Raw genomic sequence first — 60,431 nt, forward strand, 5'->3', positions numbered from 1 at the left:
CAATCAGGGCAAGAACGAAGGTGAAGTAAGTGAGGTGTCCAGAGTGCAAAATATAAGGACTGCAAGATCCTTCCTGAGAGGCAGTGCTTCCTTAAGCTTTGCATGTGATGCAGAACTGTATGTTTTCTCTCTGTGCCACCAGCTTAAAGAAGCCTTACTTGCCCTCCTTAGTCCCACGCCTGGGTGCAAGTATTTCCTGCCTGCAGGTCTTGGTACTAGCCGTTTCCTTTGCCAAAAAAGCTCTGCTCTCTGACTTTTTATGGCTAACACCGTGTCATTCAGAATTCTACTTGGGTCTGACTATCTTACATAAAATACTAACAATATTAGTAGCTAACATGTATTTACCACTTACACTGAGACTAACCCTATTCTAAGCTCAATAATTTCTTTACTTTATTCAAACATGCTATATTATGGGTACTATCGTTATCTCCATTTTACAGATTAGGAAACTAAAGCAGAAGAAAGAGGCTAAAATACTCAAGGGCTCACAGCTAATGGCAATAAGTGGTGTGGCTGGGAAACCTAAGTGATTTGATTTCAGAAACCTAGCATATTTACCTCCTTTGTGACACCTATAATTTGCAATAGTCTTGTTTATGTTTACTTGCTTATTGTCTTTCTTGGTTAATATATGAGCTCCTTGAGACAGCTTGATTTATCTTTGATTTTGTTTTCACAATTTGCCTAGTTGTTCTCAACAATCCAGATCCATAACATTTATTGAAGGAATCCAATTAGAAAACACAGAGGTGGCCCCAAAATTACCAAACTACTTAAAAATACCTACCTATGAAAGTCTCTCAAGTATATAATTTCAAAATCATACACAGGAGATTAAGAAAAAAATAATTGCAAAGACATTTAAAGAACGGTATATGGCTATTTTCCTTTTAAATTATCTCAAGGGACACAAATGTGCCTTATTCCTTGATGGATCTACTTTCCTGCGGCAAAGACAATTAATGTATTACCATTTCATCTAGAAGTTTGATGCAGAAAAGTGAGTTTGAGTTTGGTCAACTTTCACCGGCAGTTGTTTTGCTTACGCGCTCTCTGAATGTATAAATCCTTTCTTCTTCCTAGCACTTTTGATTCGCTCTCTCTTGAACTTCTTCATTGACTGACTTTTTCTTTGGAGCAGCCACACTATCTGGTTGTGAAAGTGTTTCGATGGGCTCAAGTTCCCATATCTAAACTCAAATCTAAGATCACATGAAATATAAAGGAAAAATTCTTCATTTGTGATGGTATTTCCTCCTGGTTCCTTTATCAGCTCCTGTTTGTCTGATGGCTTCTTGAAAATAAGGATAGTGTTTTACTCCTGCCAAGAGTTATCCGTCTCCCAAGAAGGGTGGCATGTTTGACAGTGGGTTTGGCAGAGAGCGGATGAGGGAGAAAGCCTAGTCTTACTTGGCTTTATAATCCCCATTATGCTCCTCTGAAAGTAGGGCATTCCTTTAAGAGAAAAACTTCAAACAAATACCCGAAAAAGAATGAAGAGTTAGTCCCTGAAAGGAACTAGAAGCACCAGCTAGGAGGATGGTGCTCAAATCTTACCAGCGGGTTCAAGAACCCAGCTCCAGCTCTACCACGTTGGGCATTGGGTTCGCCTCCCGTGAACACAGAGCTGGTGGGCGGGCCCGGGGAGGCAAGGGGTGCTACGCATGCCCAAGCGCCTGCGCCTGGGGAACACAAGGCCTCCGCGCTCACACGCACGCCTTCCCACGCAACCCTGCGTGTTCCCCCAGTGCGCAGGCGCCCGCTGAGAGCCCGGGCGTGGCTGTGTGCATTTGGAGACGTTGGCGGGCATGGCGGCAGGCCCACTACGCGGACTGGCAGTGGCCGGTGGAGGCGAGAGTAGTGAGAGCGAGGATGACGGCTGGGAGATTGGGTATCTCGACCGGTCCGTTCAGGTAGCCCGGGAGGCTTCGTTTTGACTGCACCTGGATCAGCGTCCCCTGGCCCTCGAGGGCCGTACCTTGTGAAACCTCGTGTTTCCTCGTCTGTGTTTCTCCAGTGGAAATAACAGGCTTCTTTGGACTCCCAACAAACCCTCATTTTCCCATTTCCTTACTGTTCTTTCCCTCAGATGTGCGTCTTTAGGCCATCAGTGCAGCTCTTCACTTGGATTTGCACCCACGGCATTCATTACGCATTACCTTTAAAGATAATTTTAGTCATGAATTTTTTTTGAACGTTATATATTGCATCCCCCGTACCCCTTCCCCACCCCAGGAAGATGTACTTGAAACCAAACATTGCTTCTGGATGTAGTGGAAATGGAAATATGTATATCTAATTTTTTTTAACTTTCTCCTTTTTTAGAAATTAAAAGGGCCATTACTCCCTGAGGAAAAGAATGAAACATTTAAGAAAGCATTGACCACAGGAGATATTTCATTGGTCCAGGAGCTTCTAGATTCTGGTGAGTGATAAGGGATGATATTTCAATCTAACACAGTTGTCTCCCTTCACAAGGATTCCTTATTTTTAAAAGTTTGAGTTGTTTTTCTACTGGAAGCCCAAAGAATGTTAATGTATCGAGTGTTCGGCATATCTTACTTGACTCTTTGCCTCATTTTCTTCCTCTACCGTCAAATTTGTAATGCCACCCTGTTGTTTCCGTCAGTTCTACCTCCTTCAAGAAGCCTGTTGTGACTAATCCTACCCCACCCTGGTAATTCCGACCCATTCTTCTCAGCATTTACTATGATATGTGTTTCTCCAGATTTTTTTCCTAGTTCTGTACGTTTGGTTACGCTCTTTCCTCGTGCTGGGTGTGGATGCGTACAGTGGGGCCTGAGGTAGGAAATCCCAGTATGTGGATGTCTGTTCCAGCTTCATGGCCGCCTCATTGTGGTTCCGTGGGAAAGTCATTTAAAATTCCAGAGCATCCGTTTCTGTGTGTAAAACATAATAATTCTGTCTGAGGTCCTGTAACATTTTTCTGTGATCAGATTATTATTTTTTTTTCATTACCTGATGTAGGAATGTGAGTTGTTGATAATAATGACTGAGATTATCTGAAGGAGTAACAGGCATTTACTGTCTCCTCATAGATACAAAACATTCACACAAAGTAGACTTTTTCCCTTCCGGTAGTGACATTGCATGGTTTAGTGAAAAGGGAATCATTTTGAAAACAGTGCACACACATCTGGGTTTGATTACTAGCTCTGCCATTTGCTGACTTTGTCATCTTGACCGAGTGATCAAACCTTCCTAAGCTTTAATGGCCCCATTTTTAAAATGGAGCTGCATGATATCAAAGGGTTTGGGGGGAGTATTAAAATGAAAGAATACATAAAGATCTTAGAACATACATACATTATGTAAATTTTAGCTGTTGTAACAAAAAAGAAGGATCTGTGACTTTGAATAGAACTTGAATTTGTAATGGAAGAATGAAACCGAGTAAAATTTGCGTAATAGAAACAGGCCTAATGCCTAATATGAACATGTAGGAGTGTGCATGGTGCTGAGTGGAATGGAATAGGCAGAAGTTTGCTTTAGAAAAGAGTTTCCCTTGGGGCTTGAGTTTGTCCTGGGACTAAAAGCAGTGAGTCCCTTTAGGTGGAGGCTCCTAAAGGATTAGGACTTGAAAAGACCTACTGGTAAAGTAGGTATTTAGTGGACTTTTAAAATTTTGTTTTTAGGGGCAGCTGGGTGACTCAGTCAGTGGGCTGTTGAGCATCTGCTCAGGTCATGATCTCGTGGTCCGTGGGTTTGAGCTCCCCATCAGGCTTCGTGCTGATGGCTCAGGACCTGGCGCCTGCTTCAGATTCTGTATCTCCTCTCTCTGCCCCCCCCCCCGCCCCCATCCATGCTCTGCCTCTGCCTCTCTCAAAAATAAACTTTAAAATTTTTTTCTAATTTTGTTTCTAACTACAAAAATTTTTTAAATTATTTTTCAAAAGACAATAACATATATGTATAAGTAGAAAGATACCTTTGTTCCTACTTTCACCCCCAGTGCCCTGAAGTCTTACCTCCACAGGTAACTATTCTTTTAGTGTTTCCTAGTTTCCTTCCAGATGTCATTATTTCACACTTTTAAAATAAATTTTTAGGTTTTTGCCTCTCAAAGTCATTCTTGGTTTTGATACATATTTCTGTATCAGGTGAAAAGTTTAATAAAAAATGAATGTTCCCTTTGAGTCAGCTACTTCTAACAGTTCAAAGGTGTCTCCAGTTTTTGCTATTCTGTTAATATGTTCAGTTCTCTTTAAATTATTAAATATTTCAGATATTCTAAAAGGTATGGCAATTTCCTTATTCCTGGGGATACCACTTTCCTATAGTTAGTATTTATCATTCCTATGCATATCTTTATATTTTTATTGAATATGTATGTATCCCCAAACCAGATAGTGTTACTTTGAATGTTTTTGAGCTACCATCATGTACTATTTCGATCCTTTTAAACTTACCATTTTACACTATGCCTAGAACATAATAGGTGATTAATAATTTACTTTTTGAGCATTAAAAGGTAATGATGATTGAGAATTTTTATTCTAAAATGCCACTGTTACCTTCTTCACATCTTTACCTTTTTACCTTTGGTGTCACTGGTGGAGCAGTAATGTCAACAAGGAAAGAATAATGAGAATATAAAATAATCTTTTTTCTCATCTCATTCATATGCTTTCAGTTGCAGCAGTTGGAAGAGGAAAATTGATTAGAGAAGATTAGTATGCTAGCAGTGTATGTATGTACTAAGATGGTTTTATCTTGTTTTCTCCCAGGAATTCTCAAGCACCTTTTATCAATTAAAGTTAGGCAGTTGGGGATTTGACATATAGAATTTTTCAGCAACTTAATGTTCCTACGGGGAAAAAAAAAGTCAAGTTCTCCCCACAAACAAGTTTTCATTCGTTTGGAGGTGATATGACCTTCATCGTCAAAGGTTATGCTTCAAAGGGAACGCATTATAGCCAGAGACTATAAAACCTGTAAATTATAAGATGTTACAGGGAGGCCTGCAGTGTTTTTCACATACAGATGTTCTTTCTTTGTTTTTTATTTAAATTTTTTTAGTGTTTCTAATTTATTTTTGAGAGAGAGAGAGAGAGAGAGCGTGAGCAGGGGAGGGTCAGAGAGAGAGGGAGACAGAATCCGAAGACAGGCTCCAGGCTCTGAGCTAGCTGTCAGCACAGAGCCTGATGCGGGGCTCGAACCCACGAATCGTGAAATCATGACCTGAGCTGAAGCCGGATGCTCAACCGACTGAGCCACCCAGTCACCCCTAGGTTTTCTTTGAAGCAGAAAAAAGTTCTGGTTTTTTCCTAACATTAGCCAATATTTCTTAATTCAAAGAGAGAGATTTCCACTTAAGATCTCTTTATAGAAATGGCTTTTACCTAAGTTTAATGAGTTGTCTTCACTGCCTCATTGTATCTCTGTCTTCATATCACATTATCTGTGACCCTCTTCAGTCCGAGATCCAAACCCAGATCAGTTCAATCATTTTTTTTTCTTTTTTATATGACCACATCAGTCAGTGCCATTGGAGAAAATCAAATGACTTCAGGGATTTGTATCATTAATGATTTGAGGATTTTAGAGTCTGCTGGCTCTTGTCCTTTCTTTACAGTTATTATTTATCTCTTCCTGTCCCAGGAATTGACTAAAACTTCTTCTTGGGGTGCCTGGATGGCTCAGTCAGCTGAGCATATGGCTCTTAATTCCAGCTCAGGTCATGATCTCAGAGTTCGTGGGATTGAGCCTTGAGTTGATAGCATGTAGCCTGCTTGGGATTCTCTCCCTCCCTCTATCTCTACCCTGTTCACCAGCCCTCTCTCTCAAAATAAATAAATAAACTTTAAAAAAAAAAAAAACCTCAACTTTTGATTACTCCTCAGTCCTGATACTTCATCCATTCTCTTTATTCTAGCTCAGTGCTTATCTTTGATTTCTCAAAGGCAGAATTGGGTAGTCATTTTTTAATTCTTTCCCATTATTTCTTAAATCACCTTTAAATTCTAATGAGTTTTGGAATTTTTGGAATGTCCTTCTGTTTCCCTCTCGCTCTGTCTCCACTGTGCTTGTTCTGACTTTTGCACAAACTTCTGTCCTCATAACTGGTCTCCCTGCCTCCTGTACCACTCTAAACAGTGGTACCTATATTGTTTTTTATAATACAGATATAATGATGCCAATCGTTGGCTCACCCAGTACAGTCTGTATTTTTTAATTTCTTCTAATAAAGTCCAGGTGTAACTATTTTCCATTTTTCTGAAATGATTATTACCAAGAAATCCCTTCAGTTATAAAGTACGTGATATATGGCATTATGCACAGCACTTTAAGTATATGAAGGTGGCAGTGATTTTTCTTTTGGTGGGGGGCTGCCCAAAGCTTGTTTTTGTATTGACAGGCGTTAACGTGGATTCCAGCTTTCAGTATGGATGGACTCCCCTTATGTATGCTGCTAGTGTTTCTAACGTAGAGCTGGTTCGAGTCCTTTTGGATAGAGGTGCTAATGCAAGCTTTGATAAGGGTAAGATGTTTTCAATCTTTAAAACGTGAATATTTACTTTGTATATGTCTGTAGAGCCTAATTGTAGTCTTTTTAGGGATTGTGATGTACATTCTTCATGTTCCATTTTTATATCTTCACTTTAAAATAAACCTTTGTCCTTAACAAAATATAAGGTAAGATGTTGAGGTAACTTAACTATGTTTACTGTGATTTTCTTGATTCCCAAGAAGCTATTTTGCAAAGTGAAAAGAACTAAAGCAACTTGAAAACCAAATGTTCGTATTAGTTATATTATGTAATTATGATACAAAGTTAAATTAAAAACTATACATTTTTTGGAAAAACTCCAAAGAAGTAGTGGATTCCATTTATAACATCGTAATAACTGGTTGTTATTACCTACCTTTAACTATGGTAGAGGGTTTGAGTTACATTTTAAAGGACATGTGCATTGAAAGAAAACATCAAAAAGCTGATAATTTTGTTAAAAATTCCTTGAAATTTCATCTTTGTGGGTGCCTCGGTGGCACAGTTGGGTAAGCGTTAGACTCTCGATCTCGGCTCAGGTTGTGATCTCACAATTCATGAGTTTAAGCCCCAAATTGGGCTCTTAACTGATGGCACAGAACCTACTTGGGATTCTCTCTCCTTCTTTCTTCTCCTCCCCTGCTTGTGCTGTCTCTCTCTCTCCCTCAAAAGGAACAAACTTTAAAAATGTTTTTATTAAGAAAATCAGTCTTTAGATTTTAAAACTCTTGAGTTATATCACCTACAGTTGTTTCAGAGGTAGCTTATTAAATCCATATGTCTTTGTCATTAAATAATTTCTACCCAGTACTGCTTTGAATGCTTTTGAAAAATAAGAGTATATGTGCAAATCCAGTTAAATTATTTTATTGAATTATTGTTTACTTATTTTTAACAAGTTTCCAGTGGGCAATTAAATTCATTTCATAGTTCAGATATATATATTTCATTGTAGAACTCATTTTCACATTCATTTTTTATCTGCATTAGGAATTTGTAAACCCATTTCTATGCTATTTTCTTACCTATGTATTTTGTATAAATTCCCATCTTACCATTAATTTCATGTATAATCTGCTGCTGTGATAGGTTTTTCTTTTAATATGTCATTTAAAAATATCACCCAGTGAGGGCCACCTGGATGGTTCAGTAGTTAAGCATTCAATTCCTGGTTTCAGCTCAGGTCATGATCTCCTAGTTCATGAGTTTGAGCCCCACGTCAGGCTCTGCTTGAGAGTCTCTCTTTCTCTCTCTCTCTCTCTCTCTCTCTCTCTCTCTGTCCCACTCCTGTTCATGCTCATGCTTGCTTGCTTTCAAAATAAATAAACTTAAAAATTTTTTACAATAAAAATAAAAAATATATTACCCAATGAAAGCTGTACTTAGGAATAAAATTTCTGAGAGTGTATAAAATATTCTTAAAAAATTAATAGTTTTCTTAACTATAGAGAACAAATTGATGGTTACCAGAAGAGAGGTGGATGGTGGCGGTGGGGGGGAGGGGGCAGGGGATGAGTTAAATAGGTAGTGGGGATTAACAAGAGCATTTGTTGTGATGAGCACTGGGTGTTTTATGTAAGTTCACTAAATTGCTCACCTCATACTGTTATGCTGTATATTAACAACTGGAATTTAAATAAAAACTTAAAAAATAGAAACTAAAAAGAAAGAAATAAAAGCCTTCTTTCTCTGCTTCTTATAATCAGAGGAATACCTTACAGTTATAAAATACAGTAGTTTGTTTTTCACAGCATGTTCACATAAATTCTTTTATATATTCAACAGTAGTCCCATCAGGTAAAGAGGAAAGCTTCCTATATATATAAATGAGGTCTTTTTTTTTTTAAATGTTTGTTTCTTTTTGAGAGAGAAAGAGACAGAGTGGGCGAGGGGCAGAGAGAGGGAGACACAGAATCTGAAGCAGGCTCCAGGCTCTGAGCTGTCAGCACAGAGCTCGATGCGGGGCTCAAACCCACGAACCATGAGATCATGACCTGAGCCAAAGTCCGAGGCTTAACCGACTGAGCCACTCAGGTCCCCCCCATTCCCATTTTTCGACTGCAGGTTCAGCAAGGCAAATTTTAATCAGCCAAAAACTGTTCACCTCCAGGCAGCATCTCTACATAGAGCCTATGTTATTACCACTTTCCTGTTTTCTTGAAGAAAAGGAATAGGGAATGGAAATTAAGAAATGAATTGTAGATGTACTTTGGAGATTAAGGCAGTTCATCCTTTATGTCATTTTTTGTTAAAGGAAGACAAAGCTATCTACTAAGAGTAAGAGATTTGGGAATAGGTTATAAAATTTTGAATGCTGAAAGGAGTCAGTTAGATACACTTCTTGATATGTGTGTGGGGATCCTCACTTTACAGATAAGCAAACTATTTTGGTAACTGCATGCTCTGCACGTGGCTCAGAGAAACAGATCTTGAAGTGCGTAGATCTACTGCTTTCAAGAAATGCTGATCCAAATGTTGCTTGTAGGTAAGAATCTCATTACCTATTCCAAAATTATGGAGAGTTTTATTTGATTATCAGCCTGTTAAACATTTGATAGCATGATTTTCTTAAAAATCATGAACAATTTGTGTTCATATACAAATGGCCATATAGTTGAATGAAAATGGGTCATATTGTCATGGTTCCCACTGTATAAGATTATCACAGGAAGTGCATATCCTGAAAGTAGTCTTTGAGTTTTTAATTTTTAGAGGAATGTTCTAAGAATTTGAAATGAGAAGGAAAGGAAAGGAAGACAATGAACTATATAATTTCCTATGACTCATATACTCTAAAGAATAGTTAAGCTATATAATATTAAACCCTTTAGAACTTTCTCTGTATAACAGTTACCTGGTAACCAATTCTACACGAATATGAAAAATTCCAAAATAATACATTGATATGTTTTAATTTTCCTAAGACTTTTCCAGTTATGTTATGTCATATCAGTAACAGTGCCCAGATGTGTAGAAAACAACCTGTAACTGTATCTTGGATCTGTTGAAATGTCAGTAATTTAAAAAAATGAATCATAGAGCTTAAAATTTCTGTTACTAACTTCTTTCTTGGCTCTATCTTCGTGTTAAATCTCTTTCTGTTTTATTTAATCTTCAAAATGAATAGAGTAGGAAGTAGGCTTTCTAACAAATATGTCTAGCATGAATAGAGTTATTATTCATAATTCATGAATTCAAATAATAGAGATCTAGTGCCTGATAATAGAAATAACTTTACTTGATTATAGAAGTTTTTGTTTCCCTAATTTAGTTTAGTTTCTGTGACACCCAGGCAGAAGGGGTCTGTTTTTTCTCCCAGTGGACACTTGGTAATATCTGGAAACATTTTTAATTGTCCCATCTGGGAGATTCTGCTGGTTTAGACTGTGCCAATGGCATAACCGGTAGAGGCCAAGGGTTCTGCTAAACATCCTACAGTACATAGGACAGCCTCAAAACAGAAGTATCCATCTCGAAGTGTCCTGGTGCCAAGGTTGAGAAACTAGTGTGAGAAAAGTCAGGCTTATAGGGTGAATAATCAGATTTAATGAATAAAGATTTTTTAAACGTCTGGAAAGAAACTACCTGCAAATTTTTAGCAAATTGATTCACAGAAACTTTTATTCTGTTATATATGGTATAATCTCTAGTTAGATGTAAATTTTGGATTTGACTATACTTTGGAATTGGGAATTCCAAGATACCTAGGTAAAGTAAGCCTTGATGGGTTCAATAATTTTAATTTTTACATTTAGAAGTGGCTTATGACAAGATTTGCCTTTCTGGATTCAACGGGAAATTGGTTTTTGCTGGTGCTTTTCAATTTTTATTTTATTTTATGTTTTTACTGCTTCTGCACTGTATTATAGAGAGTAAAGTCTTTACCTTTCCAGTCACTTGCCATCTTGAAACGCGGGGAAGGGAGGTCAGGCAAGCCGTTGTCATAGGTTCTAGACTTTTCTGCTTCCATAAGAACAAGAAGGAGTTTTTTTTTAGATACACAGGATATATTTGGGGGAAAATATTCCATTTGAATTAAAATAACATTAGCATCTCAAGCTAAAACTACAGGGCAGTGACATAATTTTAAGATGGAAAACCCTAGAAAAGCTGATAAATCTGAAAGATTATAAAATTTGGATGGATATGTACTCAACTAAAATAGAGAATTATACAGCATAGTTGAAGAAAAGAAAATTGGCATTTAATTAACAAATATGAGAAATACCTGAAAAACTATTCAGTTGCTTTTATATTAGTGCTTAAAGCATAAAGCAGTGAAACAATTAAATTGTGTTTTCTTGCAGAAAATAAGGATCTTAATAGAGCTGAAAAGAGTAAGTCATGGGACATAGTGCTTTTAGGCTGCAAATTTTTTAAGAGGTATAGCATTAGAGAACAGATGGGGACAGTGTGGTGGCAGCATACAAGAAAAGGTCTCAGGACACAGGGAGAGTGCAATAAGATTTGATGGAATTTTATAAATAATTCATTAGCCATGATAAAAATCAAAACCTGTTAGAAGATCAGGACTTTTAGTTTCAGTCCTTTTCCTTCCTTCCTCTAACCCTCTTTCCTTTGCTTTTTAAAAACAATTTTTATGGTGGTAAAGTGTGTGGTAAAAACATAAAATTTGCCGTTTTAACCATTTTAAGCATATAATTTAGTGTATTTTTCTACTATAAATTTTGGTCCCATGCATCTGAAGTTTACAGCCTTTTTGAGCATTTCTCTTTTTTCTAGCCTGAGCTCCAAGTTGAGCTAAAGAGACAAGCAACTTCCATCTGTTCTTCCAATACCTCTGCTCTTTTGTTTCACTTACTGAATTGTTTCTTGGGAAATCACATTTGGTGTCTGCTGCTGTTTTGCTGAAACACTTTAATGCAGCTTAGTCATATTTAGCCCTAAACACAGGTGGCGTGCGATCATTCTACTTGGAACTTGGCAATTGTGCCATAGTGTAGACTAATATTCCTTTTTTTCTTTTTCTACTGATAATGTAGTAACCAATGACATTATAAATTATTAAAGTCTAAAAGGTCTATATTAGATTTTTGGATGTATGAGAAAATTTGAAACATTCTTCAGTCTAGCCTTAAATTTGGAGTTGAAATTTTTGTTAGAGTAATAATAGTAATTATAAAGTATATATAATTAACATTTCAGTTTTTAGGAATCGTGTGGGTGTTTTTCTGCAGGTGTTCTGAAACATTTTTTATGTTAAAAAGATTTTTTTTTTACATTTAGGGAGAATTTTTCTGGCAGAGAAGTTTATTATATTCAGATTACTCAGACATGAGATAAGGTTTTATAAAATCATGTGGCATTTTAATTTTAATAGATGTCTTTATTATTGTTGATAAGACAGTACACATTAACTGATACCCAAGGTTTTGACGTAATCAATGTGGGATTGTTAACTTACTGAATGTTACTGCCTGTGTTAACAGACAAAATACTCTGGGAAAAATTTTACTTTCCTTCTCAGAATATAAATTTAGTTGTAAATGTCACTGGAGCAGTTTGGTAGATTGAGGTGTAATTTTGGATTACAAGATTAACTTGTTTCCTTAGTCATAAGTAAATACGTAACATATCTTTGCTCTGAAAACTTAGGCTGAGGTCACAATAATAGTCTCAGAAATAATTTTTTAAAAGAGCTTATTTAGAAAGCAATACCTGAAATTATTTTGTGATTTTTTTTCTTCATGTAGAGTTTTATAAGTCACCTATGCTATCTTCTGTGCATCTTTTTATTTACCTGTGTTTTCTTTATCTGCACTTAGAAACTGTGTTAGCAGTTTTACATGTATAAACAGTGACAAATACCTTAATGTTGCCTTGCAATAGGGCATGGCATTAATATTGCTGTTCACATACCCGAAAATCTACTTGGTCCTTTTGAAAGCACAGAATGGAGAAGATAGAGGTGAGAAAAGTTAGTTGATAAAAGCCCTTGACACTAATCTCTGAAAACACATGCACAGAAACCAAGACTTTAAAACAAACAAACAAGTAGCTTCCAAATTCTTACTTGACTTTGTTGTATTGGGATCTAGCGCCACTGGTAAGTGGTGTGTTGGCCACTAAACTTCCACTTGGAAGAGACCCATACCACTTCTTATTTTATCATGGTCACGAGGTCATATCTAGCTTCAAGGGAGTTGAGGAAGTATAATCCTACTGTGTCACAGAAGATTCAGCAGTATTGGGTGGACAGTTCTGATGATTTACCATGTCACCTTAAATGTATTTTCTTCAGGACACAACTGTATTTCCTTTTTACTGTGCTCAAAGTAATAATTTTGAGTTTTGAACATAAATTTGTGATGAGGAAAATTGGTATTTGTCTCAAGTTTTTTCATTCACTTTTATATATAATCTGTCTCTATAAAAAATTGTTTTTTTTAATGTCTCTTAAAATCGGAGCCCTTGCATGGCTCAAGTCAGTTAAGTGTTGGGCTCAAGTCCTGATCTTACAGTTAGTGAGATGGCATCCTGCATGGGGCTCTGTGCTGACAGTGTGGAGCCTTCTTGGGATTCTCACTCTCCCTTTCTCTCTGCCCGTCACTCATGCATGCACACATGTACACCCTCTCAAAATAAGTAAATTAACATTACAAAAATGTTATAATGTCTCTTAAATTCATTGCAACTTTGATATTTATAATTCTACCTTAAAGGGCACTTTAATAGCCTTCTCTATGACATTTTTTACTTTATTCTGTCTGTACTTTAGTCAATCTTGTCTGCTGTTAAGATATGTTACAGGAAGGAACACACTTCCTTTTGTCTATTAAGTGAAATCCAAAAATCTGTAATTTGATCCCACCTTAATTACTTCTCAGTACTTTCTAATATCTAACTTCTTTTTCATTCTGTTTCAACATTATTCCTCAGATACACAGTCATTCCTACCTTTATGGTTTTCCTTTTGTTGTTCTCCAGTTTGGAACATCTTCTTCCCTCACTGTGCATTCAAATTGTGTTTTCAGGTGCCAGATTAATAGTCTATAGTGCTCTCTTATGTTAAGCCCACAAGAGTACTTTTGTTCATAAGCTATGATTTCAGAAAGGTGATTATCTTATTGAGGACATTTTTATACATCTCTTGTTGTTCTTTCATTGTTTTCCTGTAGGAAAGTCTGGATTTCCCTGTGAGCCACTTGACTACCCTAGTACCATACATATTTTTTTTATTTCTTCACAGCTCTTTCACGTGATCTTAATCAAGTTCTTATTGATTTTAATAGAATTGACACAGAATTATTTGTCTATTTTATTTCCAAAACTTAACTGAAACATAGTATTTGTGAAGTAATATATTAACCCATTTATACCACAGAAAACATGAAACATGACTTAGAGGCTGAATGTCTGGGTCCAAATACTATCTCAACAACTTGTCTAAGCTACTATAACCATTAAGTCTTTTTGAAACAATTAAGTCTCAGTTTCTTCACTGATTGGTAGATATGATACCGAACTAGCTAGCAAGGTAGCTATGAAAATTAAAATAAGACAGTGAATATGCAGATAGTTAATATGCTGTCAATTTCATAGTAGGTGCTTACCAAATGTCACATTTACTTAAATTGGTAATATTTCCTGTGCTTTTTTATAAGATCCACAATTTTTTTTCTTTACATTTATTTATTTATTTTTAAATGTTTTTTATTTATTTTTGAGAGAGAGAGAGAGAGACAGCGTGAGCAGGGGAGGGTCAGAGAGAGAGGGAGACACAGAATCCAAAGCAGGCTCCAGGCTCTGAGCTAGCTGTCAGCACAGAGCTTGACGCCAAACTCGAACCCACGAAACGTGAGATCATGACCTGAGCCGAAGCCGGACGCTTAACTGACTGAACCACCCAGGTGCCCCTACATTTATTTATTTTTGAGAGAGAGAGAGACAGAACATGAGCAGGGAGGGGCATAGAGAGAAGGAGACACAGAATCTGAAGCAGGCTCCAGGCTCTGAGCAAGCATTCAGCACATGAGCAAGCATTCAGCACAGAGCCCAATGTGGGGCTTGAACCCACGAACCATGAGATCATGACCTGAACTGAAGTCAGATACTTAACTGACTGAGCCACCCAGGTGCCCCAAGCCACAATTTCTTAAACACGTACTTCTTATTGATTTATAAAATCAAGCTGATGAGTTTTTTACTGTTTTCTTCAAACATTTTTATCACTTTAATAAGTAGGTACATAAGTAAGTATATTCTTATCTTTTGTTTTGACAGGAATTTAAAAATGATAATTTAAATATTTCAGTATGACGAATATCTGGATTACTAGTGTGGGTTAGCAGTAAATGAGAGTTGGGGATGTGGAAAGAATGGATATGAACTACCCTTTCTAGTAGCTTAACAAGAAAGAAAAGATATAGGATGTTGGCTAAATGGGAAAGTCAGGTACACTATGACTTTAACAGTATTTTAACTTTTCTAACTGCTGAAAGAATGATGTTTTTTCTTAAGTGAAGCTATAGTTTGTATAACACTCCTCAAAAAGATGACCCAGTAGTGAATATAGTATTTTCAAATGCTTTGTAATTAGAAATTATAATCTGTAGGGGTGTCTGGGTGGCTGAGTCGGTTAAGCATCTGACTCTTGATTTCAGGTCAGATCATGATCTCATGGTTTGTGTGTTTAAGTCCTGCATTGGGCTCTGCACTGGCAATGCGAAGCCTGCTTGGGATTCTTTCTCTCTCTTTCTCTCTGCCCCTCTCTGTTTGTGTGCTCTCTCTGTTTCTCTCTTAAATAAACATTTTCTTTTAAAGAGAGAAATTACAATCTATCCTCTTCAGAAGTCTGTCTTGGAACTTTGTTATTGATTAGGTTTAGGCCACCATATACATTTTCACACACAAAGTAATTAATTTGAAATAAGAACCAAACATATTTCTTGTATTCTTTTTTCCACATATCAGTTAGCATCTCTGAAATTGGTATGCCTCCTAAAATTGATGGTGTCATAGCTCATATGAAATACAGTCAGTTTGTTACTTACCTATTTAATAGTTTTGTCTCCAGTTAATTTTTTTAATTCAGGGTTGTCCGTTGGCACTAGAAGTCCTGGAAGAAATGAGCAGTGTAAAAATAACATTTTAAGGTTTCTATCATGATTGAAGTTTTTTCTTAAATATACTCTATTTCAGTGTTTTCCCATCAGAATAGGTTTCTTTTTACATATTAATAGTTTAATAGAAGAATGGATTGTTGACACAATGAAGCATCAGGTAAAAAGAAAGGATTTATCTCTCCATTATGCTACCTTGACACACATATAGATAGTATTTTCATTATTTAGAAGCATACTGCTACAATTATATTTCCTTTTGAAAATTTTCCCCACATTCCAGTGTTATGACAATAGTCGCATGAATGACTATACATAGACGTGAACCCATTCTTGCTGGGAAAGTTTAATATCTCCTTTTGTATGGCTTTGTAGAACTGTACACATTATAATGAGGACCTTAGTCAAGAATTTACTGGATCTTAATTTAACCAAGATACTAATTTTTAATATCCATTGGTACTTATTGTAAAGCATATAAGACTTATTAAAATTAAATAAAAACATTCCAAACTTCTACATATCAAAGATATCCCTCATTTGGTCTTTGAAAAGTCATGTTTTGCCTAGTGATTCTAATACTGCTTTAAATATGTACAGAATAATACAGTGTAGTTAAAGACCTTGTGTATCTTCCCCAGTCATATTCACTTCACGTCTTTATTTTCTGGAGACAAGAAGTCTTGTAATTTGCATGTTTCTTTCCCTGCTCCAGTTGGATTTTATATTAATATATAAATATTTATATAAATATATATAGAAATAATATATTTATAATTCTCTTTACAGTAAAACCTTAGTTTACAAGCATAGTTCATTCCAGAAACATGCTTGTAACCCAAAGCACTTGTATACATCAAAGGAAATTTCCTCATAAGAAATAATGGAAACTCAGATGATTTGTTCCACAACCCAAAAATATTCATATAAAAATGATTATGGGGTGCCTGGATGGCTTAGTTGGTTAAGCGTCACACTTAAGCTCAGTTCTTGCTCTCATGGATTTGTGAGTTTGAGCCCGCATCAGGGTCAGGCTCTGTGCTGACAGCTCAGAGCCTGAAGCCTGCTTTGGATTCTGTTTGTGTTTCTCTCTCTGTCTCTCAAAAATAAATAAACATTAAAAACTTTTTAAAACATGATTATAATACTGGAATACAAAATTAAAGAAAAATAAATTTACCTGCACTTACCTTTGAAAACTTTCATGGCTGGTGTGAGGAAGCCAAGAAAGAGGACCGTTATTGCGTAGGACAACTTTCACTGTCACTAACATAAAATCGCTGCTGTCTTTTGACTCATTGTAATCTTTTTCTGCATGAGGGCAATTGTGTATGTTTGCATGGTTGTTGACTACAGAGCAGTATTACTAAACTCTTGTCGTATGCTATATTTAATGTAACTGGCAAAAAAAAAACCCAAAAAACAAAAAACAAAAAAAAACAGAGGAAAGGGTCTCTATCTGCAGGCAGCCTGACCTAGAGTGAAGCAAAGTATTCCTAAGCTTACTCTTATATGGAAAAGCAAAGGACTGTCATAGGTGCTTTGAAGTGACAGAAAATATGCTAGTACCAGTCGTAGGCACCTTCCAGCATTCTGAAAAATCACTGATTTCTGCCCAATGCCGTAGCCTGAGACTGAGCATCCGAGCATGGGAGACGATCATCCACAATCCCACAGCGAGGGAGAGAGAGAACGAGAACCATTGGCTCAGTTGTGATCATGGGATGTTTGGCATCACGTACTACTCGTACTTGCAAGACATCACACTCATTTATCAAGTTAAAATTTGTTAGAAACGTTTGATCATCTTCCGAACACTCGCAGAACAAGTTGCTCACAATCTAAGGTTTTACTGTATATATATATTATTATCTACACGTACTTATGTATAATCATCCATGTATCTGTAAACATTGTGTAATATAATTGTATATTTTTATTTTACTTTTTCATTGAGATCTGATATATAAAGTGAAATGCACAGATCTTGTGTGTACAGTTAAGAGAATGACAAATAAATACACCCATGGAGCTCACACTCCTTTCAAAATATAGACCATTTTTCTGTTTCCCTAGAAAGTTCCCTTAGTTCCCTCCCAAGACAGTTCTCTGAACCAAGAGGCCACCACTGTTACTTCTTTCTGCTCTGGTTAGTGTTTCATTTAGTGCATCATACATTATATATTCTTAATATCTGAATTCTTCACTCAGCATAAAAATTTTGAGATACATCTATATATCATGTATCAGTAGTTTGCTTCTTTTTATTGCTGATATATAGTAAGTACAGTGTTTAAATATATCTCAGTTTTTTTTCATCTCTTAGTTTTCTTTTTGTTATTGATTTCTATCTTAATTCTGCTGTGGTCAGAGAACATAGCTCTCTGTGATTTCAGATCTTTACAACTTGTTGGGGTGGTTTATGGCCCAGCATGGGTCAGTTTTTGCAGATGTTCCATGTTCACTGCCAGTAATAATTAGGCCAGTAGTTGGGTATAATGGTCCATGTGTATTAGGCCACATTTATTTGTTCCGTTCAGATCTTCTCAATGACTGCTGATTTTTTTGCTTGCTTGTTCTGTCATTTACTGTGATTTCCATTTTGTCCAATTTTTGCTTATGTTTTAAAAAAGGTCACTTATTCCTGATGCATTGACCTTTTATTCGTATGAAGTATGTGCCTCTGTATGTTTAGTAGTGGTTCTTTATGATAATACACTTTGTCTAATGTTAACGTGGCTGCATCACCTTTCTTTTATGTTTGTATAATAGATCTTTTTCCGTTCTTTTGCTTTCAGTCTTTCTATGTGCTTTTATTTAAAGTAAGCATCCGGTGTGCGTGGGTGGCCCAGTCGGTTAAGCATCGACTCTTGATTTCAGTGCAGGTCATTATCTCACAGTTTGTGAAATTGAGCCCCTTATCAAGCTCTGTGGGAACCTGCTTGGGATTCTCTCTTTCCCTCTTTGTCTCCCCCGCCCCAACTTCTACACTGTCACTCTCTCTCAAAATAAATAAACATTTAAAAAATAATAAACTAAGCACAATATAAGTTTTTAAAATCCAGACTGATTAACAATAGTTTTCTTGTAATTGGAATATTTAGTTCATTGGCATTTAAGGTAATACTGCTATATCTGTTTAATTTAGTTAGTGCTCTTTTTTCCCAAGACTGTTTTTGGATTAATCGCTTTATTATTCACTTTCCTATCTTGCTAGTTATTCATCCTACTATTATTCTTTGAGTGTCTACTCTAAAGATTGTACCATGTACTTTTTACTTATAAGAGTCCATTTTTTACCAGGACTTTGACAATTCCTGGACAATGTCAGGAATCTTAGAATATTTTAACTCGGTTTGTCCATCCCACCCCTACCTTTGTGGTGATGTTGTCATATATTTTAAATCTCTATGTATTTTAAACCTCACAGCACATAATCATCATTTTGTTATTATCAATTATGTTGTTATTATATAAACTCTTACTTAGATTACTCATACATTCATTCTTGTATTCTTAATTCCATCTTATACTTTCATGGTTCAATCAGGGATCACTTTTCTTCTGAAAACCTTTTTTTTGTGTATTGCTGGTGATAAAGTCTGTTTTTGTTTGAAAACATTTTTATTTCACTTTAATTTTGAAAGTTAATTGAGCATAGACTTACATTAGAAGTTACTTTCTTTTAGTAACTTCAAGCAATCATTTTGCTATTTCCTGGCCTCCTTCATTTCTATTGAAAAGCTAGTTGTTAGTCTTACTGTTGAGGGTAAAATGTATGAAGAGTGTTGTATTTTATTCTCTGGTTTTTATGATTTTTTATTTGTTTTCTGTTTTAGGCAACTTTGCTATAATATTCTTAAGTATAGTTTTCTTTGAACTTGTCAGGTTAGGGTTTATAGAATATCTTGAATCTGTTGTTTATTTTGTGAGTCTGGGAAATTTTTCAGCCAGTATGTCATCAGATATTGCTTTTGCCTCATTCTCCCTCTCTCTCCAAATGGAATTTAGATCATTACACCCACATCACATATGTCTCTTAACAATCTTTTCTTTATTTTCCACCCCTTTTCCTCTCCATATTTCACCCTCGGTATTTTCTCTTGGTCTTCTCCTAACCTCCGTTACTAATCTGCTGCTACAGTTAATCTGCTGTTAAACTCATCTGTTACCTTCTTAATTTCAGTAAATCCTGTTTTTTAGTTCTATAATTTCTGCTTACCTTTTATCTTCCCTAAAATTCAGGTTCTCTAATTAAATTTTTTCTTTGTCTTCTATTTTCTGGAGCACATTAGTCACACTTATTTTAAAGTATGTTCCTCATAACATCTAGAGGTCTTTTTAATTGTCTCTTTCTCTTTTGGTCGTGGAGTTGATCTCCTAGAATGCCTAGTGACTTTTGATTGAATGCTGGATATTATGTATAAATTTTTGTATAGGTCTTTTTACTTCCAGAAAATAATTAATTTTCTTCTGACCGGGACTTAGAGCCTTGATCTAATCAGGGATTATGATGGTTCAAGGTTGTGGTTAGGATTAATCTATTTCCCCTACAACCCTTCAGTGATCTTAACTCCAAGTTGGGATTTTACCTGAGTCACTCACCCTTTAAGGGTTATAAATGATATATTTTGACTTCTCAGTTTTACGGGAATGCTAAAAGCCCTTCTTGACTTTTCAGCCTCTTAGCAGCTGTGTGATGGTCTTCTTCCTCTTCCTCCCACATATTTCATGTTTCTTACGAATTTTATATGCCTTGAAGGTAAAAGCACAGAAGAATATCACTTCTCTGCAGGGTCCTTTTTATTTATTGCTATTCCTTTTTTCCAGACTCAATTCTTGAAGCTCTTTGTTTAGGTAGCCCTGAACTCCTAATTTTTGTGTCTCTAGCCCCATAAGGAGGCCTAAAGGCCCTGATATTTTGCTTATGTTACCCAGAAATTGGCAAATGTCTCAAGATAAAAAGTGATAAAGAATTTAAGACTCAATTCAACAAATGCCTATTTTCTACCCCAAGATATTGGCTTCTCATATCTGGCAGCCTTGGTTTTCTACAGGGCCTTCAAACATATTTTGTATTTTGTCAGCTTTTACAGCTTTTGTTAGTAGGAGGTTAATATAAAACTACTCTGATAGCTGAAAATGGACATGTAATTCATAACATTTTATTGTCTAAATCTCCTTTTTCATAGTTTCATTAATCTCACAGCTAAAAACTGATTATTTTAAGCAAAGTAAAAACAGTAGATAATACTGAACTGCACAGTAAAAATGTGACATGCAGACAAACCAGTCATTTTTACCCTTGTTAGAGAGAAATAACAAATACATCATTACAAAGGTACATTTTTTTCCCGTCACATTGAGTTTTTTTTTCTGCTTTTCCTTGTATGCCCTCTAGTGGAAGTTTTATTGAAATGAAATAATTTTAAAGCGATAAAGAAAAAACTCTGCATCATCCAGAAAAAAACTAATTATGGTAATATGTGTAAACTTAATTTTTTTAACCAACTCTTGACCATTACCAATTTTGAGGGACTTTATAAATGAAGGGAAAAAAACAATATCACTAGTATATTCAGCTGGATTTGGGTAAACAGTATATGCTGAGTACTAGGAGATACAAGGGAACATCCATTCTCTGCCTCAAGAATTTGACAAAATAATAGAAGAGTTAGAAGACTTCAGACATTTACAGTAAGGTAAGAGGTAGTAGAGGATGTCCCTAGGAATAAAAATTAGGAAAGAATTTAACTGAGATGAAGATGTCAAGTGGAAGGCTCCTGTGGCTTTATCTTGAGATGTGAAGAATGAATAGGAGTTAGTCAAAGGATACTCAGTGTAGAGGCTGGGGCCTGTGTGGGCAGAGGCCTGTAGGAGAGCGTGTTTTAGTCAGGGGGTTGAAAGTTATGTAACCAGACCATTAGAGTAGTATTAGAGTAGACGTTGAGTCAGAATTTGGCAGCATCTAGACAATAATCTGTGAGCCATGCTAAAAACTATGAATTTCATTCTGAAAGCTATTGAACAATTTTAAGGAAAAGGGATATAAAAGTATTTTATAAAGGTTATTCTGATAATAGTTGAGGATCAGTTGGAACCAAGAGATCCAGTTAAATGGCTCTTGCTCTTGCCAGAGACTGTATATTCAAAATCGAAAACAGCAAGTAATTTTGCCTGGATGAAGAATATTTGGGTTTCAGGATTAATCTCTTTCCCCTACAGCCCTTCAGTGATCTCAACTCAAAGTTGGGATTTTACCTGAGCCACTTACCCTTTAAAGGCCATGAATGATAAATTTGTACTGTTCCTCAAGAAATATATTTTTATTTAAAATTCTGATCACAAAAGGTTCTGGTTAAAAAGTTTTAAAGATATGTAATCTAGAAAGTGAAAAGTCTTCTTTCCTACTCCATACCAGGTTATTTTATATTCTTTCCTTCATGTGTTAGCGGGGAGGGGGGGTGTTTTTGTTTATCTTTAAATACGATTATATGCTATATATATTATATAGTGTATTGCAGTTGCTTTTTTCACTGAACAGTGATTTGCAGACACTGTACTGCCAGTATGTATATCTACAGTTCTTTCTTTATAATGGCTGCATAATATTCCACTATATGGATGTGTTTTCATTGCTTAACATCATATTTTATTGAAAAACATTTGAATTATTTTCAGTTATTTAGTATTACAAAAAATGCTACAGTCAACATCCCTGGAAACATGAGTAAGTTTTCTGTGGAATGTATTCTTAAAGGACAGTTGCTGACTCAGCTAACTGTGATAGGTGTTGTCGAATTGTCTTCTAAAAAATTTGGATTACTTTATCCCACCTCCAAGAGCGTTTGAGAGGACCTACACAGAGTTATCACTGGATATTTTTGATATTCTAAATTGTCCAATATGATTTGTACATAATGGTACTCCATTTTAGTTTGCATGCTTTTCAATAATACTTAATTGATTAGTCTTCCACATTTTTGTTAGCTCTTTATGTTTCTTTGTTAATTTATTTCCTGTGGCCTTTGCCATTTTTCTATTTTGTGGTCCACACATTTCTTACTGATTTATAAGACTTTGTGTATATTGGATATTTTAGCTTTTTATTGTTACATGTTGAAAATATTTCTAGTTATCTTTTTATTTGTGCTTTTTTGTTACTGTTTCTAGTTTTTATGTTGTGATTTCTGTCTGAGTAAAATTGTCAGAAAGCTGACTTCCAAAAATGACCCTAGGCTCAGAGAGTTGAACAGGTTACTGCTTTTTAATTTCTAAGGAACACTAATATAATTTCAATATTTTCAGAGTATAAAAAAAGAGAAGCTTTTCAGTTTTTTCTACAAAGCAAACACTAATTCTGAAATCCAGTACAAAAAAATTATCCATTCCAACAAACTTTATAAATCAATCTCAGTTACAAATATAAATACAAAAATCCCAGAGCCTTAAATGAAGTGTCAGCAAAATGAATGTTATCAGCAAGCACAGTGATCATATGGGATTCATGTCAACAACAAAAAAAAGGCTCAATATTAGGGAAGTATATTTTATAATAGGTCAAGAGATTTTTAAGAGGGGGTTTACCATCATGATAGATGCTGAGAATGGTATTGGTATTTTTATTTATTTTTAATGTTTACTTGTTTTGAGAGAGACAGACAGACAGCATGAGCAGGGGAGGGGCAGAGAGAGAGGGAGACACAGAATCTGAAGCAGGATCCAGGTTCCAGCTATCAGCCCAGAGCCTGACACAGTGCTTGAACCTATGAACCACAAGATCATGACCTGAGTTGAAGCTGGATGCTTAGCCAATAGAGACATCCAGATGTCCCTAAGAAGGGTATTTTTAGTAAAGTTAAAATCAAATTCCAATTTTTATGACCTTAATAAAATTTGATTAGATGAGTAGTTCCTTAACTTCATAAACATATAACTAAAACCAAAACAAGTCATATGCTTAACAGAGAAACACTAGCAGCATTTGCATAAATGCCAAGAAGATCCTGGTCAGGATACTTATTATAAGCTCTCTCTGTCTTAACACTGTTTTAGGAATTGTATGGCAATTCAGTTATGCAAAAGAAGAAAACAAGAGATTAAATAAGAAAGATAGGTAATAATGACAGAGCATTTATTTCATGCTTAGTACCACTCTGGTTGTGGAACATTAAATCTCATTACCACAAATTATGATAGTGTCACAAATAGGTGCCACAGATACAGAAACTATTATGCCCATATAAAGTTGTAGAAATTGAGGCAATAAGAGTTTAAGAAACTACCTTCAGCCAATAAATGCTGAACACTAGATTTGAACTTAGGAAGACTGACTGACTTATAAGTATAATACTTCTTCTCTAAACCAATGGTTTGCAAACCTCTAAAGTTTGACTGCAGCAGGGCTGTTGTGCTCATTCATTTATGTATTGTCTGTGTCTGTTTTTGTGCAACAACAGTAGACCTGAGTGGTTGTGACACAGCCTGGCATGAGCATAAAACCTAAAATATATACTCTCTTGCCCTTTACAGAAAAATTTTGCCAAATCCTGTTTTAAATCATTTAACTATGACTGGTGATCAAATGATTAGGCCTTTTTTATTAGGAAAGAGGGGATAAAATTATAATATTTAGATAACATAAGTATATCTTGGTAAACCCCAAGATATTCAACCAAGAAACTATACAAAATAATAATCATAAAATGAAGTCATTTTTAAAATGCTAATAGACAAAATTCAGTTGGTTTCCAACTTACAAATAACCAGCTTGAGAATACAGTAAGATAATAGATCCCAGTGTCAAGAGCAAAAAAACATAAATATCTAAAAATGAATGTACAAGACATGTGAAAGACCCAAATGAAGAAAAGTTTAAAACTACACTGAAATAAAAGGAGATTGAATAAATAGATATGTCCTGTTCTTGGCTGGGATGACTCAGCATTAAAAAAAGACATTTGTTCTTTTATCTAAACTAGTTTGTGGAATTAAGCATCTCATTCTGCGTGCCAAGGGGATTGTTTTAACTTGATAAAATGGTTTTACTAATTCTGAGAGAAAAACATGACGAAAGAAAAGACCAGGAATACTCTGAGAAATATGTTTATGACTTCAAGATGTTAAACTGAACATATGCTAAAAGTCTTGTTCCTCCACAGCAAATTTTAGATATTCATAAAGTTTTAGTAAAGTCTTTTTTGAGACAGGAAAGGTAGTTACCTCTGAAATGGAGAAGGAGTAACTTCCTCAAGAAAGAAATAGATGGGAATCCTCTCTGGCAGTCCCTAAGAACTGCGGTACTGATTGGCAAGGCCAGGGTTGCTGGCTTGAATCTTCCATGCTTAAGAGGGTTTTAAAGACCAGAAGATGCACCATCACAAATCATCGAAAACTGGAGAATGTAAGCATCATAAAATAGGGACAACAAATTATACAAAGAGCAACTTAGACTAGAGAAAGTGGAGAAAAAAACCCAGAAGAATTTTAAAAGGACTTTATTTTTCTGAGCAGTAAAAGGATTTGCCTCCACCAAATGACAAACCTTTTATTGAATATTACAACTACGTATCTGTGAATAACAGCATATGTGATTCAGCTGAACTGCTGATTAATGAACTGGAAGGTAGATGTGAGAATATGGCATAAAGAGTTACAAAGGAAAAGATAAAACATATAGAGAACCTCACCAGAAGTTGGGATATCTATCTAATAAGAGTTTCAGAAAGAGAAAATGAAAGAGACTATATTTGAAGTACTAACATCCGAGGGGTGTCTGGATGGCTCAGCCAGTTAAACGTTTAACTCTTGGTTTTGGCTCAGGTTATGCTCTCACAGTTTGTGGGTTTGGGCCCTGTGTTGGGCTCTCCACTGACAGTGTGGAGCCTACTTGGAATTCTCTGTTTCCCTCACTCTGCCCCTCCCTTATTAATGTTCTTTTTCTCACTCAAAAATAAATATAAAAGAAAAAAAAATCCAAGAATGTTCTCAGACTGAAAACACATGTCCATAGGATTTAAAGATCTTTGAAAACAAGATTTATACACATAGACACACAAAGATAATATGTTTTGAAATTTATTTTATTTTATTTTATTTTATTTTTGAGAGAGAGAGACAGGGTAAGCAGGGGAGGGTCAGAGAGAAGGAGACACAGAATTCGAAGACAGGCTTCAGTCTGTCAGCACAGAGCCTGACACGGGGCTCGAACCCACAAACTGCAAGATCATGACCTGGGCCGAAGCTGGATGCTCAAACAACTGAGCCACCCAGGCGCCCCAAGATATATATTTTAATTAAAAGTTAAAATATATGGACACATCACAGTATACTTCAGAATATCAAGAATAAAGGCAAAAATCCTAAAATTTACCTGTAGGAAAGATAATTTATCAATACAATTTCTATCAAGAAATGACTATCTGATAATAGACTTAATAATTATTCTATATATGAAAGAAGATAAATGGTCTGAGGAATAAACTTTGAACCTGTGATTCTGTATTTAGCTATTATATCATTCAAGAGTGAAGGAAAAATAAGGACATTTTCATGTATATGAAAACAAAGTTATTTCAGCACCGGAACAATTGACATTTTGAGTGAGATTGTACTATGTGTTGCATAATATTTAGCATTCCAGGACCTCACCCATTAAGTGCCAATAGCTCCCTCCAGTCATTTTGATAAACTAAAAGACTTCCACATATTTCATAGGAAAGTGTTCCTGGCCAAGAATCACTATTCTTCTGACTCTTAAAAGTAACATCTAAAAAGTTTGCTCCAAAAAGAAAAATAAACCCAGAAGAAATAATGGGATATAAGAAATAATGTTGAATGAGAAATGAATAAACATATTGGTAAATCTAAATAACTATTGGCTGTTTAAAAGAAAAGAGCTTTTATAATAAAATGACAAGTTATACTATATTTCCATGCTGACAGTTTTGGAATTTGGGTGGCTGAGGAGAGAATGAAGCAAATTAAAAGTAAACTACTCTTTAGACAAGACCACAGTTTTTTATTAATTCTTTGTTATTAACTCTTTGTTAAATGGTAAAAGTAAGATTGTTGGGAAGACAGCAAGAAGGAATTAAAAATAAATATTAAAAGAAAAGGGTGTTATAAGCTTTCAGATCAAGGGGTTAGGGGTAGCGGTAGATAGTACAAATAGAATTTGATCTAACAAGACTGAAAAAGGAGTCTTGGAAACATGTATTTATCATGGAAACATAGTAAATAAAAAGTACTATGTCAGAAATAAGTCTAAGCATATTAATAGCAAAGTAATCTAATTGGTAAAATTCAGTCCCTAAAATATAGTAACTCTCATATTGGCTGAAACCGAAATCCAGTGAGAGTGACAAGTAAAATAATATGTAACAGTTGAAAATAAAGTGATCAAAAATATGTTATTTACTTAGCATATATTTATACCTGGTAGATACCAAGACAAAAAAAGGCCTCTGGAGTAAAAAGCAAAAATTTAATAAGATAGTTTCAGTATGTGTGGCTTTAAATATATATAAAGTGAAGCTAGTATAATTTTTTAAAAGGATAGAATATCTATAATCATATTTGAAGATTTTAATAAAGATACAGGAAAAAAGTAAAGATAGGAAATATAACACTTTAGCAATAGGTATCTAATTGACATTTATCTAGAATTCTGACTCTAACATAATTTACACATAGGGATTCTTTCAAATAGTTATGGATTGTTTTTAAAATATGGTGATCTAGACCACAGAGGAAGCCTTAATAAATTCCTTTTAAGAAAATGACCTCTTTCACTAACAACAGTGTAATGAATTTGGAATTTAACAACCAAAAGCCTTTCCAGTGCATAAAACTGAGTACTTAAACATTATAATAATTTGTAGATTAAAGAAGAAATCAAAATAGAAGTGATAAAACTTAGGTCTGAACAATTGAAGCCTTGCAATAGCAATGGTTTTTTTTTTAATGTTTTATTTATTTTTAATACAGAGAGAGAGCATGAGAGGGGGAGGGGCAGAGAGAGAAGGAGACACAGAACTGGAAGCAGGCTCCAGGCTCTGAGCTAGGCACCAGCACAGAGCCTGACGCAGGGCTCGAACCCACAAACGTGAGATCTGACCTGAGCCGAAGTCGGAGACTTAACCGACTGAGCCACCCAGGCGCCCCAGCAATGTTTTGAATAAAACTGTGTGAGTGAAAAAAAAAAGCAATACTCAGAAGTAAATTAGAATCTTAAATTTATTGGCAAGTCAAAACATTGCATGAATAGCATGATTTATTTAAACTTATTTTTATTAAATTATTTAAATTTATTTAAATGTAAAATTGCTGTTTTTTCTGCATATATTTATACATGTAAAATTTATAATCTTCTTTTACTAAAATCTCAAAAGATAGCCAGCTCGTAGTGGTGATTATCTGTAGTGTTCTCAAGTAAAAAATGCATATGTATGAATTAAGTAATTTTTAAAAATTAATACATCTTGTTAAAGAGTAATGATATAGAATTAGCCTTACATTAAAAATAAATCACAATAATTAAAGCAGTGTGATATTAGTAGAAAGCTGGCTATTGCTGATCTTTAGAAGTAAAACAAAAGAAATCTAAAACAATTCAAGAGTAGATGAAATTATCATGTATAATTAATATGGCATTTCAAACTAAAGGAAGAAAATGGGTCCTCATTTTGGTGCTGGGGATTTGCATAGTTATTTGCAGGAATAAAAAATGCTGGATTTCATCCTCACACCAAAATTATTTCATATGCTTCAAAATATTTAAATATTAAAAAACATAAAGTCACACAAATACCTAATAAAAAATACTAAGGTACCTGGGTGGCTCAGTAGGTTAGGGTCTGACTTGGGCTCAGTTCATGATCCCACAGTTTGTGAGTTGGAGCTCCATACTGGGCTGGCTACTGTTAGTACTAGCCACTTTGGATCATCTGTCCCTCTCTCTGCTCTTTCCCCCTTTCTCAAAAATAAATCAACATTAAAAAATACTAGATGAAAGTGAGTATAAATATAGGTTAGATTGGCAAAGGCCTTTATAAACATAGCACAAGGATATCTGGGAATTTGTGACCAGAACATCATTCTTTTCCTTTTTGTCCTCAACTCTAAGCTCCTTGACTTTCCTGAGCCTTAGACTGCTGAGAGCTTAAGACATCTGGGTGCTTATGAGGTCTCAGACCCTTATTCTTATCCCTGCAGAATGGTGGGAAGTCATCAGGGGTAAGTCCAGATGGAGAGCAGCTAATCCTATAAAAGCTTGACATTAGGAGATTTATGGACCTGGGATGAAGCTGATTCTGCATGAATAGCTTAGGTTTCCAGACTCCTAAAGACTTAGGGCTAAATAAGTGAACTAAGTTACCTCTGTCAGTAGGGCTGGGACAATATGGGAAGATAGGAAAGCAGAGAGAATGCTCTAGGTACTCCTGGAGGCAGCCAAGAGCCTGCTCTTAAACTGTGGACCCACCACATGAGAAATTTCTTTGATTTCAAAATCTGTAAGGATTTTTGCCATTAAGAATATTCCATATTGGTAAGGAAGAAGTAAAACTCTCAGTATTTGCAGATGACCAGATACTAAATACAGAAAACCCTAAGGACTTGAGGAAAAACAACTACTAGAATAGATAAACTAATTCAGTGAAGTTGCAGAATACAAAGTCAATGTGAAGAAATCTATTGCATTCTCATACACTAAAAATGAAGCAAGAGAAATGGAAATTAAGAAAACAGTTGCGTTTACAGTGGCACCAAAAACAATAAATATGTAAGAATAAACTTAACCAAGGAGGTGACTCTGAAAAGTATAAAGCACTGATGAAAGAAATTCAAGACAATGCAAAGCTATGGAAAGACATTCAATTCTCATGGATTGGAAGAACAAATATTAAAATGTATATACTACCCAAAGTAACCTACACATTTAATGCAATCCCTATCAAAATACCAATAGCATTTTTCATAGAACTGTAACAAACAATCCTAAAATTTGTATGGAACCAGAAAAGACCTTGAATAGCCAACACAAACTTGAAAAAGTGGAAGGTGTCATAATTCCAGACTTCAAGTTATATTACAAAGTGGTAGTGATTAAAACAAGAAACTGGTGTAAAAATAGACACATAGATCAATGGGATAGAATAGAAAACCCAGAAATAAACCCATAATGATAATGGTCAGTTAATCTTTGAGAAAGGAGAAATGAATATCCAGTGGGAAAAGGACAGTCTCTTCAAATGGTGTTGGGAAAACTGGACCACTTTCTTACACCATACACAAACGACCTGAATGTGAGACCTGAAGCCAAAAAATCCTGTAAGAGTGCACAGGCAATAATTTCTCTGACATTAGCCATAGCAACATTTTTCTAGATATTTGTCTTATAAGGCAAGGTAAATAAAAGCAAAAATAAACTATTGGGACATCAAAATAAAAAGTTTATGCTCAGTGAAGAAAATAGTCAACACAACTAAATGGGAGAAGATATTTTTGTAAGTGACATATCTCATAAAGGGTTAATATCCAAACTATATAAAGAACTTATACAATTTAACACCCAAAAAACAAATAATTCAACTTAAAAAACGGGCAGAAGACACAAATAGACATTTCTCCAAAGAAGACATACAGATGGCCAACAGATGTGAAAAGATGCTCAACATCATTCACTATCAGGGAAATGAAAATCAAAACTACAGTAACATATGACCTCACACCTATCAGAATGGCTAACATCAAAAACCCAAGAAACAACAAATGTTGGCGAGTATATGGGAAAAAAGGAACCTTTTTTTGTTTAATTGGTGGGAATGCAAACTGATGCAGTCACTGTGGAAAACAGTATGGAGATTTCTCAAAAAATTAAAACTAGAACTACCCAACGATCCAGTAATCACACCACTGGGTATTTACCCCAAAGCTACAAAAACAGTAATTCAAAGGGATACACACACTTCTGTGTTTACTGCAGCACTATATTACAATAGCCAAGCTGTGGAAGCAGCCCAAGTGTCCATTGATGAATCGACAAATAAGGGGTGGTATATATATGTGGAATAATATATGGAATATTATGCAGCAGTAAAAAGGATAAAATCTTGCCATTTGTAATAACATAGGTAGAGCTAGAGAATATAATGCTAAGTGAAATAAGGCAGAGAAAGACAAATTCCATGATTTCACTCATGGAATAAGTGAGGGTGAAAAGACTTGAGAAAAGACAACAACAACAACAAAAGGAATCAGAACAGAGACCTCATGAAGACAAAGGATGAAAACAAGAGGAAGCAATGAAGAGAGATGAACTTTGATGTATGTATATTTAATGGGTAATATTAGATTGTCTGGAAATGTGAAGCATGAGTGCTAAATAAGGTTTCAGGAAACAGACAAGACAAAGTACAAGTAAAACTCAAGTACCAAATCATGCCAACAAAAATCTAAGAGCTATAGCTTACAGAAAGTGGGGGCAACCTAAGAGTAACCAAGTATTCAAAAGATCTTACCCTTTGGACAAAAAGCATGAGAAAATTATGGCATGGTAGTGGAAGAGACCATAGTCTCATTAGGAGAAATAGATCTTATCTTACTTACATTTCATAGGGTCATGTGTGTTTTACTAAGAACAGAGAAATATGATAATGATGTTTTTTTTTGAAAAGGAAAAGCAGAGTCATTAGATTTTCAAGACAAAAATGTAGTGAATAGCAATCTTATTGAGCCGGTGAAAACAAAAAAATATTGTCAATTAAATTATCAATCATTAACACTAAATGAGAATGGGCTGAATTTATCAATTGAGATGTTGGTTTAAAAAACAAAAGATGGCTAAATGCTATTTAAAAAAAAGGTTGAAGAGAAAAGTATGAAAAACCTTTTACAGATGATGGCAAATTCATGGAAATCAAGATTGTCAGCATCAGTTATTACTATATTAAATGCAGTACATTGAATAAAGAACATTCTATTATAATAAAAGGCAAAATCAATAAAATATAATAAGCATAAACTTGTACACACTAGACTACATGGCCACTAAATCCATAAACTAAAATCTGTTAAATTCAAGAAGTAGATCAAATATAGATATATGTAAAATGAGTAAAGATATAGATGCATTAAAAATGTAATAAATACACATGTAATGATGGAATAGATAAGAAAATCCTGCCTGTGTTAAATGCAAGCATGACACAAAACACAGAAACAGACCATTCATTATCCTACTTACTGTGTAGAATGTGTGTGGATACAGAGACAGGCCAGAGTCATTATCCTCAAAGTACTTACAGTTTAGTTGAAAATAAGAGATGAATTGAACAAATACATTTTTTAAAATTGTTTTTAAGTTTTTAATTTATCTTTGAGAGACAGAGAGAGAGGGGAAGGTCAGAGAGAGAGGGAGACAAAGAATCCAAAGCAGGCTCCAGGCTCTGAGCTAGCTGTCAGCACAGAGTCTGATGCGGGGCTCGAACCCACGAACCTGTGGGATCATGACCTGAGCTAAAGTTGGATGCTCAACCGACTGAGCCACCGAGACACCCCAAACAAGTACATTTTTGGCCTGATAGTTGAACTGATGGGAAAAAAAGCACAAAATGCTAAGAGAACATAGAAGAGAGAGGGATTGCTATCTCAGAGGAGGTGAGGCATCAAAAGGTTGGGGGTATGTTGGCTTCTAAGATGAAACCTAAGACATAACCTAAGTCTTTTATTAGGATGGAGTAGGATTGCAGGTGCTAAAATGGCAGACAGAGGACTTAGCATGATAGATAAACTTACTATGGGTGTAACCTTGAAATTTTTAAACAGTGAATTGACATGATAAGATTTGCAAGTATGAAGGAAAGACCAGAGACAAGGAAGCAGTTATCCATGTAAGAAATGATGAGGACCTGAACACTTGGAAGGAGAGAGAGCGCAAAGTAGACAGATACAGATTATGGGAGGGAGATAAATTCATAGGACTGCTGACTTAGATATGAAAGTGCAATGAAGGGTCATGGATAAATTCCAGGCTTCTGGGTTGAGCAGTGCATGAATTGTGATGCTGTTCACAGAGGTAAGGAATAGTAGAATTGTGTGTTAGAGATAAGTAAGGTGGTGACTTCAGATTTGGATATATGTTGCATATATGTTTTGTTAGGATAACCGTGTGGCAATGACAGATAAAATACTGTGCTCAGGAGCAAAGCCTGGGCTAGAAACACAGATTGAGCAGCCATTAGTGTGTTGACAGTAAAGCCCGGAGAGGAGGTGAGATCATTCAGACATGGTGTTTATGTAGTGGAAAGGGAAGAGCATTGAGGACCTTTGAAAGCATACTTTTAACTGCTAGAAAAATAAAAGGAGTCCAAATAATTGTTGACTTTTGCCAAAGCAGTTTTGTTGGAAGGAGCAGGCAGAACAAAACTGCAGTGACTTAAAGAGAGAATTGGAAGTAAAGAATTCTTTATGTTAAATCTCAGGAAATATACTTCCTCAGGAATAACTTCCCTGAAGAGTTCTTAAGATTGTTCATAAGAGTTTATAAGATTGAATAATTCATTTATACTTTGTTAATGAGTAACAGGCAGGAGACAACAGATGTTACAAACTTCTGTAGATGTAAAACCACTGGAAGAATTGTTCTCTCCCCTCCCAAAATTGTCATGCAGCATTGCTGATGGTGTCAATAACTTTATTAAACTGTTTTGAAGCTAAGTAATATATCTTCTAGGTAATCTAGACCCTATTACAGGAGTTTGCTCTTCCATTCGGTAAATTCAGCTTTTCTTAGAAGAGACCAATGCCACATTTTTAAACAAATTTTTCAGTAGTAATCTGCAACTTCTTAGTAAGCAAAAAATGCTAGTCCAGTACTTTTCTTATGTAGGAGGAAGTAGGCATCTCTCAGAAACAATTTATGTCCATGTGAACTGGCCAAAAATTATAATCTCTGCTTGTTCAGGATTCTGAGAGATACTGATAATTGAAAGAACATTAATTTTCAGTGCAACTTGAGAACAAATTTCAGTATAAAATCAGAAAATTCACTTACAGTTTTCAGTAATGAGGTTCAAGCAAATGTGACTCAACACTTCATGTCACCTTCTCTGGATATTCTGCCAGAGTGTCACTTCCTTCAGATAATATTTTAGCCAACTTTATGTAGGTTCCCAATTTTCCCATATTCCGGAGTAAGAAAAAGAGAACTTTAGATTTCTCTTTATCAGTATAGTTGCAAAAAGTAATTTTTAGGAAATGGGAGGCGGGGATAAACACAAAACTTTTAACTTCAGTCACACACTAACAGTGATCTTTCAGCAAAAGCTACTTATTTCTAAACCTGTATTTTCTCATCTCTAAAGTGAGAAAACTTTCAGCTTAATAAGGTTGTTGTGAGCGGTGAATAACTACTTAGCCCTGCATAATGATTTTGTTTGTCTAATAGTCAATGCTGAGGTTATAAAATTTTGATGATTCTGTGTTCTACATTGGTGTTTACCTGTAAGTTGTTTTTTATAGGGGTTGGAATATAACCCATATAAAAATGCTAGATTTTTATAAATTAGAAATTATTCTGCCCTGTGGATTTTTTTAATTCTCTGTAGTTCTGGCTTATCATGAATTCACAAATTGAAATAATAATCTTAAATAATGCTGTGTATATTTCATTAGAACTTGTATTCTGAAACCTTACTAACCATTTATTACTTCTAGTGCTTTTTTTGTAGACCCGATAGGGATCTCTACATAGACTGCTGTCTGTGAATAAAGACAGTTTTACTTGTTTTTCTACCTAGATGCCGGTTTTTTTCTTGTTGTGTTGCACTGGCTAGAACTTGGAAAACCGTGTTGAATAGAAGTGATGGGAACAGACATCTTTGTCTTGTTTCTGATCTTACAAGGAAAGCATTTATTCTTTCACCATTAAGTATGGTGCTAGCTATGAAGTTTTCAAGTTGAAGTTCTCTTATAGTCTTAAGAATTTTATTAGATGTTGGATTTTGTAAAGTACTTGTTCCGCATTTATTGAGATAATGGTGTTTTTTCTTTTTTTGGTCAGATGTTAAACTAATCTTGCATTCCTAGGGTAACTGTACTTGGTTATGATGTATTATCCTTTTGATGTATTTTTAGATTCTACTTGCCAAAGTTCGTTGAGGACTTTGGCATCTATGTTCAGTGAAGATTATTGGTCTGTAGTTTTCTTTCCTTGCAGTGTCTCTGATTTCTGCTATTAGAGTAATTCTTGCTAGTAGAATGAATTGGGAAGTATTCTTTCCTTTTCATTTTACTGGAAGAGTCTGAGTAGAATTGGTATTCCTTTTTTCATTAATTGGTGAAATTTACCAATGAAGCCATATGGACCTCCTCTTTTCTTTGTGGGAGGTTTGTGTTACTTTAATTTTTTATAAATATAAGACTATTCATGTTCTTAATTTTTTTTTTGGTGTGTTTTGGTAGTTTGAATCTTTAGAGAAATTTGTCCATTTCATCTAAATTGTCTTAGCAGACATTTGTTCATAATATTCCATTATACTTTTAAAATGTGGAAACTCTGTATTGATGTCATCTCTCTTATTCTTGATACTGGTAACTGTGTCTCTTTATCTTGATAAATTTGGTTTTGTTTGTCAGTTTTATTAATTTCTTTCCTCTTAATGAGGATCTGAATAAGGTGAAGGAGTATGCAATATGCAAGTCTAGGAAAAGGCGGAGGGAGCAGAACTTGCATGTCACCTGGAGCGGGAAGAACTTGGCATTTCCAAAGAGAATAAATTATAAGTGGCCAAGACAGAAGCATGGAGAGTATGAGGATGTTGCAATAATACAGGTCAGAGAAAGATGATGATGGCTTCGACTGCTTACGGTGGCCAACAGGATGGTGAGAAGTGGTTAGATTCATAATTATGAAGGTGGAGCCAGTAGCACCAGCTGATGACTTGCATATGGAGTGATGGAGAAGAGTCATGAATGATGTGTAGTCTTCGGCCTGAGTTACATAGTTGACGGTAGCTTTGTGAAATAGGGAAGGTTGGAAGCATATTTGGGCTGTTACAGAGAAGGTGTGGTGGAGGAAAGGCATCAAGAGGTTTAATTTAGACTTACTGGAGAATTTTTGACACAAATAATTTTGTTCTATTATGTATATTTTCCTTATTTGCTTAAGTTATCCAGGCAATTTACTGTTTACTTTGCAAAGATTATCTGTCTAATGAAGCCACTATATAGGAGATATTCAAGATAGAAGAGGCAATGCTTGACAGCTACCTTAGTGTATAGTTTCCAATAAAACACTGACATTTTTAATATAATAGGAAATATAAGAAAGAGAGAAATATGTGAATCTTTTTGTGCTAAAGACATTAGTGTGAAGGGATCAGATTCAGGATATACCTTATGTTAACAAACCTTATAGAGAAATACTCTGTTTATAGGTAGTGTATATAATGTGAGTAACCAAGATGAACTTCCTTGAGATCAAAACAGATTTCTGAAATTATCTACTTTGTTGTTCTCCTGTGAAGTTCTTTTATATACATCAGATATTTGAGCCAACTCAGGAAGATTGAGCCCAGAATCCCCAGACCTCCTTTAAAACAGACCATGATACTAAGTTCAACCCAAGTAGAATTGATAGAATCTTTCTGGTATCCTTTGTAATAGAACAAGAAGCTGACTAACTTTCAGGAGGAGAGGGATTGAATCTCTATTTTGAGAAATAATACATGAGAGGGAAACCACTGTGCTCTCCCAGAAAATAGTCTGAGAGTCTGGGCTAAACTATGAAACTAATCTCTTTCTTGATTAGAATAAGCCTCCACTCAGGGTAAAATTCTTTCAGGCTTGAACTAAAATAGAATCATAACAGACTACGTTAAGAAATAAGAAAGTTTTAAACTTATACTGTTATTAACTGTAATAAATAAAATCAGCATTTAATAAGTATGAGCGATCCTGAGAGGACAGGGACCTTTTTTGAGTCATTCCTCACTATATCCCCAGCATAGGTGTAGTACTCTGATACTCTCCTACATGAATGTGTAAATTAATGAAACCTTATATTAGAAAGTATAGCTTTTTTTAGTGATTTTTTTAAAACACGTATCTTCACTAGAGGGTGCTGTGTAAGCATTCAGTACTTCAAGTGTCTTTCTTCACATTTACTTGTGGGGAGATTGGATTTTTAAATCACCTGATTTATTAAAAGCTTTCATTTTTTTCTTTGCTTTGAAAACAATATATTTGTATTATATATGGTAAAATTAATGAAACTGAGTAGCTGTTAATGTTGACATTAACGCAAATGTTCCTTTTCTTCCTCCTCGTTAGGAGACTTATGACTCCAATCATGTATGCTGCACGAGATGGTCACCCTCAGGTTGTTGCTCTCCTTGTTGCTCATGGAGCAGAAGTTAATACCCAGGATGAGAATGGTTATACCGTGAGAATTGATTGTACAATGTTCCTTTTTCTAAGACATTGGTATCTTACCAGTAGTCCCCAAAATTCTTTAAGGAGTAAAAATTACAGAGGGGCTGGGATGTAATTGCTGTTTGGTGAAGAAAGTCAACAGCTGAAACAGAAAAAAGGAATTATCTGACTCTCTTTGTCCTCACCGTTGGCAAAAGAAGCGGTAACACACAGCAAACCCTGGGTTCTAGAATACACATAGAATTCTATTTCATGGAAAACAGTTCAGTGATTGGCAGATAAATTATTTTATCCTATAACATCATTTGACTATGTAAAACATTATTTGATTTCTAAATTCTGTGAGCACTGGCGGTTTGCTCTGCAGTTACAACTTTGGAAATATGTTTACATTAGATTGTAAAATGAAGCAGTTGCACCATTCTGTTAATTAACCATGCTCACTGTTTTATTGTGCTATAAATACTGTTGAAAAGTTTTCCTTTCTGTCTCATATACACTCCCTCTCTTTAAACAATCTTCTTTTCCCCCCACTTACAGGCCTTAACATGGGCAGCACGTCAGGGTCATAAAAATGTAGTTTTGAAGTTGCTTGAACTTGGAGCTAATAAAATGTTACAAACCAAAGAGGGGAAGACACCAAGTGAGATTGCTAAAAGAAATAAACATCTAGAGGTATACTATATATTAATTTTTCTATGGCATGTTACATTGTTATTTCTAGAACTTTTGTATTATTTTGTTAGCACTCAGAGGTTTCATAATAGTATATCTGGATATTATTAAGTGCTTACATTTATAATTTTCCTCCAGCCAGGTAATGAAAGAATACTTTATCTTACTAGAGTATTCACTTTTACTAAATAAGAGGCATTTATAGTATGGTAATTTAAAAGCTATAGAAAGAAAGAATAAAGTTTTATTCTGACCCTAGGATTAAAATTGTAGTAGACCATTTAACATTTCATCCTGTCCGGATTTTTAGAAATTAGTGTATTGAGAAAGCTAGTAAAATGCCAAAATTTGAACATGTAATTAAAATGTTTTTTTATTTTAATTAGTACATATTAGACATTTTAAAAAATAAGCAAATTAAGCTAAATTTACTCCTATACATGTAACAAGTTATTTAATAAACAGATAACATAGTTGGGTAGATGATCTACTGTCATTCACATATTAAAGTCAGTGGTAATATTGCCATACGTTAAGTCACTTTATTGATACAAACTTTTAGTCTTTTGAATATTAAAATTTAAATATTAAATTTTTGGCCAAAGGACTATAATTTCTAAGCAAGGAATATAGTACAAGTGTAAAACTAAGTTATATAGTTCAAGAGCTTATAAACCTGAGTTTCTGAATTTGAATGTAACATTCCAGAGGTTCCATCATATAATCAGACCATGCCTCTTTCACTACATGGAAAATAACTTTATTTTTTAAGCAGTCTGATAAACATGCCTATCATTTTCTAATTCAAATCACATTTACAAAAGTATTCTAGAGTAATTGCCTACCACTAAAGCCCTGTGAAGTTTCAAAAAGAAATTTATGGTTTTTTCTTCTAAGCTTCGAAAATTTGAAAACTTCTAATTAGTTCACTGCATTATAGAATTTAGGTAGATGACACTGAATTTGACATGTTAAGAAATTTATGAACGTCCCAGATTATTGTGAGTCGTATGTTGTTTCTTAAAGTGAGATTTGATTTTGTATTCTGGTTGATTATGTCGCATAACCCTGACTTACTAAAAAGTTACATTTTAAGTATGTGATAATATATATAATGTCAAATATATTTGAATGGCTTGTTAACTTTTTGCAGATCTTCAATTTTCTTTCTTTAACTTTAAATCCATTGGAGGGAAAGTTTCAACAGCTAACTAAAGAAGAGACTATTTGTAAACTCTTGACAGCAGATTCTGATAAAGAAAAAGATCACATATTTAGGTAATGTGTTTTAATTCAACAAAATACCTATAAATGGGTAAAAAATATACATTTTTATTAGTTTTAGTAAACATGATGACATTTAAAATATATTTTACACTGTTAGAAGCAATTTTTAAATATCACTGAGAAATGTCTAGATTTTAAATGCTTTTTTTCTCTAGAATTTTAGAAAAAATTTATGTATACTACTAACAGTAAATGAGAATAATTTCTAATTTTAAAATATCAACAAAATTTATTTCTAAAAGGGTCTAAGATTATATTTTTGTTAGTGTTCAAGCTAGACTGCATCTTGCTTTCTAATTCTTTTTAGCAGACTTCTGATTTTATAAGCTAAAATTAAAAATATACTCTCTTATGAACACACTTCAGTACATGGCCACAAAATTATTCTGTGCTCACATTTAAAATTATTAAATCTTTACTTCCTACAATTAAAGAGATATTCATATATAGAAAGCCCTCAAGGAATACACATATTGGCAGCTAATTTCATTCTTAGGAAAGATGAGCTACATTTTATTGTCATCATTTTTTCTGTTTACTTATACCTTCACTCAAGAAACCTTCCCTATTCCTTTGATATGATATAGGTCTAGTGGGTAAAGTTGTAACTATATTCTATATAGATACATTCTTACTCATTCTCTATCTGTATTATAAATATATATTGATTATGTATTTATAGTCTGTTCTGAAATTGACATTACTGTAAATGTGTCTAGTTCATGTGCAGCATTTGGAGACCTGGAAATATTTTTACATGGTCTTGGGCTTGAACATATGACAGATTTATTAAAGGTAAGATTTTACATAAGCTACAGGTATAGATGTATGTTTATTTGTTGGTTAACTAAGTATTAATTCATAAGCATGCTTATATAAAAGTGCCAAATAAACTTTTCTCCATAATTTATAGTAGATCCCATTTTAAGCTTCCAAGTATTTGAAAAATTTTTTCTAAAAATTTATATACATTTGAGTCTGGCTGGAATAAACAGCTTTTATTCATTGCCTAAAACTTCATAGAACTCCTCCTTGTACATCTAAGCCCTTAGATTTTTTTTTTTTTATGTTTACTTATTTTTGAAAGAAAGAGCGTAATCAGGGGAGGGGCAGAGAGAGAGAGGGAGACACAGAATCCAAAGCAGGCTCCAGGCTCTGAGCTGTCAGCACAGACCCCAACACAGGGCTCAAACTCACAGGGAGATCATGACCTGAGCCGATGGGACACTTAACCAACTGAGCCACCCAGACGCCCCTGCCCATCATTGTTTTTAGAGTTGCTTCCTGTATAGAATATTAAAAGCATGGTTTTAAGTCAAACAGATCTGGTATCAGATTCTTGCTCTAATGATTATTAATTGAAATATGTGACTTAAATCTCTTTTTTCATAAGGATGATAATGCCTAGCATAGGATTGTTATAGATATTAAATTAGATCATATGCTGAGCGCTGTTTTGGGTACTGTAGGATGCACTATGGGGTTTGAGTTATGGTAGGTTATGGATGCATTATGGGGTTTGACACAGTTATCAGCCACTTAGCTGATACGAAGCAGTAAAGCAGCTATTTAAAATAGGTTCTGGGGCACCTGGGTGGCTCAGTCAGGTAAGCGTCCCGACTTCATCCTAGGTCATGATCTCATGGTTCATGGGTTTGAGCCCTGCATCGGGCTCTGTGCTGACGGCTCAAAGCCTGGAGCCTGCTTCAGATTCTGTGTCTCCCTCTCTTTCTGCCTCCCCCACTCATGCTCTGTCTCTGTCTCTCAAAAATAAATGTTAAACAAATTTTTTAAATAGGCTCTCCTTAGGAATATATGCACATTCTATTTAGGTAGTTCAGAATTGGGCTTCATTGAATAGTCTTGAAACTCCTTCCTGTTTGAGAAATACTGAGTAAAACTGAATGTTATTGTTTGTTTAATATGATGCAGTTAGAAATTTAAAATATTCATTAAATGTGACTTCTGTCAAATTTCAGAGAGCTACCTTTTTTAATGTGAGAATATATATAAGTTGTAATGATTTTCTTTGAATCTGGGAAACCAGATATGTTTGTACTTTTTAAGGTAATTATTACACTCATTATCATCTAGCCAGTAGTACAATTCTTTACCTGTATATTCTGTCCCCTCCTAGAAGTGAAAGTTGTTTATGAGGTAGCATATAGCTGATTATGGCACTTGCCTACTTTCCTTTCTACTGTTTTATTTATATTGAAAGGTGGTCTTTTTTTCTTCTCTACAGGAAAGGGATATAACTTTAAGACATCTTTTGACCATGGGGAAAGATGAGTTTACAAAAGTTAGTATCAGTTTCAAAAACTCCATTCTTTCATATTTTAAGAATTATGAATGCTTTTATTTTCTATTTTTAAAATTCTGGGGCTATAGACTGCAAATGATCTCTTACTAGTTTCTTCGATTACATATGATTATGGGTAACTGCATCTAAAATCTTCTGTTACAGTTTTAAGTTGCTTTAAGAACATTTAAGGACTTAGAGTTGGACTTTTTTTTTCTTCAGATTAATAATGAGAACTCAACTAAAATTGGATCTTCCTTTCTATATCTGGAATCATATTTTAAAAGCGATTACTTAGAAATAAGAGGTGCCTTTTTGTATACTTAGATATGAATATGTCTTGTCCGAATGCTGCCTTTTCCTGGGTTCTCAAACAGATCAGGACCTATTCTTTTGCCAGGTAGCATTATTAAGTAACAATGTGTAAATAGCTTTGAAAACAATTGAAAATATTAGCGATACTTTAATAAATAGGATACTAAAAGGTAATTATCTTTCTCCATGAACACATTGGAAACTTGAAATCTTCAGTATTATTAAAAGTCAAAATAAATATACTTATTAACTAAATCCAAGAGAGAAAATTTAGTTAACACTAAAAGTAGAATAAAGACCAAAAAAGAAAGACATAATGCTTCTTTAATGACTGGTAATATTTTAAATCCTTTAAAGGAAAATTGTTTTATTGTGGTGGTTTGGGAAAGATTATTTTAATATCTGGTAATTTGTTTTTAGAATTTTGCAAAAAAAATTGACTATAGTCACTATATATCTAAATAAAAATTTTAATGATGTAACCTGTAAGTCACAGTTATAAGCAAACCATTATTTTTCATTATGTTTCTTATTTTTCTAATGTGTATCTGTTTTTTCAAGATCTAATCAAGGAGAAAATTTTTTCAATAATTTTGAATATTAAATTACTCAAGTATGACTATCTTGTTGCACCTTAAAATCATTTCTACTTAGAATGGAATTTCCAGTAGAGATCAGCAGAAAATTATGGCTGCTCTTAAAGAACTCGAGGTAGAAGAGATAAAATTTGGAGAACTACCTGAAGTGGCAAAATTGGAAATCAGGTAAAATTAACATTAATATTGTTTAAAATCGGCTGTTCTTAAAAAAGAACTAAAAAGTTTAATTTTGATAGTTTCTAATTTTTTTTACTTGATACTGTCATTTCCCCAAGGAAATGGATAGTTCATTTTATCATATATTATGTTTTGAAATGGAAGGTAGTTTATAAAGTCAATTTTTATAAAGTCATTTTACCAAGAAGCAAAACAATGCATCTTCTTGTTAACTCACCTAGAAACATTCTTTTATTTTTTTCATTGCATGTTGTTAAATGAACTAAAAAGATACCTTGCTTTTCGTAGTATAACTCTTACTCTCTTTAAGTCATTTTATGTGTCAAGTTGAAATTTCATACACCAGCAGAAACCTGAGGAATCATCGGTACAGTAAAATGAACTGTCCTGTCTCTTTGCCATTGGACTGACAAATGTCGCCCCAGAAAGCTGGGGAAACAGCAAAAGTTCCTGATTGCGCCAACTTTCCTCTTATAGATAAGATGTTCTGTTGGTATTAATTGCCTCTGATCTGGGCATGGGATTTCAACATGGCAAAAGGTAAGGGGAGCCTACGCCTCTACCGCCAGACTCTAATGGGGGGTCCTCAAGTGGCCGCTAAGTGGCCCACCAATTTGGCTAAGGTTAGTAATGTAGAAAGAACCATGGAGGCGTGTTGCACTTATACGCTGAAGGTCCTGAACAAATAGGCTGTCATTCCTGCTTTTGTAAACCAGACACCGCCAGATATTAGAAACCCTAAAAGAGACCCTTACCAAATTAACCATGGAGACTGGCATACATTGGCAAAAGTCTCCTTCCCTTTGCCCTTTATAGGGTAAAAAAAATTCCCCTTACACCAAAGAGGACTATGCTAGGCTTTAGGGGAACAATGTTACTTCTATGCCAATAGCTCAGGAATTGTACAGGATAGTCTAACGCTGTTACCTAATGTTAAAGTTAACCCAATAGTCGCTGAACAAGACCCTAGGCTTGCCCTGTAATTGATTGATTTTGCAAATCTCAAAAAAAAAAAAAAAGAAAATTCATACTAATTTTTCTACATAGGGCATTTTGTAATGTAGCTCAGCTCCATTTTCAGCCTTATTCCTTAAAGAATTATGTTGTCAGTGTATATAAAGTTTGGTTTCAATATTATAAATTTGTCAAGCACTGACTATTAGTGATATTAGTAATCTAAAATCCATTTAAAATAATTATATTTTATTTTATTAATATTTCCCAGGGCAGTTAGTTGCTTAACTTTTTATTTGACATAATTATAGAACCACAGGAAATTGCAAAGAGTACAGGGAAGTCCATACAGCTATTACCCAGTCTTACCCAGTGCGAACATCTTGTATAACTGTAGTACTATGTTACACCCTTAAAACTGACATATGTGGTACAATCCACAAAGTTTCCTTGTATTTCACTGGTTATACATGTGCTCAGTTGTATTATATGTGTATCTTTATGTAACCACTGCCACAAACAGTATACGTAACATACCATTACCCTAAGGCTCCCTCACACTACTCCTTGATTTTTTAAAAATTTTTTTATGTTTTATTTATTTTTTGAGAGTGAGAGAGACCGCGCGAGCAGGGGAGGGTCAGAGAGAGAGGGAGATACAGAATCCAAAGCAGGCTCCAGGCTCTGAGCTAGCTATCAGCACAGAGCCTGACGTGGGGCTGGAACCCACGAACCATGAGATCATGACCTGAGCCGAAGCCGGATGCTCAAAGGACTGAGCCACCCAGGCGCCCCCACACTACTCCTTTATAGCCATTCCCATCTCCCCAGTCCCTAACAACCAATGATTTGTTATCCATCTTAATAATGATATTATTCATGAATGTTACTTAAATGGAATCATACAGTATACAGTATGTATCCTTTTGGATTGGCTTTTTCACTCATCCTAATTCTCCTGAGATTCATCCAAGCTATATCTTATAAAATATATTTACAAATACTATCATCACTAACGTAGCCTATCTAAAACTAGCATTGCAACTATAATAAACATGAGTTAAACAAATGATAGATTTTTACACCATTTTAGAATTTAAAGAATTTTACATAGTATGGTTTAGATGATCCATATTTATTAAGTTTATTGCAAAATTAACATTTCTTTTCTAATTTGTCTCCTTATAGTAAGATGATCTGTATTCAAAATATGCCTCAATGTTTCCAACATTGTAACTCTTAAATATTTAAAGAAATTTAAGTATTTAAAAGAATTTCAGTTGTGAGGACTTAAAATCAGCAAACCTTCTTAACTCTGTTAATTTTCTTAATTTTTTAATTTATTGTCTCTATGAAGGAATATTATAAGTTCTACATGACTAACTTGGAAATTAAAAATTTTAATATAACTTATATGATGGTAGAGTTGCTTGTAAGAATTCACTTTGTGGAATTTAATAGACTTAAAGAATGTTCAGAATCCTGAATGGTTCACTTATTAAAACTGCTGATTTTTTAAAAAAATATAACTGGCAGACATATATTCCAGGAATTTGACCTTGTTATTAAATCACAGACTTTGTTTACATGCTGTTATGAAAAAGGTTTTACTTCCCATTTGTTCAAGGTCATTCTTTAAAGAAGAAATTAGTCATTAAGTCATAAGAAAACTAACAGCAGGAAAAGTTGAACTGATTGATTATAATCTTCTGGTAATGTGGCTTCACCAATCTAGCTACTGATTTATTTTATACTTTCCTTCTATGTGTTAAATTTTCGAAGATAGTCGAAGAACATATATGCCAAATCCTTTTACTTTTTTCTACACGGAGTCTTACTATGTTTGCAGAATTAGAGGATGCAATTTAAAAATAATAACTATTCCATTACTACCTTGAGATATTTTCAACAGAAATAATAAGCATTCAACCATATCTTGACATTTTCAGCAGTTTCTGTCTAGATCTTTCCTCTAAGCATACCTGAGCACTACTCAAATCTGTCAAAACCATCTCAAAATTATGTCCATTAAGGAAACTATTTCTCCTCCAAAAAGAAAATGATAAAGAATCTTATGTAAAAACATATTGTTCACATCTATTATTTATTAAACATTCTAAAATTGGAAACTCAAAATATTTAACTTTGGGGGAATGATTGAATTATAGTTGCATTAGATATTTTATTCTGTCCTTAAAATTATTTTGAGATTTAATGTCATGGAAAAATAATAAGAGGAAAATATAAAATGGAGTATGAAGTATAACGCCAGTTGTATATATGCATACGAAAAATACTGGTAGAAAATATTCTGGAAGATAACAATACCAGTCAGTATCTTTAGGTGGTAAGAATAGTGGCAATTTTAATTTTTACAGATATTTTATAATGAGCACATAGTTTTGGAGTACCGTTTATTTACGGTGTGAATTTTATCCTAATACTTGACTTCACATTGTTTTTTAATATCTTTATTTACATTCTAGTTAGTTAACATACAGTATAATAATTGATTTCAGGAGTTTAGTGATTCATCACTTACATAAAACACCCAGTGTTTAATACAATAAGTACCCTTCTTAATAGCCATCACCCATTTAGTTTGTCCCCTGCCCACCTCCCCTCCATCAGCCCTGTTTGTTTTCTATAATTAAGAGTCTCTTATGGTTTGCTTCCCTCTTTTCTTTTTTCCTTCCCCCATGTTAATGTTTTGTTTCTTAAATTCCACATATAAGTGAATTCATATGGTACTTTTTTCTCTTACTTATTTCACTTAGCATAATACACTCTAGCTCCATTCATGTTGCAGATAGCAAGATTTTATTCTTTTTAAGTTTGTTTATTTTGAGAGAAAGAGAGCATGAGTGAGGGAGGGTCAGAAAGAGAGGGAGAAAAATAATCCCAAGCAGGTTTTACGCTATGAGCATAGAACTCTACAGGGGCTCAATCCCACAGACCATGAGATCATGACCTGAGCCAAAATCAAGAGTCAGAACATTTAACCAACTGAGCCACCCAGGCACCCCAAGATTTCATTGTTTTTGGTGGCTAAGTAATGTTCCATTATATATATATACCACCTCTTCTTTATCCATTCTTCAGTCGATAGACATTTCGGCTCTTATTTTGAGTTCACATTTTTAAAACATAGCCTGTTGTTTTAGTCAGCTTACACTATGTTATGTTTCTGTAACAAATAACTTCTAAATCTAAACAACTTACAATAACAAGATTTATTTCTTGAGCACCTATATTATGGCTGCACATGCAGTAGACCTTCTTGTTACTATTCTGCAAACAGTCTGGATAAACAGCCCCATGCAGGGCATGGTATTTTATGGCACAGGGAGAAGAGAAGACTATTGTAACAAGAGGTATATTGTACAGCTCTGGGGTGGGGAGTGGGCAGCCAGCCACTCAGAGTATATAGTGAATGCACACTATAAAGTTGTGACTTTTACAACTCTAAAATTGCCTGTCAATATTCAGTGGCCCTGAAAATTATACATCACAAGAAAGGTATGTATTTTCCTTTTATTCATTCAGACTGTATAAATTTGTATCTCTCTGAAGCATTAGTAATTATCTATTCCCATTATATTATGTTCATGATCTCTGAGTCTTGATGTCTCAACTATAAGCTAATATTAGCATTTACCTTATAGGAGTTGTTGGGAGGAACTAAAAGAATAATAAATGTAAAATAACCAGTGTAGTACCTTCACATAATAGATACTCAAATATTGACACTTTTATATTCTTTCTTTGTATGTGCTTTGAATAATGATGTTACAGTTCTGACTCTCATGCTGAAGCTTGAGATCCTTAAGATTTGAGACTTGTTTTCTTTGTATACTCAATGTCTATTTCAGTTGTTAATATATAGTAGGTATTCTATAAATATTTTTAAAGAATTCAGTAAATATTATGGCTAGACATTAACTATTCCAGTAATGAAGTAAATTGCTCATATGAGTGATTCCTGTTTGTTTGTGTCCTCTATTTAGTGGTGATGAGTTCCTCAACTTTCTTCTGAAATTAAACAAACAGTGTGGCCATTTAATAACAGCAGTACAGAATATTATTACTGAGTTGCCTGTAAATTCACACAAGGTATTGTATAAAAGTTGTTAAGTGAAGAAAAGTATGAATACTGAAGAACATTCCAGATAAGTTCATGACAATTCAATAAATAATTACCTGGTAAAACTGTATCTTTCTTCTGCAAAATCACATAAAATCTAAATAAGTCAATTTGTTTAATATTACTCCTTTATTATATCCTTTATGTGTAATTAATTAAAAACTCTGTGTTCTAGCTCTCAGGAAAAGGATAATGAGTCAGACCAAAAATTAAACTGATCTGTGTATTAAACTTAACATTTATTCTTAAAGGGAATTTAGTTGTTTAAGATACAAAGTGACAGGAGACCCAAGTGAAAGTTGGAACAAAACAATGTGTTGAGTGTTATTAAAAACTGTATCAATGTAAGGTTTTTTAATGAAAGAAAATTTAAATAGAGAAAGTGTAAGTGACCTGTAAAAGCAAACTTTTTTATAGAGTTTTTCATATGATTTGGTTTTAGCTATTTGTTTAAAAAATTCTAATGTACTTGTTTTCCTCTGATTTTTATATAACACTAATCTAGGAGTCATATCATTCTTAAAACCTTCATGAATTTATTTTTTCACCATAAATATTATTACTGCTAAATATTAGTCTCCATAAAATTATGTATACATAATCGTAGTAAATGTATTCAGGAAACTCAGATTTGACTATTTATATAAAATCACAAAGTTCTTTTTGGTATCAGAATTTATCCTGAACAAAAAAAAAATGTTATTCAGTTATATAATTTAAAGGATAAGAAAACTGTATCATTTTTTATAGATATAAAGTTGTAAAAAGTTGTTTCCCATTCTTTAAAATGTAACTTTTGAAAATATTCACAGATAGTACTAGAATGGGCTTCTCCCCGGAATTTTACTTCAGTTTGTGAAGAACTGGTTAGTAATGTTGAAGATTTGAGAGAAGAGGTCTGCAAACTAAAAGACTTAATTAAGAAGGTATATATTTAACATTTAAAAAGGGGGAAATGATGCACAGCATAATATATTAGACGATGAAGCAATTCTGATAAAAGCAACTTGCTTCCTCAAGACAAGTGGGAAAAGAACAATTTCCAAAGAAAGACATAAAGATAAAATACAAACTTTGTGGGTCATTATAGAAATGTAAACTAAAACAATAAGATCTATCCTTTTTTGTCTTTTAAATTAGCAAGGGAGAATGCATTACTAGCCCCATAATTGATGATTCACCAAGCTGATGCTTTTCATGTGAGACTGGTGTCTCAACTCCTTTCAAAAACAGTTTGGCAAGATGTGCCAAGGACCATAAAAATATGTGCATCTTTCAATAGTTTAATGATTCCAAAAGTGTTATATATCAGAAGTATCTTGTGCCAGGAAAATGATTTAATAAATTACGGTACACCATTTGTTACGGTAATATGCAGCCAGTCAAAAATACAACAATGAAAGTCAAATATTTGTGAGGTTATAGATACGGTAAAGATAGAAAGTCCTATTTGTAGAATTTATTTACATATAAATATGCAGATGAAAAATTATGAAAATGACATGTTGATAAGCTCTGTTTATGGTATAGGTTTTTATATGAAATATTCTATTTTCTAAGCTTTCTTAAAGAGTATGGGCTTTTTTGGTTGTTTTTTGTACTCATAGAAGTGTATATCTGGATTTAAGGACAGGTGATTTTCCCTCCTTTAAGAAAATTGGCCGTAACAAAATCCAAGTTACTGAAATAGGGAACTCTGTTGAAGATAAGCAGTAAAAAAGGAAAACACTTTCATTTGACTAAATAACTCACTTGTAAGTTCTCCAAGTCTATTTAATAAATATATTTGGCATCTGTAAACTTTTTGTGGAATAGCTGAAGTGAATGTTAGATTATGCATTAAATTTATATAGCTTCAACCCATAAGCCACTTGATATTTTTGTTAATATTTTATAAAGAAAAGTTCTTCTGAAAATCAACTTTATACATGTTCCAAGTAATTTGTCATTCAAGTTGTTAACATATGTTCAATTAAAAGGAGTCTTTTTTTAAAATGAACATAAATTTGTAAAGCAAGTTTTACAGAATAATAGGGGAATAAATAAATATTAAATGGGGCAAAATAATAATATATCTCAAAATTCTTATAGAGGATACCTCCTTTCTAGGAAAAGAGGCATCTTACAAGTTGTATTATCTCTAACATTTATTCATTCACAGGCGTGAGAGTGCCGGCCATATGTCAGACAACTGTGCTACACATTAGTCTCCTGATTCTTCTACTTCCACTTTTGTGTTCCTTTAATCCACACCACCCCTCAACCAATCTTACTTTCTCATACAAAAGTCTGATTTTCTACTTTCTGAACTTGTTGATAACATGAGGACTGTAGCACTACTCATCTTCACTACCTTCATCATCTCGAACAAGTAAAGGAAAATGGTATTGATCTGACTTAGCATGATCTCTTTCATGAGGATCCAGGGGAAATTTGGAAGGATTTGTGTAAAGATACTTCCTGCAAAGAAAGCATCATCCTTTAATGTTTAGTGTAGGAAATGCCCCAGGACATTTTTGCCTTGGAATTGGTAATTATTTGGTTTCTCCAACATGAGCTAAAAACATTTAGGGAGGGGGAGGAAGACTGAGAGGAAACTAGAGAGAGAGGACAGGTTTTCCCTAAAAGAATGAAATTAAGCAATACTGCTCTAGGGGTGACTTTGACTCTAAAACATAAACAGTTCAATCAGGTACCATAATATTTATTTTAATAACGTATACCTGTAAAGAGAAATTTTTGCTTTCTTTAGCTAATGGAAAGTCTTTTCTATGGCCTTCTCTGCCTTGAATGTATACATTTCTACATAAGAACCAGCATCAAAAAAACATTTATTGGTTTATTATAATTGCAGATACAGTTCTTTCGTTAGGAAAGTCTTAATTTTAGAGCAAGCTATTGCATTGGTTTTTCTGGATTAGTCTTTAGTAGTAATCACCATAATGAGACTTGATGAAGAGAACTGTGAAGGCTTCCAGATTTGGGAGTATGCTATTATTAACTTATGATATTTCAGTTTACCAGTAATAACTGAAGCAAATTAAAAAATATATGAGTTACCATCAGTAAGTAGAAGTAACAAAGAGAGAGGGTAGGATAGGTCAAGGCTAGACTCTAACACCACATCACTCTCTTTCAAAGCAACACACTGACAGGCTCCTGTCAGAAAGGGTCATTCTAAGTAATTGGTTAATAAAAGGAATGGCTGTCTCAGGATTCAGTAAATGGAGCATCAGTGTCAAGAAGGAATCTGTTACTGAATGAAGCCATTTGGAAGTTAGGCCAAGAATACAGTATTAATGAGATTGGCATTGAAGTCTGTTTTCTGCTGTAAATTCAAAATTAATTTTGCAGGCTTTTTAAGTTAAATATTTACACTGTATATTTTAGAAGTTGTTATTCTTGCTAATGTTGAAAATATTTATGTCACCACTCCAGCCAAGGATGTTTCTAGTATATATCACTCTATAAATGTGCCTGATTCTTTTTATCTTTTGAGGATCTTTTGGCCTTTACTCATTCTCCTTCTTCTGCCCCTCCCCCCATCAACTATCTTTCTCTTTCTCTCTCTCTCTCTCTCTCTCTCTCTCTCTCACACACACACACACACACACACACACACACAGTGTACACACACAAGTTGGGGGGCCTTTTGTAGCAACAGAATTCAGCGTATGAGTATTTATAAACTTACTGGGCCATGTACTTTAATTGCTGAGAAGCACTAAAAGATCCACGTAGGTTTTTGTTAGTATTTGATTCTGCAATTTAAATAAAGGATTAAACTTTGGGCAGTTGCATCAAACCTTCGAGTTTTTGTTAAATTTAATGTAGGTAGCTATAAGAATGGCTCACTTTTTTTAAGAAATCATTTTATATTTAATGTTGAAGGAAAAAATAACAGCTGTCATTACTTGTAGGTGGAAATAAAGACTTTAACGTTCAAGGAATTTTAGCTCCTCATACAAAAACATTTTAAAATGTAATAATCTATGCAAGTATTTATTCTTAATGTGAAACTAATAATTTACCATAATGGGATCCTGGGGAAAAAACACTTTTTTAAGACATAGAAGTGTTCACTTTAAATCTTGCATGAGAATCTTGCTTTGGCTGTCTCTACATCAGCTGAATTAATGTGGATATTTTTAAAAATCAAAGATATTTTTATTTTCAGTGTACTGTACATTAACTTTTTTCATTTTCTTATATTAAATATTAGTTGCAAAATGAACGAGAAAATGATCCAACTCATATACCGTTAATGGAAGAAGTATCTACATGGAATCGTCGAATTCTGAAGAGGACAGCTATTACAGTATGCGGATTTGGGTTTCTTCTTTTCATCTGCAGTCTGACTTTCCAGAGAAAATAACCCTCATATTATGTTTTGAGTAATGTGTGTATATCTTACATTACCTACAAACGTTGCTTTTAACTCTTTGTGGCACAGTGTAACTAAATTCTTAGCTGATACTCCATAGGAGAAATTAGGATAGCATAGAACAGAAAGTTTCCTTAGAAAGTGGTTTGTCAGTTTGAGTTAAAACTGTAATCTGTTGTATTTTTATGTTAATTTTCATCAAGCAGAAATAATAAGTGATTCATAAGTTTACTACTATGATTCTAAATCACATTCAAAATAAAAGTTTTATCTAATACTCTTTGACCTTTAAAAACAGTGTGTTCCTGACTCTTTTAACTACAGAAAACAAAATAGAGGATGGGGATTAAAGACTATACTTAGCAGGATGAAAAAAAGAAAAGAAAAAAAAGAATAGTGTGTTCCATTGTCACAGTGAATCTCAACAGCATTTGTAAGGTGTTCATAAATCAGTACCTTTCTTTTAGTCCTTATTTTTCCCTTCCATTATTATGTAATAAAGAATGTCTTAATTTTTTAGTTCTGTAACATTAGGATATTAATAATTTTGAAACTTTCAGATAATGCAAAGGATAAAGATAAAATGTAAATTTTTACATTATGGATTAAAAACCTAGGGAAAATATTTGAAATGTAAAGTAAAAAAAAATTAGGGGCGCTTGGCTCAGTAGGTTGCGGGTCTGACTCTTGATTTCAGCTCAGATCATGATCCTAAGGTCCTCAGATCAAGCCCCACTTAAGAGTCTCCGTCCCTCTCCCTCTTGACCCTCTTCCCCCTGCTCATGTGTTCTAAAAAATTTTTTAATTAAAAACATTTTTGACAATAGTATGGAAAGCACACAGTGCATTAAAATTTTTTATGTAACATACCTGTGGGAACTACGACATGTACTATGTGTAACAGTCTTGAAGAGGTTATGAAAGTTAATGGCATGTGGCAAATAAGTTCTATAAGTCGAAAGAAGTAATACATGGTTATGTCTTCTTATTTTCAAAATCAAACAATGATGCTCGGATTTTAAAAGTGAAGGTAAAATAGGGCAGGCCCAATTTCATAGGGAATGTAGTAGTTAAATCTTGTTTGACTTAGTACCATACGTATAACAGATGCAGGGGATCTATAACTGTTTTAAAGTAAAAAATTGTAGAAAAGAATAGCATAAGGAACTATAGTGGTAATTTCTGCTCTTGGTTATACCAGAGCAGCAAGACTTGAGTCATTCCTTTTGTGAGAATAATTTCAACCATCTGTCACTGGAAGGAATTGGTATCTGACATTTTTACCTAAGTGCCATAGCAAGGCATTTTTTCTGATGTCCCTCAATTTAAATGGGTTCAAGACTTAGAATTAAACCAGAATATGGACAGGAGAAGAAGTCCTTTTAACACAGATCCTGTTTCACTCCTCGCACATTTCTTGGGCAAATAGAAGGTGTTTAATAAATGTTAGTGTCCTTTAAAAAATGACTTAGTATCTGATTATTTAACAGTAATGTTTTACCTCAGTTGATCTTAAAGATGATCATATCTCTTCTATTAGCTGAATGGGTCACTATTTTTTTCCTCTGATCAAACCAAGCTATATGCATCTCTCAAATATTAGGATAAGCTATGCAAATTGATAAAATATTTTATTTCCAAAATATTACCAAATTCCTTTAAAATACTCATCTGCCCTAATGTACTTCAAGTATAATTAGCTACTCGGGAAAGTTATACTGTAAAGTCCATTGTATCTGTATATTCTGAGTATATTTTTACTTCCTTGACAAATGCAGTGTAATTTTCAGATTGCAGATTGAAAATAAGGACCTTTTTTGTGATTAAATTTTTTCTTCATGCATAAAGTATTGGTAGAATACTTAAGATTTTCTTCATCGTTTAAAATAGGCTGTTTTATCTAGAGTATAACTTTGGAACCCAAATAATCCACTTGAAACACCTCTTGGGATGCAGGTATCTTTCAAAGATACGTCATATGCATACTCCCCACTCTCCTTAAGGGGGACACTTAGTGCCATCTGGTAGCTCTATTCCATTTCCCTTGTACATTTGCTAACTTTTTCACTGGATTACTATTTTATGATTCTCTGTTTTTAGTTTTCTAAGACCTCCTCCTCATCTCACTCTTAAATGATTGACTTACTTCTTACTGCCCTGGGGAATAGAATCAGTTAAAGACTTTTACCTGGATTTCCTAGACTTTGTTGTAAAGGGCTAGATACTAGAGATTTTAGTCCTTGTAACCCATGTGGTCTATGTCACAACTTAATACAGCTATTGTAGTGCAAAAGCACCTGTAGACAGTACATAAATGATGTGAGTGTGATACAGTAAAATTTTGTTTACAAAAACAGGTGGTTGTCCAGAGTTAGCCCCCCAACCTATAGTTTGCCATCCTAGTCAAAGGTCACAGTTACAACTAGGAGTTTTGGTGTGTGTGTGCGTGTGTTTTAATTTTTATCCAGTCTGACAGCCTCTGCCTTTTGATTGATTTGTTTAATCTATTCGTATTCATTCACTGTTACTATTGATGCATAATTGGTGTACTGGGTAGAAATAAGGATTGTAGTTTTGTTCTCTATATAGAAAAACCTCTTTAATGATTTTTTTCACTATTTTTGAGTTATTTTCTTAGTGGTTGCTCTAGGGCTTACCATGTATGTATTTAACCTATAAGAATCTCTCCAGACTTATAACTAACTTAATTCCAGTGAGATATGGAAATGTTAACGCCTATATAGCTTTATTCTATTGTCTTCCATTTCTTATACTATTATTGTTATGCACATTCATCTATATATATTACAAATCCATCAGTATAGTGTTATAATTATTTTGTAGAATTGTATGTCTATTGAAAAAAATGATCAAGTTTATACTTATAAAGTATGCTATATTTACATTTTTATTATTTCTAGTTCTCTTGATTTGTTCCTGTGTGTTCAAGTTACGATCCATTATTACTACTTACTCTCCTCCCACTCACCTCCTTTGTGCTATTATTTTCAAATATGATGCATTCTATCAGTGATGGGCCCAACAATACAATTATATACATATTCCTTTACATAGGTTCTTTTTAAACCATAAGGAGAAGAAAGATGCATTTATATTATCTTTTATAATTACATAATTACTTTTACCACTGCTTGTTTTTTTGTGTATAAGGATTTAGATTTCCATGTGTGTTTGTTTCTAATCTGAAGACTTTTATTCAGTACTTCTTTATAAAGAGGGCTTGCTAGCAGTTAATCCTCTTAAACTTTTGTGTATCTGGACATGTCTTTGTTTTGCCCTCATTTTTGGAATAAAGTTTTGCTAGATGTAAGATTCTAGGTTGATAAGGGTTGGGTTGGGTTGGGTTTGGTACTCTGAATATGCTGTCCCACAACTTCTTAGTTTCCCTGTTTATTATAAGAAGTTGGCTGTTTACTTATTGGGGTTCCTTATAAATGACAAGTCCTGCTGTTTGTTTCAAGACTTCCTCTCTTTAAAATAACATATAACGGGGACAGAGCTATCAGGGAGTGACAGTTGGTTCAGAAGTGTGACATCCTCGCCACCGACCCCTGGAGAGGAAGAAGTAAGACATGTAGAAATCCTGCCTCTCTCTCAAAAATAAGTAAACATTTAAAAAGTTGTTTATTTTTTATTTAAAAATGTTTTTAAATTTTTTACTAAAAATGTTTTTCACGTTTATTTTTGAGAGGGGGGAGGGGCAGAGAGAGAGGAAGACAGAATCCAAAGCAGACTAGACTCTGAACTGTCAGCACAGAGCTTGACGCAGGGCTCCAGTCCACAAACTGAGTACACAACCTGAAGTCTGAAGCTTGGCCGACTAAGCCACGCAGGTGCCCCTAAATAAAGTTAAATTAAAAAAAGAAGACTTCCTCTTTTGTGTTTGGCCTTCAGCATTCTTATGGGTGTGGATTTCTGCATCTTTCCTACTTGGAATATGTTCTGTTTCTTGGATGTATAGATTAATGTTTTTTATCAAATGTGGGGAGTTTCAGCCATTATGTCTTGGAAGGTATTTTTGATTCCTTTCTCTTTGTCCTCAGTTTTCTGGTATATAGTATTTCAGTTTCTAAAATATAATGGTATTTCCGTTACATTGGACCCAAAAGTGTCCCACCTTTTCCTGTTCACTTTTCTTCATTGCATTTTTTCCTCTCAACCTCTATCCATTTATCTTTTAGGATCCTTCTGCCAAGTCAAATTCACCACTGAGCCACTATAATGAATTTATTCCAGTTACTTTGCAACTCTTCAACTTCAGAACTTGTTTGATTTCTCTTCATTGATACTCTCTATGATGAGACATTTTGTTCAGGCCTTCCCTTGCTTCTTTAAGCCTGGTCTTTAGTTCTTAGAACATACTTATAATAGCTTCTTTGAAGACTTTACTAAATATGACATCTGGTCCCTCTCACGGTTTCTGTTACCTGCTCTTGTGTATGGGTCACATTTTTCCTGTTTCTCTGGAGGTCTCACAATTTTTTGTTAAAAACTGGATATTGTAGGTAATATAGTAGTTCTGGAAAAGTGATTCCTTTCTCTTTCTCCCATCCCCCACCCCCCAGGAATTTTTGTTACTGTTTCCTTGGTGATTTGTTTAGTGACTTGGCTGGACTATTCTGGAGAAGTTTGTTTCTCACAAAGTGTGGAACTCCTGATGTTGCTCCTCAAAGAGTATATAGTCTTGGGCATGTGTACAGCCATCCAGAGATGACAGTGGTTTTTAGCAGGGCCCTTTTTAATGATCTCTTTTCCTGATTATTCTGATAAGCTATCTGCCACATTTGGTATTACAACCAACTCACTGATTACTAATCCACTAATTACTGTTTGATTACTGTTTCATGGCATGTCCAAGACATGAATTGCCCAGCAGTCTGATGGAATTCAATTTGGACAGGGGCAGTTGTTGGGTTTGTTTTTTTAATGTTTGTTTATTTTTGAGTGAGAGAGTGTGAGCGGGGGAAGGCCAGAGAGAGACGGAGGTAAAGAATCTGAAGCAGGCTCCAGGCTCTGAGCTGTCAGCACAGAGCCCAAGGCCAGCCTCCAGCTCATGGACTGTGAGATCATGACCTAAGCCATTAGCACCCCTGGACAGGGGCAGTTTTTAAAGCCAGATTCAAGATTTATTCTGACTAGAGGAGGGCCCTTTTTAGCTCTTTCCCGGATTCCCTCTGGTGAACCAGCTCACCTACAGTTTAGTTTGTTGCTTTTAATTAAAAATAGCTGTTATATCTAACAAGAGAACAGGAGAAACCTAATGGAGGACCAGAGGGAGGAGAAGAGGGAAAGAGAGTTGGGGAGAGAGAGGGATGCAAAACTTGAGAGACTATTGAATGCTGAGAATGAACTGAGAGTTGAAGGGGAGGTGGAGGGGGGAAAGAGGTGGTGGTGATGGAGGAGGGCACTTGGGAAGAGCACTGGGTGTTGTATGGAAACCAATTTGACAATAAACTATTTAAAAATATAAAAATAGCTGTTATAAACTATTTAATAAATAAAAAGAGTTGTTGTCCTTGAGAGTGACCTTAGGCTTGATTTTTCTCCACATTCTCTTTCAAATAAAATCCGTTCCTTCGGTGACAAATTTCAAGCTCTCCTTTCATACAGACTGATCCTCCCCTCTGGGCAGCATCTCTGAGCCTCAGCTCTGAGTGGTAGGTAGGGCAGTAGCGTTTGGACTTTTGGTTTTGATTCTCACAACTCTGCCCTATAAGTGAACTGGCACGGCAGGGCCGGGATACAGTCAGTATCCTGTGGGGCTCACTGGAAGGAGAAAGCCCTCGACTATCACACCAGCGTTGGAGGGCATAAGAAATGCTGGTGGCTTGTCCCTTGGTGAGCTATACTAACCCTTATCTGGTAGCCCAGGGGAGGGGCAGCTCATCTTCCCGGCCACGTTCTCCCAGAGGGGGGCTTCTGCCCAGCTGAGCTGACTGGGGGCTGCAAGGGGCCGGTGGTAAGGGAAAGAATGGGTCGTGATTTAATGTTCTTACTGAGTTTCTGTAGATTTCCTTGAGTAAGTGTTTCTTCGTTGGTTCTGAGCCCTTAGGACTCTTTCCAGAGACTTTAAATAAAAGTTGTTTTTTTGTAGCTTTCTCTAGCTTTGCTGGTTTCTCTGGGGAGTAACACAGTGCTGCTTGCCCCTCAGGCTTCCCTCCTGGCAGTGACATTCCTGAGCCAGGATTTCTAGGGTGTCTGCTCTGTGCTGAGTATAGTGGTTGGCCCAGAAGAGTGTACAGGACTTTGTTGAGCCAGAAACAAGGTAGCTAAGTACTTTTCATGTAAGCTTTACCTAGTTCTATGTCAATATCATAGGATGCTGAAAATTCGGAGAGCCTCTCAAGTCTATTGGAAACAAAAGGGAAAGACCCTAGATTTGATCAGGATTTATTTGGGATAAATGATGGGAAAATCAGGGCTGCACTCTCAATTTTGAAAGCTTTTCCTGGCGAAGGTATGTCAGCTAATACCTAATTTAAAGTAATTGTATTTAGTGAATATGGAAAATGATATTTAAAAGTCTAAAATATATTACTCAGAAATTAAGCTAGCTACAGTGTCAAGTACCAGAAGCAAAACTGAGTTTTTGTTTCTTTTATGGGATGATTTTATAATGACAACTTTTTTTTTATGTTAACACTGTGAACATTAATCTTTAAGAACACAGATAACCATGATGACTTCTGTTTTGCCCTCCAAATCACTCTGTCACTGCTTAATAAATAATCATTTGTAGCTCTGTGGGGGTGGAAATAGGGTGGGGATTTTCTTTCTGGCACATCCACTAGTGAGTAATACATTTATTTCAAGTGCCAATAAAAATGTTATACTGGACTTATGTGACACATTTGTTATTAGAAAAACTAATTCTAAACCATTTGAGCAGTGCTCTTTTATATTTCTGTACCTATAAGTTCAGACTATCAATATTCTGAACAAAATGAACAAATTTTAAAAATAAGGCCATTTTCAGGAGTAGCACCATCTCTGGACTTCTCTTAAGAAGATAGTATTGTCACCTTTTTTCTTTTCCTGATATTTCTTCATTGTTTCCCTGAATTTTCTTTCCTCCTGGAATCTTCCAAATACTTTAATCTCCTCTATTTTTTTCCTTTTGAAATCCGTGCCTACTGTCACATGCCGCTTCTTCCCTCTCACCCCCTCCCTGTCCCTCACCTCCTTGAGGACCCTGAGATATAGAGGAGAGGGTCCTCTCTGGGTCCTGGTTTCCTCCATGTAAAATAGACTGTTTCTAAGACCGACTTAGAATAATGCCATGTTCAAAAATAGATCCAATTTGGAATTCTGAAAATAGAACAAAACCTTAGGGGCTTTATGAGAATCAGTGTTTATTAAACAAATTGAATCCCTCCCCTCATAAGTGGTTTTGGTTTTGATTTCCCATTCAGAGATCTGATGTGTGAGAATTTATCTTAGTATTTGGTTGCCACCAGTTATTTTATAATTTTGACAAAACTAATAATGACACTTCAACTCATTAAATGGTTACTGAGTGCTTTGTATGTGTAAGACATTATACCCATTCGTTATATCTTTTATGTATAAAATGATCAAAAAACCTAAATACTTTAGTATTAAAAGAGACAGTGGGGGAGGGGGCACCTGGGTGGCTCAATTGGTTAAGCGTTTCTTGATTTTTGGCTCAGGTTATGATCTTGCGGTTTGTGGGTCGGGTTCTGTGCTGAGAGCTCTGAGCCTGAAGCCTACTTCAGATTCTGTGTCTCCATCTCTCTCTCTGCCCCTCTCCCTCTCATGCTCTCTTTGTCTCTCAAAAATAAACATAAAAAAAAAATTTAAGAGACAGTGGGATTACTGTTATTTTAAGGATGTAAACAGTTTAAAAAAAACAGTTTTGTAAGACTGCTTCATAGGAAATGGTGTGGTTGAGTGGCTTGTTTGTTTGTTTAAACCTCCACAGTTGAGAGTGTGGTGATAGCCTGTTGATAGGGCTCACCGTCAGCTGCTGCCTTCCCACAGAACAAAGTCACAGGGAAAATGGGCAGAATTCCCAATGTGTGAAATCTTTTAGAAGAGATTAAGACCAAATTTAAAGTAAATCTCTACTCATCATGGATCCAAGGCTCATTAGTGTTGAACAGTTTGGTACAGATGTACCATTTTCCCTGCCCCCCAATGTAAGGTGTTAAAATGAGACACCTAGAATCGTTGGTAGTAACGCTGTGACCACCCAACTAGGGGCAGTACAACAATTAACTTCCATATCAGCGGCTGTATTGTAATAACACTCATGGTTAACCATGGCCAGCTCAACTGGGGGACTTCAGTTGGGGAAACCAAGATGAAAGTTATTAGCAAAGTCCGTAAGTCAGTTTCTATATAATAGGAATAGCATCATAGAATGAAAGAAAAAACTGCAGGTTTTATTCTTTATAAGGTTCCGTTTCTTTACCTGTATTCTGTGATGTGGCTCCTAGGCCTTCCGCTAGAAGTAAAGGATTTGTTACCCCAACTGCTGTGAGTGCAGGGAGAAGACCGGCCTCTCTGGGAGTTCTC

At 34.7% G+C, this 60,431-nt stretch overlaps 1 protein-coding gene across 1 annotated transcript; it reads left to right on the forward strand.

Annotated features, from left to right (window-relative positions):
• The first annotated feature begins 1,814 nt into the window (after window positions 1-1,814).
• Window positions 1,815-52,167, forward strand: ASZ1 (ankyrin repeat, SAM and basic leucine zipper domain containing 1). The gene is made up of 13 exons (XM_029955785.1): window positions 1,815-1,919; window positions 2,332-2,431; window positions 6,386-6,508; window positions 8,891-9,002; window positions 36,934-37,045; window positions 37,576-37,710; window positions 38,864-38,988; window positions 39,717-39,792; window positions 41,243-41,299; window positions 42,269-42,378; window positions 47,352-47,457; window positions 48,301-48,414; window positions 51,711-52,167. The coding sequence occupies exons 1-13, from the start codon at window positions 1,815-1,817 to the stop codon at window positions 51,861-51,863; spliced, it is 1,428 nt and encodes a 475-aa protein (XP_029811645.1). The 3' UTR covers window positions 51,864-52,167.
• Window positions 52,168-60,431: the final 8,264 nt, after the last annotated feature.

Source organism: Suricata suricatta, chromosome 2, assembly GCF_006229205.1.
Source record: "Suricata suricatta isolate VVHF042 chromosome 2, meerkat_22Aug2017_6uvM2_HiC, whole genome shotgun sequence".
NCBI lineage: Eukaryota > Metazoa > Chordata > Mammalia > Carnivora > Herpestidae > Suricata > Suricata suricatta.

What these genes read in the sequence shown, in the direction of transcription:
- ASZ1 (XM_029955785.1), top strand. Translation starts at nt 1,815, where the DNA reads ATGGCGGCAGGCCCACTACGCGGACTGGCAGTGGCCGGTGGAGGCGAG. An exon ending in CCAGGAGCTTCTAGATTCTG is followed by an intron (nt 2,432 to 6,385) that starts GTGAGTGATAAG and finishes TTGTATTGACAG; the next exon opens with GCGTTAACGTGGATTCCAGC. An exon ending in TGCCTGTAAATTCACACAAG is followed by an intron (nt 47,458 to 48,300) that starts GTATTGTATAAA and finishes AAATATTCACAG; the next exon opens with ATAGTACTAGAATGGGCTTC.